The sequence below is a fragment of the Symphalangus syndactylus genome, chromosome 20 (genome assembly GCF_028878055.3).
Source record: "Symphalangus syndactylus isolate Jambi chromosome 20, NHGRI_mSymSyn1-v2.1_pri, whole genome shotgun sequence".
NCBI classification, from domain to species: Eukaryota; Metazoa; Chordata; class Mammalia; order Primates; family Hylobatidae; genus Symphalangus; species Symphalangus syndactylus.
The window spans coordinates 60,283,795-60,354,929 of record NC_072442.2 but is presented as its reverse complement, the minus strand read 5'-3'; the positions used below and the strand labels follow the sequence as shown (position 1 = coordinate 60,354,929).

Here is a 71,135-nt window from a genome sequence, read left to right as displayed (position 1 = left end):
ACCTGGAAGGCAGAGGTTGTGGTGAGCAGAGATCATGCCATTGCACTCCAACATGGACAACGAGAGCGAAACTCTGTCTCAAAAAAAAAAAAGAAAAAAAAAAGAAACGAAAAATAAAAGAAAATTTAAAAAGTGCAAGAAAGAATAAACTAAACATCATTTGTACCCTATCATCCTCTCCCCTCTACCAAGATCCATTGGATTGGAGTATTTATGTACAATGTTAAGGTTGTACTGATTTATACTCCCAGCATCCATGTATCCCTTTTTTATCATGAACTGGGATTATTTTAAAAGTTGTCAATTTTGGTATTTCATTATGGTTTTATTATTTCTTTTATTTCTATCGAAGTTGGACTTTAAAAAATTTTGCCAGGTGTGGTAGTGTGCACCTGAAGTCCTAGCTACTGGAGAGGCTGAGGCAGGAGGATTGCTTGAGCCCAGGAGTTCAAGGCTGCAGTGAGCTATGATTGCATCACAGCACTCTAGCCTGGGTGACAGAGCAATGTATATCAAATGTATTACATATTTTTTATTTATTATATATACATATATTTTTATTGTTGTTATTTTCTTGAGATGGAGTTTCGCTCTTGTTACCCAAGCTGGAGTGCAATGGCGCGATCTGTGCTCACTGCAACGTCTGCCTCCTGGGTTCAAGTAATTCTGTTTCGGCCTCCCAAGTAGCTGGGTTTACAGGCACCTGCCACCACGCCTGGATAGTTTTTTGTATTTTTTTAGTAGAGATGGGGTTTCACCATGTTGGCCAGGCTGGTCTTGAACTCCTGACCTCGTGATTTGCCTCGGCCTCCCAAAGTGCTGGGATTACAGGCATGAGCCACTGTGCCCGGCATTATATATATATATTTTTAAAAGGCTGGGCGTGGTAGCTCACACCTATAATCACAGCATTTAGGGAGGCTGAAGCAGGCTTGCTTGAGGCCAGGAGTTTGAGACCAGCCTGGGCAACGCAGTGAGTTTTAAAAACATTTTTTAAAAAATTTTATTGCTCTTTTTATTTTATTTTATTTATTTTGAGATGGAGTCTCGCTCTGTCACCCAGGCTGGAGTGCAATGGCACGATCTTGGCTCACTGCAACCACTGCCTCCCAGGTTCAAGCAATTCTCCTGCCTCAGCCTCCTGAGTAGCTGGTATTACAGACGCGCACCAACATGCCAGGCTAATTTTTGTATTTTTAGTAGAGACGGGGTTTCACCATGTTGGTCAGGCTGGTCTTGAACTCCTGACCTCATGATCTGCCCGCCTCTGCCTCCCAAAGTGCTGGGATTACAGGCATGAGCCACCACACCTGGCCTATATTACCTTTTAAATAAATTGTCTCATTGCCTTTGATGAAACAGATTTTGATCATCATACCTAATGAAACAGCATCAAAAAAACGTTTATATGGTAATCTCATAAGTTAGCAGATATGCAAACATTCTAAATAAAATTTTAGCAATCCGAATATAATACAAATTTTAAAGGAACAACTGGGTGTGGTAGCTCACACCTGTAATCCCAGCACTGTGGGAGGTTGAGGCGCAAGAATCGATTGAGCTCAGGAGTTCCATACCCGGGCGACATAGCCAGACCTCATCTCTACTAAAAATAGTCCCAGCTACTCTGGAGACTGAGGCGGGAGGATCGCTTGAGCTGGGGAGATTGAGGTCAGTGCTATCATCATGCCACTGCACTCCAGCCTGGGTGACAGAGTAAGACCCTGTCTCAGAAAAGAAGAAGAAGAAAAAAAGAACATATACTTTTTAACCAGTTCTGTTTTTGAACTTATTTGAAATTGTCTTTCATTTTTGTTTTTCTGTCACTTATAAACATCCCCTACTAAAGCTCAATTGTCCACATAACCAATAATATTATTGGAAAAAATTCATATAATTATTTCCACAAATGGAATTCTTCATAGAAACTCTCCCTAAAAGCAATAAAAGGTTGCCTCTTTAACATGACAAAAAGGCTCTATTGAAAACCAAAAGTTAAAATTACACTTAATGGAGAACATGAATTATTCCTCTTTAAAACAGGAACAAGACAAGGATATATTATTACTGCTATTCAACATAGCTCTAAAAATTCTGACAAAGCTATTTGAGAAGAGAAAGAAAGATATACATGAAGAAAAGGAAGAAATAAAACGATCATGTTATGCAAATGAAATGGAAAGCACCTCAAAATTACTAGAGATAATAAATGAAGGCATCAAAGAAACAAGATATAATACAAATTAATTTAGGACAATTTTCCTCTTGATAATAGTGCATTTCTCATTTTTGTTCTTTCTTTCCATGCATCCCTTTCTGTTTTTATTCTTAAGTAAAGCTTTATGATTTTACAATGTATAAGTCCTGAACATTTTATGTTAATCTTTTCTCAAGTGTTTTAAAGATTTTTTAATCGTTTTTGTAAATGGAATTTTTTTTGACATTACATTTACTTTATTTTTCTTAAATGTTTAAAATAAGGCATTTCGGCCAGGCATGGTCGTTCACGCCTGTAAACCCAGCACTTTGGGAGGCCGAGGCCTCCTCAGGTGGATCACCTGATGTCAGGAGTTTGAGAGGAGCCTGGCCAACATGGTGAAGCCCTGTCTCCACTAAAAATACAAAAATTAGCTGGGCGTGGTGGCACACACCTGTAATCCCAGCTACTTGGGAGGCTGAGGCAGGAAAATCGCTTGAACCCAGGAGGCGGAGGTGGCAGTGATCCGAGATCGTGCCACGGCACTCCAGCCTGAGCGACAGAGACAGACTCTGTCTCAAAAAAAAAAAAAAAAAAAAAAAAAAAAAGACATTTCTTTTGTAATCTAATTATAACATTTGAAGTTATTTGGAATTGTCTTTCATTTCTGTTTTTCTGTCACTTATAAACATCAGTCATTCACAATGACTAATGATAGAGGTACATCACGTAAATATAGATATAAAGTATTGTCTAAGAAAGCTTAGGTATTTATTTTTCGGGCTTTCATGTTGTTATGCTGTTCCTACTTTTCTTCTTCTTCTGTTTTTGTTTTGTTTTGTTTTTTTGAGACAGAGTCTTGCTCTGTTGCCCAGGCTGGAGTGCAGTGGTGCAATCTTGGCTCACTGCAACCTCCGCCTCCCAGGTTCACACCATTCTCCTGCCTCAGCCTCCTGAGTAGCTGGGACTATAGGCGCCCGCCACCATGCCCGGCTAATTTTTTTTGTATTTTTAGTAGAGATGGGGTTTCACTATGTTGGTCAGGTTGGTCTCGAACTCCTGACCTCTTGATCCACCCGCTTAAGCCTCCCAAAGTGCTGGGATTACAGGCGTGAGCCACCGCACCCGGCCCCTCCCCTCATTTTCTTTTCCGGTGTCTTGAACCAGGTAACTGGGAGGCATATTAAGGGGTTTTAAATTTAGGTAATAAATCACTAGTTCCTGGTATACAGCACTAGATTTAGTTACAGAATTTTTTGCTAACCATTACCTCTGGTTTCAGGCAGTTGTCAGGTGACTGGCCTCAGGATAACACATTGCTCTGTGTATTGCTATGTAACAAACCACCCCAAAACTTCCTGGCTTCAACAAAAATATGTGATTGTTGCTCATGGTTCTGTGGGTTGCTGGACTTACCTGAGCATTCTCACTCAGGATTTGCAGTGTCAGCCAATCTGAAGCCTCAACTCCGCTGGACAGTCTGGGATCTGATGCTATTTCAAGTGGATAGTGTCAGAATTGAATTGAATTATTGACACCCAGCTAGTGTCTGCTGCAGAACTGCTTGATGTGTGGGGACCGCTCACTCCAACACACACACACACACACACGCACACACACACACACATTTTGGTGTCAGAAGCATCATAAGTGTTGATTTTTCCTATCTCAAATAGTAGCCACCTTTGGAGACTATCTACTGCACTTATATGAGTTGCAAAAATACTTGAGACAGAACCAGGCCAATAAGGGATAGTTGTTTTTTTGTTTGTTTGTTTTGTTTTGTTTTGAGATGGAGTTTCCCTCTTGTTGCCCAGGCTGGAGTGCAATGGTGCGATCTCGGCTCACCACAACCTCCACCTCCTGTGTTCAAGCAATTCTCCTGCCTCAGCTTCCCGAGTAGCTGGGATTACAGGCATGCGCCACTGAGAGGTGACAGCATGCTGGCAGTCCTCACAGCCCTCGCTCGCTCTCGGCACCTCCTCTGCCTGGGCTCCCACTTTGGCGGCACTTGAGGAGCCCTTCAGCCCACCGCTGCACTGTGGGAGCCCCTTTCTGGGCTGGCCAAGACCGGAGCCGGCTCCCTCAGCTTGCTGGGAGGTGTGGAGGGAGAGGCGCGAGCGGCAACCGGGGCTGTGCGCGGCGCTTGCCGGCCAGCTGGAGTTCCGGGTGGGCGTGGGCTTGGCGGGCCCTGCACTCGAAGCAGCCGGCCGGCCCTGCTGGCCCCGGGCAATGAGGGATTTAGCACCCAGGCCAGCGGCTGCGGAGCGTGTACTGGGTCCCCCAGCAGTGCCAGCCCACTGGCACTAAGCTCGATTTCTCGCCGAGCCTTAGCTGCCTTCCCGCGGGGCAGGGCTCGGGACCTGCAGCCCGCCATGCCTGAGCCTCCCACCCTCTCCGTGGGCTCCTGTGCGGCCCGAGCCTCCCCGATGAGCGCCACCCCCCGCTCCACGGCGCCCAGTCCCATAGACCACCCAAGGGCTGAGGAGTGCGGGTGCATGGCATCGGGACTGGCAGGCAGCTCCACCTGCAGCCCCGGGGCAGGATCCACTGGGTGAAGCCAGCTGGGCTCCTGAGTCTGGTGGGGACGGGGAGAACCTTTATGTCTAGCTCAGGGATTGTAAATACACCAATCAGCACCCTGTGTCTAGTTCAGGGTTTGTGAATGCACCAAATGACACTCTGTATCTACACTCTGTATGTATACTCTGGTGGGGACGTGGAGAACCTTTATGTCTAGCTCAGGGATTGTAAATACACCAATCAGCGCCCTGTCAAAACAGACCACTCAGGCCGGGCGCGGTGGCTCATGCTTGTAATCCCAGCACTTCGGGAGGCCGAGGCGAGCGGATCACGAGGTCAGGAGATCGAGACCATGGTGAAACCCCGTCTCTACTAAAAATACAAAAAAAAATTAGCCGGGCGTGGTGGCGGGCGCCTGTAGTCCCAGCTACTCGGAGAGGCTGAGGCAGGAGAATGGCGTGAACCCGGGAGGTGGAGCTTGCAGTGAGCCGAGATTGCGCCACTGCACTCCAGCCTGGGTGACAGAGCGAGACTCCGTCTCAAAACAAAAAAACAAAAAAAACAAAAAAAAACAGACCACTCGGCTCTACCAATCAGCAGGATGTGGGTGGGGCCAGATAAGAGAATAAAAGCAGGCTGCCCGAGCCAGCAGTAGCAACTCGCTCTGGTCCCCTTTTACACTGTGGGAGCTTTGTTCTTTCGCTTTTTGCAATAAATTTTGCTACTGCTCACTCTTTGGGTCCATGCTGCCTTAAGAGCTGTAACACTCACCACGAAGGTCTGCAGCTTCACTCCTGAAGGCAGTGAGAGACCACAAGCCCACCGGGAGGAACGAACAACTCCAGACGCGCTGCCTTAGGAGTTGTAACACTCACTGCAAAGGTCTGCAGCTTTACTCCTGAAGCCAGCGAGAGGCCACAAGCCCACCAGAAGGAAAAAACTCTGAACACATCCAAACATCAAAAGGAACAAACTCCAGACGCGCCACCTTAAGAGCTGTAACATTCACCGCGAGGGTCCGCGACTTCATTCTTGAAGTCAGTGAGACTGAGAACCCACCAATTCCGGACACACCAGCACGTAAGGCTAATTTTCGTATTAGTAGAGATGGAGTTTCTACAGGTTGGTCAGGCTGGTCTCAAACTCCCGACCTCAGGTTATCTGCTTGCTTCCACCTCCCAAAGGGCTGGGATTACAGGCGTGAGCCACCGCGCCTAGCCCAATAATTTTTATTTATTTACTTATTTATTATTTTTTCTTTTCTTTTCCTTTTTTCTTGAAACAGTCTTGTTCTGTTGCCCAGGCTGGAATGCAGTTCACGGATCACTCCAGCCTCGACCTCCCGGCTCAAGCTATCCTTCTGCCTCACCTCCCCCTAAATTCCTCCATAGCTGGGATGACAGGCATGCATCACATGCCTGGCTAATTTTCACATTTTTTGTATAGTTGGGGGTCTCAATATATTGCCCAGGCTGGTCTTGAAGTCCTGGACTCAAGCTATCTTCCCCCCTTGGCCTCCCAAAGTGCTGGGATTACAGGCTTTTTTTTTGGAGATGGAGTCTCACTCAGTCGCCCAGGCTGGAGTGCAGTGGCAAGATCTCAGCTCACTGCAACCTCCACCTCCCGAGTTCAAACAATTCTCCTGCTTCAGCCTCCCGGGTAGCTGGAATTACAGGTGTCCACTGCCAAGCCCTACTAATTTTTGTATTTTTAGTAGAGATAGGGTTTCACCATGTTGGCCATGCTGGTTTCGAACTCCTGACCTCAGGTGATCCACCTGCCTTGACCTCCCGAAGTGCTGGGATTATAGGTGTGAGTCACCGCGCCTAGCCTGGATAGTTTATTTGCAGTGTACAATGTTACCTAGTCCAGTGCTTTGCAGGCCTCTGTGAATACAAATTGCCTGTGGATCTTGTTCAAATGCAGATTCTGATTCAGTGGGTCTGGGAAAGCAGCATCAGTCGGTTCTTGACTATCTAAACAAAAACTGGGAAACCCCTGATATTATTTCTGAGCTCCCAGATGATGCCCATATTGCTATTCACCTTCCCCCCGCCCCCCCCGCCCCTTTTTAAGGCTTTGCATAGAGAAGTTCCCCTCCTGGCACTAACCGTTAAACAGTCTGATCGAGATATAAGTCACATACTATACAAATAAAAGTGTACAATTCAATGATTTTTAATATATTCATAGAGTTGCACCATCATCACCACAATCAACCGTAGAACATTTTCATCACCCCAAGAAGAAATCCCGCACCATTTCGCCATCAACCCACCACCTCCCCATCCTTTTCTACCTTGAGCAACCACAACAATCTACTTTCTTTTTCTACAGATTTGCCTATTCTGGACACTTCATCTAAATTGAATCATACAATATGCAGTCCTTTGTGACTGGCTTCCTTCACTTAACATAATGCTTTCAAGGTTCATCTGTGCGGGGCTGGGTGTGGTGGCTCACGCCTGTAATCCCAGCACTTTGAGAGGCCAAGGCAGTTGGATCACTTGAGGTCAGGAGTTGGAGACCAGCCTGACCAACATGGTGAAACCCCATCTCTACTAAAAATACAAAAACTAGCCAGGTATGGTGGCACACGCCTGTAATCCCAGCTACTTGGGAGGCTGAGGCAAGAGAATTGCTTGAACCCGGAGGCGGAGGTTGCAGTGAGTGGAGATCATGCCATTACACTCCAGCCAGGGCAACAAGAGCAAAACTCTGTCTCAAAAAAAAAAAAAAAAAAAAAAAGGTTCATCTGTGTTGTAGCATGGATTAGTACTTCATTACCTTTTATGGCTGAGATAGACCACATTTTGTTTATCCATTCATCAGTTGATGGACATTTGGGTTGTTTATACTTTTTGGCTATTATGAATAATGCTGCCATGAATATTTGTAAGTTTTTGTGTGGACATGTGTTTTCATTTCTCTTGTGTATAAACCTGGAGTAGAACTGCTGGGTCACATGGTAACTCTTATGTTTAACCTTTTGAGGAACTGCCAGATTGTTTGTAAAGTGGCTGCACCATTTTGCATTCCCACCAGCAGCATATGAGTGTTCCAGTTTCTCACAACCTCACTAACACCTGCTATTATCTATCTTTATTATTATGGCCATCTTAGTGGGTGTTATGTGATATCTCATTGTGGTTTTAATTTGCATTTCCCTGATGGCTAATAATGTTGAACAACTTTTCATATGCTTACTGGCTTATTTATTTATTTATTTATTTCTGAGACGGAGTCTTGCTCTGTCGCCCAGGCTGGAATGCAGTGGTGTGATCTCAGCTCACTGCAAGTTCCACCTCCCAGGTTCACGCCATTCTCCTGCCTCAGCCTCCCAAGCAGCTGGGACTACAGGCGCCCGCCACCACGCCTGGCTAATTGTTTGTATTTTTAGTAGAGACGGGGTTTCACCGTGTTAGCCAGGATGGTCTCAATTTCCAGACCTTGTGATCCGCCCACCTTGACCTCCCAAAGTGCTGGGATTACAGGCGTGAGCCACTGCTCCTGGCCGGCTGTTTTTATACCTTCTTTAGAAAAATTTCTATTCAGATCCTTTGTTCATTTTAAAATTGGGTTGCCTTTTTATTATTGAGTCATATCAAGAAACTTTTTTTTCTTTTCTTTTCTTTTTTTTTTTTTGAGACTGAGTCTCGCACTATCTCCCAGGCTGGAGTGCAGTGGCGCGATCTCGGCTCACTGCAAGCTCCGCCTCCCGGATTTAGGCCATTCTCCTGCCTCAGCCTCCCGAGTAGCTGGGACTACAGGCGCCCGCCATCACGCCTGGCTAATTTTTTGTATTTTTAGTACAGACGGGGTGGGGGGTGTCTCACCGTGTTAGCCAGGATGGTCTCGATCTCCTGACCTCGTGATCCGCCCACCTTGGCCTCCGAAAGTGCTGGGATTACAGGCGTGAGCCACCGCGCCCGGCAGGAAACTTTTTTAAATGGCCGGTCGCAGTGGCTCATGCTTGTAATCCCAGCACCTTGGGAGACCGAGACGGGCAGATCACTTGAGGTCAGGAGTTTGAGATCAGCCTGGCCAACACGGCGAAACCCCGTCTCTACTAAAAATACAAAAAAAATTAGTCGGGTTTGGTGGCATATGCCCGTAATCCTAGCTACGTGGGAAGCTGAGGCATGCTAATTGTTTGAACCCGGGAGGTTGAGGTTGCAGTGAGCTGAAATCATGCCACCGCACTCCAGTCTGGGCAACAAGAGTGAGACCTTGTCTCAAAATAAATTTAAAAAAAATTTTTTAAGAACCACCCAAAAGCTGACTTTTCAATCATTTCCAAACCTGCTTTTGAGGCTGGACTTTTTTATTTCTTCCTTTTTAAAATTTTTACTTTAGAGACAGGGTCTCGCTGTGGCACCCAGGCCGGAGTGTAATGGGACCATCACAGCTCACTGCAGCCTCAAACTCCTGGGCTCAAGCAAGTAATCCTCCTGGATTAGGCTCCCAAAGTGCTGGGATTACAGGTGCATACCACTATACCTGGCCTTTTTTATTTCTTAGAATTGCATTCTAACATTCATATGAGGAGAACACATGCAAGTTTAAAAGCAGGAGTTTCCTCTGACCCCAGCTGGCTTAGACAGAGGAAAGGTGAAGAAAGGCTATGTTCTGCAGGATCTTTTAAATAAATGGTGTTTAAGAGGTGTCAGTTGTCAAAATGCAAATAGGTGGGAAAAAGTAAAAAAGGCATCAGCTGGCTTGTAACTCTTTAAACAAAAACTGTGAAAGTCTCATAGCCTCAGCCCAGGCAGCCCCAGGCAGAAACAAGGACTAGATAAAAGGCAGGGAGAGTCGATCATTGACTCAATTAGGCTGAATCAATCTTGTCATTGAGTTCCCAAGGAAATTCAATTACAGGTCAAGTGTAGGAAGCCCTGTAATTGTGGCTTAAGCAGTAGAAATGACAGGTAGTCGATAGCAGCCTGGGGATGGGTTTGACTTCAAAGCCCCTGAATCTGTAGTGGGAAGAAAAGGCAGGAGAGTTGTCGAGAGGAAGAGGCTCCTGGAGTTGAAGAACCAACCATCAAGAGGTTTGCCCCAGGCCAAGGGGGCACTGGACAGACAGGGCACCAGAAATGGCACTGCCACCCCCACCAACCCAGGTACTCGACCTGACGGTGGTGACTCACCAGCCAGAAGGGCTCATGTTTAGAACCTTCAAGACTCAGTAGGAGACTCCAGCACCAGCATCTCCAGCTAAGTTGAATTATCTGTGTGGCCAGAAACTGCACTACCCAGGCCAAGGCCAGAGGGTGGGGCAGTAGGCTCTGTAGGGAGAGCAAAAGTCATGGCGGGGCCCAAGAGGCAACTCTACAGGAGTGCCTTTTCCCTGAGGAACTAAGTCTAAGAGAGTCATGGAAGTAACTGATCCCTCTAGCAGTGACACAAATATTGCAAGAGAGTCTTAGAGTCAAAACCCAGAAGCCATAAAAAGACTGACACATTCCACTATGTTAAAAACAAGAAAAAGCTTTTGTATGGCAAAAAAAATTATAACTATACTGTACTACAGTTTTGTAATTTTGTAATATGTCCCATTGGGGACACTGGGCTAAGGATATATGAGATGGTTCCATATTTTTTTTAACCACTGTATGTGAATCTATATCTCAATAAAATGTTTCATTAAATTTATATATAAAGGCTGGGCGCGGTGGCTCATACCTGTAATCCCAGCACTTCAGGAGGCCGAGGCAGGCGGATCACTTGAGGTTAGGAGTTGGAGACCAGCCTGGCCAACATGGAGAAACCCTGTCTCTACTAAAAATACAAAAAAAAAAAAAAAAAAATTAGCTGGATGTGGTGGTGTTCCCTGTAATCCCAGCAACCGGGGAGGCTGAGGCAGGAGAATCGCTGGAACTCAAGAGGCAGAGGTTGCAGTGAGCTGAGATCGCGCCATTGCACTCCAGCCTGAGCGACAGACTGAGACGACATCTCAAAATAGATACATAGATAGATAGATAAAGTTATAAAATAAAAAGCAAAATACATAAAAAGAGCTGGAATAAGTACTTGCAACTCATATCAAAGACCAAGGGCTGGCTGGGTGTGGTGGCTCTCACCTATAATCCCAGCACTTTGGGAGGCCGAGCCAGGCAGATCACCTGAGGTCAGTTTGAGACCAGCCTGGCCAACATGGTGAAACCCCATCTCTACTAAAAATGGAAAAATTAGCTGAGCGTGGTGGCAGATGCCTGTAATCTCAGCTGCTCAGGGGAGGCTGAGGCATGAGAATCATTTGAACCCAGGAGGCGAGGGTTGCAGTGAGCCGAGATTGCGCCACTGTACTCCAGCCTAAGGGATAGAGTGAGACTCTGTCTCAAAAACAAACAAGACCAAGGGCTAATGCTGTAATTTACAAAGAGCTTCTAGAAATTGAGAAGAAAAAGACCACCAATGCAATTTAAAAAAACGCACTGCTGGGCGCGGTGGCTCACGTCTGTCATCCCAGCACTTTGGGAGGCCGAGGTGGGAGGATCACCTGAGGTCGGGAGTTCGAGACCAGCCTGGTCAACATGGAGAAACCCCATCTCTACTAAAAATACAAAATTAACCAGGCGTGGTGGCGCATGCCTGTAATCCCAGCTACTCAGGAGGCTGAGGCAGGAGAATCGCTTGAACCCAGGAAACAGAGGTTGTGGTGAGCCAAGATTGCACCATTGCACTCCAGCCTGGGCAACAAGAGCAAAACTCCATCTAAAAAAAAAAACTACACATACCACCAATCCAAAACAAAAAAAGAGCAAAGGACATAAAGATAATTTACACACCAAAAATGTAAAAAGTCTTTAAATTCATGAAAAGAAGTTCAACCTTTCTCATAAAACAAATGCAAATTAAAACTATAGTGAGACACCACTTTCTTCTACCAAATAGATTGGTAAAAATCCCCAAATCCTAAAGTTGGACAATGTACTCTGTTGGTGAAGCTTTTTTTTTTTTTTTTTTTTTTTTGACGGAGTCTCGCTCTGTTGCCCAGGCTGGAGTGCAGTGGCATGAGCTCGGCTCACTGCAAGCTCCGCCTCCCGGATTCAGGCCATTCTCCTGCCTCAGCCTCCCGAGTAGCTGGGACTATAAGTGCCTGCCACCACGTCTGGCTAATTTTTTGTATTTTTAGTACAGACGAGGTTTCACCATGTTAGCCAGGATGGTCTCGATCTCCTGACCTCGTGATCCACCCACCTCGGCCTCCCACAGTGCTGGGATTACAGGCGTGAGCCACCACGCCCAGCCTGGTGAAGCTTTAAGGGAACAGACACTCTTTGCATTTACCCTTTAACCCAGCATATGGGGCACATATATAAGATATGTGCATGAAATACCAATCCATGCACAAAAATGAAATGACATAGTACAAGGGAATTCATTGAGACACTGTGATAGCAAAAGAGTGGAAACAATTCAAGTGTCTAGTAATGGAGACTGGTTGAATAATTTATGGTCCAGCCACATAATGGACTAAATATAATATTGGCTATAAGAAAGAGGAAGATTTCTATGAACTTATGTAGAAAGGGTTCCTGATTTATTATTGCTAAGTGAAGAAAGCACTTTTCAGAACAGTAAAGCATATGCTGCCTCTTAGGGAAGAAAGAGTGGTCAGAATACATCTCTGTAAAAATGTTACCTCAGGTGGAAGGAGAGGGGAAAAGTGAAGGAGGCAAGGGTGGAAATGAGGTTTCTCTGTAATGCTGTTGCTGAAATGTCAGGGGATCAGTTTACTGCACAGAAAGCCAATCACTGAGACGATGAGTATTGCCAGAGAAGAAGGGTATAATCAGGCACTGCAGCCAAGGAGATGGGAGATCAGTCTCAAATCTGTCTCCCTGGCTGGCTAAAATTAGGGATTTATATAATAGGGAAGAAATGTAATCATATGTGGGAAAACAGGAATTAGGGACGGGTTAGGAAGTGAAGCTGGTCAACAAGAAGCAGGTGGTCTGTAAGGCAACCATGATGGGTGAGGAGTCTGGCATCTCATTGTCCAGATGCCATGATCTGGTAAGTTTCAGCTCCTTGATGCTATCTGGGAGGCCTGGTGGTTGGTTTCCTAAGAAAGGACTTCAGGTAAGATAAATGTAACTTTCTCAAGTTTTGTGACTGGGAGGATCATTTTTATGTTTATTCAATGAAACCATGAACATCAGTTCTAAGAGACAGCTGGGCCAGTTTCAATGCCTCCTTGTATCGTTGTGACTCTTAATCCTATAAGTTTATTTCCCACCTTAAAAAAATTCCCAAGACTAAGTGAGGAGCCCCTCTGCCCGGCTGCCCCGTGTCTGGGTAGAAGTGAGGAGCTCCTCTGCCTGGCCGCTCCGTCTGGGAGGTCTACCACGGAGGCCAGAAGCAATGTGGGGGCTGGACGTGGTGGCTCACGCCTGTGGTCCCGGCACTCTGGGGGGCGAGGCGGGTTGATCACTTCGGGCTAGGAGTTTGAGACCAGTCTGGCCAACTTGGCGAAACATGAAGAATACAACAGACAAACCAACCAACCAACTCAATGACAACAAAACAGGTCTACCCTGGAGTCATACTCTAATTTTTTCTATTTTCCTCCCTTTCTGATCCTTTATCCCACTTTCTTTTTCTTCCTCTTCCTTCTCCCTCTTCTTTGTCAAATAGAGGATTGAGTTATTATCACTGATCCATATAAAGTCCCTCTCTCATTTATTTTAACTCCCACCCCCATTTCTATTCCCCGACTTCCCATGTGCAACCTTCCTAATATGTTTGATACGCATCTTTTTGTTTGTATGTATTTTTAGAAAATGTTTATTGTTTTTGTATGCAAAAAAAATTAATAAAAAAAAAAAATTCCCAAGACTTAGAGATGCTCCACAGAGAAGGGTAGAATGGAGCTTGTCACCTGTCCTTTGGGAAGGTAGACATGTGCAGGAACTCAGGGATCCATGCTTGGGATAGTAGAACCTGGCAATATTAGGGAAGGAAGTGACCTTAAAAATTATCCAGTTTTGCCAAGCGTGGTGGCTCATGCCTGTAATCCCAGCACTTTGGGAGGCTGAGGCAGATGGATCACTTAAGGTCATGGGTTCGAGACCAGCTTGGTTAACATGGTGAAACCACATCTCTATTTAAAAAAAAAATACAAAAATTAGCCAGGCGTGGTGGTGCACGCCTATAATCCCAGCTACTCTGGAGGCTAAGGCATGAGAATTGCTTGAACCTGGGAAGCAGAGGTTGCAGTGAGCCAAGATTGCACCAATGCACTCCAGCCTGGGTGACAAAGCAAGACTGTATCTCAAAAAAATCATCCAGTTCTGTACTTTCATTTTTTACATAGTTGAGGGAAACTAAGATGAGAGTGGAGAATTAATTCCCTTGCCTAAGGACTTATAGTGAATAGTGTGAAAATAATCTCTGGAGCCCAGATTTCCTCAATTTCTAAGAAAAGTAGCTCTTCTGAAGTACGTCTTTATTGCTGAAGAGGCAGCACAATTTGGGTGAGGGAAGTGGTTGCTTTTTTTGATTACAGGCGTCCAGAAGCCTCGTACCCTCTGGACAACTGATCACCCCGTAGCTGTGTGGGTTACAGGTTCTGCATGAGATTCAGCTCTAGCACCTTGGTCATTTAGGACTCGCAGGGTCATTACTGAATGGCCGATAACACTGAGGTGATGCCTCCAGTCCCAGAAAGGCTGGGGAGGCCTATGGAGCCAGAGAAAACAGTTCAACCACTGAGCGAAAAGGGGGAAGACAGCACTCCTCAGGGAAGTAGGGGAAGAAGCAAGACTGGCAAGGTAACCAAAGGCTACGCGTTTTAAATAATTTAAACCTCTTTTTTTTTTTTTTTTTTTTGAGACAGTCTCTCTGTGTTGCCAGGCTGAAGTGCAGTGGCACGATCTCAGCTTACTGCAGTCTCCTCCCGGGTTCAAACGATTCCCCTGCCTCAGCCTCCCGAGAAGCTGGAACTACAGGTGTGCACCACCACGCCCGGCTAATTTTTTGCATTTTAGTAGAGACGGGGTTTCACCATGTTGGCTAGGATGGTCTGGATCTCCTGATCTTGTGATCTCCCTGCCTTGGCCTCCCAAAGTGCTAGGATTACAGGCATGAGCCACCATGCCCGGCCATTAAACCACTCTTAATGGAAATATTTCTAAAAGCCTTCCTTCCAAAGCAGAGCCCACTGAACGTAATTTAACTTTCCCGGTGACTCAGTACCATCATTATAAAAATAAATTTCCAGGACTGTGGCACAGGCGACAGTCCCCAGGGACTCCTGCAGGAGGAAGGTAAGGCCTTTGCCCCTCACACTAATAGATCGTTCTTCTTTCTGAGGTCTTGCATTTGCTTTGAGAGCCTGTCTGTCCTCTCTTTCAGCTGCCATCCCTGTGGGCTGGCAACGCCTGAGTCTCATTGAGGATTTCAAGTGTGAGAAAGCCCCTCCTCTGTGTAAAACCTAGTGTTCTTTGAGGGTCTTTCTCAGTCTCAGACTCCACGGTCCTCTCCATTTCCCTTGATTAGGATTCATTGCTGACCTCACGGTGGGCTCAGAGCAGATGCAAGCCCCATTCATTCAAGGCTCCTCTCTCCCACTCTCCTCCTACTACTTGCCCCCAAGCTCCCTGCCATCACACCCATCTCTTCTCAACTTCTATGCTGTGGCCTCTGGAATCCTGCCCAAGGCAAACAAAGTTCTCCACATACAGTAAAACATTAATTCTATATTTAGCCAAGTGAAGCACTCACATAGTTAGAATCATCAAATGTACTTAAAGGTTCAAGGTGAAACCAGCAGCTCTACCACACCACACCCCTCCAGCGTCAGCCCACCTTGCACAGGGAAGTCTCTTTTAGTTGCTACTTCTGGTATTTGTTTTTTCTTTGTTTGTTTGTTTTTTTGTTTTTGAGACAGAGTCTTGCCCTGTCACCAGGATGGAGTGCAGTGGCGCAATCTTGGCTCACTGCAACCTCCACCTCCTGGCTTCAAGCGACTCTCCTGCCTCAGCCTCCCAAGTAGTTGGGATTACAGGTACGCACGAGCATGCCCAGCTAATTTTTGTATTTTTAGTAGAGACAGGGTTTAGTCATGTTGGTCAGGCTGGTCTTGAACTCCTGACCTCAGGAGATACGCCTGCTTCGGCTTCCCAAAGTGATGGGATTACAAGTGTGAGCCATCAGGCCCGGCCTGTTTTTTGAATTTTAAATAATATGCAAGAACTGCTATTTTTTATTTGTCCATTTTAAAAATGATCTGTAGACTTCCTGACATGACACGGGCAATTTCTTGTATACACACATGCAAGCACACATGTACACAACACAGATTTCCCTCTCCTTTTTCTCCCAGTTTAGTTTTAATTTTCAGGTAAGTCAATATTACATGTTTACACGATTTCCACTATCGTGTTTATATATTCAGTAGTTATGTGTTCTGTGGTTGTGTTTCTTTTGTTTTTCATCATTTTTAGTTTCTAGGAGTTAGTAATTACTAGGCAATTTGCTTAGTTTGCTTGGTTGTCTATGTACCTATCATTAGTTCTTTCCCACATCCTCCTACAACCTCTCATTATAATTTTCCACATGGTAAAACACAGCAAATAATAAATTGTATTCTGGCTGGGCAAAGTGGCACATGCTTGTAGTCCCAGCTACCTGAGAAGATCTCTTGAGTCTAGAAGTTCCAGGCCAGCCTGGGCAATATAGCAAGACCCTGTCTCTACAAAAAATTTTTAAAATTAGCCAAGCGTGGGGCCGGGTGCAGTGGCTCAGGCCTGTAATCCCAGCACTTTGGGAGGCCGAGGTGGGCGGATCACAAGGTTAGGAGATCAAGACCATCCTGGCTAACACAGTGAAACCCCGTGTCTACTAAAAATACAAAAAAAAACTGGCTGGGCGTGGTGGCAGGTGCCTGTAGTCCCAGCTACTCGGGAGGCTGAGGCAGGAGAATGGCGTGAACCTGGGAGGCGGAGCTTGCAGTGAGCCGAGATCGTGCCACTGCACTCCAGCCTGGGTGACAGAGCGAGACTCTGTCCCAAAAAAAAAAAAAAACAATTAGCCAAGCGTGGTGGTGCACACCTGTAGTCCCAGCTACTTGGGAGGCTGAGGTGGGAGGTTAGCTTAAGCCCAGCAGTTTGAGGTTGCAGTGAGCTATGATTGTGCCACTGCACTCCAGCCTGGGCACCACTGTAGTCCAGCCTGAGCGACAAAGCAAGACCCCTGTCTCTTTAAAAAAAAAATACCTGTTTTCTGGAGTTCTCTGTCATCATGCTCCAATCTGAAAGTTTCTGTTGTTTAGGTCTTTTGTACACACATTATTTTAGGATTTCTTTTCACCATTATTGCAGAAATTCCTTTAGCTTCTGGATTGGATCGCCTGTTTCTTAAATTCACATCTTCTTGCTTAGTTTAATCTCTGGTTTTGGTAGGGCACATTCTCCACTAGCTACCTGGGAAACAATATTTGTAGATACTTATTAAAAATCATTTTATTGGCCAGATGTGGGGACTCACGCCTGTAATCCCAGCACTTTGGGAAGCCAAGGCAGGCAGATTGCTTGAGTGCAGGAGTTCAAGACCAGCCTGGGCAACATGGCAAAACCCCATCACTATAAAAAAAAAAATCATTTTATTGAAGTGTAATTTACCCACTGTAAGATGCACCCGTTTTAAGTGTACACTTTTACGGGTTTTGATAATTTTTTTTTTTTTTTTTTGAGATGGAGTCTCACACTGTCGCCTAGGCTGGAGTGCAGTGGCGCGATCTTGGCTCACTGCAAGCTCCACCTCCCGGGTTCACGCCATTCTCCTGCCTCAGCCTCCCAAGTAGCTGGGGCTACAGGCGCCCACCACCACGCCCAGCTAATTGTTTGTATTTTTAGTAGAGACAGGGTTTCACTGTGTTAGCCAGGATGGTCTCTATCTCCTGACCTTGTGATCCACCCGCCTTGGCCTCCCAAAGTGCTGGAATTACAGGGGTGAGCCACCGCGCCTGGCTAGGTTTTGATAAACTTTATGCCCCTGAGTAACAACCACCACAATGAAGATATGGGACTTTTCCATTGCTCCAAGAAAATCAGGGCTCTACCCCAATCAATCTTCACCTCTATCTACTCCATCCCCAGCTCCAGACAACCTTTCTGTTTTTTGTTACTAGAGATTAGATAAGATTAGTCTTTTGCAGGGTTTTATCTAAATGAAATCACACAGCAGTCTTTTGAGTCTGGCTTCTTTCACTCAGCATAACGTTTCTGAGATTAATCCATATTGTATGTATGAATAATTCATTCATTTTTAACAACAGCTTTGTTGAGGTATAATTGACATACGATAAACTGCACATAATCAAAGTGTACCATTTGATAAATTTTGACATATATACATGCCCATGAACCTATTAGTATAATTATTCTGAGATTCGTTAATGTTGTTACGTGTATCAATAGTTCATTCTTTTTTATTGCCAAGTAGCACTCCAGTCCAGTATATACAGATACACCACAGTTTATCCATTCATGTATTTAAACATTGGATTGTTTCCAGTTTGATCTACAAGTAAAACTGCTATGAACATTCTTTGTGCAGAGAAAGCTACTATGTCCTTTGATGTCTTTGTATGGACATACATTTTCTTTTTTTTTTTTTGATAAATACCTAAGAGTAAAACTGTTGAATTAATGGTAGCTGTATGTCTAATATGTTTAACTTTTTTTGTTGTTTTTTTTGAGACAGGGTCTTGCTCTGTGGCTCAGGCTGGGGTACAGTGGTGCAATCACAGCTAACTGCAGCCTCGACCACTCTGGCTCAAGTGATCCTCCCACCTCAGCCTCTCTAGTAGCTGGGACTACAGGCACAAGCCACCACGACAGCTAATTTTTGTATTCTTTGCAGAGATGGGGTTTCACCGTGTTGCCCATGGCTGGTCTCAACCTCCCAGGCTCAAGTGATCCACCCTCCTCGGCCTCCCAAAGGGCTGGATTACAGGCGTGAGCCACCGCATCCAATCTGTTTAACTTTTTTTTTTTTTTGAGATGGAGTCTCGCCTTGTCGCCCAGGCTGGAGTGTAGTGGCACAATCTCCACTCATTGCAACCCCCGCCTCCCGGGTTCAAGTGATTCTCCTACCTCAGCCTCCTAAGTAGCTGGGATTACAGGAGTGTGCCACCATGCCGAGCCAATTTTTGTATTTTTAGTAGAGGCGGAGTTTCACCACGTTGGCCAGGCTGGTCTCTAACTCCTGACCTCCAGTGATTCTCCCATCTCGGCCTCCCAAAGTGCTGAGATTATAGGTGTGAGCTACGGCGCCCAGCCATAGCCTGTTTAACTTTTAAAGAAGCTGTCAAACTGTTTGCCAAACTGGTTGGGCCATTTTATTTTCCTACAAGCAATGTATGAGAATTCCAGTTGCTCCATATCCTCTCTAACACTTGGTTTTGTCAGACTTTTAAATTTTAGCTATTGTGATAGGTATAGTGTTATTATCTGTGTGTGGTTTGATTTTGCATTTCCCTGTTGACTAATGATGTTGAAGATTTTTTCGTGTGGTTATTGACCATTCGTATTTTCTTTTGTGAGGAAAGAGTCTGTTCAAATGTTTTGCCAATTGTTTATTTGGGCTGTTTACCTTCTTATTATTGAGTTGTAAGAGTTCTTTATATATTCTGGATACAAGCCTTTGTTAAATATACATATAAAAATATTTTATGGTGGGGCACAGTGGCTCACGCCTATAATCCCAGCACTTTGGGAGGCCTCAGGCAGGCAGATTGCTTGAGCTGAGGAGTTCGAGACCAGCCTAGGAAATATGGTGAAACCTCGTCTCCACTAAAAATCCCAAAAAAATTACCCAGACATGGCAGCGTGTGCCTGTAGTCCCAGCTACTCCAGAGGCTGAGATGGGAGGATAACTTGAGACCAAGAGTTCAAGGCTGCAGTGAGCTGTGACCACACCACTGCACTCCAGCCTGGGTGACAAAGTGAGACCTCGTCTCAAAGAATAAAAAAATTAGTAATATTTTATATTTTCTCCCTGTTCCTGGCTTGTCTTTTCATTTTCTTTTTCTTTTTTTTTTTCTTTGTGACAGGTTCTTACTCAGCCACCCAGGCTGGGGTGCAGTGGCACAATCATGGCTCACTACAGCCTCAGTCTTCCGAGGTTTAGGTGATTCTCTCACCTCAGAATACAGGTTCCTGCTACCACACCCTGCTAACTTTTGTATTTTTGGTAGAAATGGGGGTTTTGCCATGTTGGCCAGGCTAGTCTCAAACTCCTAGACTCAAGTGATTCTCCTCAGCCTCTCAAAATGCTAGGATTACAGCTGCTACACACCACACTTGCATTTTCTTAATGGTGTCTTTTGAAGAGCAGAAGTTTTTCATTTTGATAAAGTACATTTTACCAGATTTTCTTCTAAATGGCTCATGCTTTTCTTTGTTGTTCTGTTCATGAATATTTTGCCTACCTCCATAATGAAGAAGCAGTCTCACAACGTAATTTAGGATGGGGGCTTGTGGTGGAGGTGGTGGTATTAGTTCTGCCACTGGAGGAACTGGAGACTCCAGGTATCAGCCTGATCTCCAGAAGGGCTGGACACTGAAGGTCAGCCGTGTTGTAACTGCCCAGTGGGTTCACATTGCCCGCTGCCTAGACACAGCCAGTTTATCAAGACTGGGAATTGTAATAGAGAAAGAGTAATTCACTCAGAGCCGGCTGTGCAGGAGACCCGAGTTTTATTATTTACTCATATCAGTCTCCCTGCCTTTGGGGATCAGAGTTTTTAAGGACAATTTGGTGGGTAGGGGGCAGCCAGTGAGTCACGAGTGCTGATGAGTTGGGTCAGAGATGAAATCACAGGAAGTGGAAGCTGTCTTACGCTGAGTCAGTTCCAGGGTGGGGGCCATAGGATCAGATAAGCCAGTTTATCGATCTAGGTGGCGCCAGCTGATCCATCGAGTGCAGGGTCTGCAAAATACCTCAAGCACTGATCTTAGGTTTTACAATAGTGATGTTATTCCCAGGAGCAGTTTGGGGAGGGTCAGAATCTTGTGGCCTCCAGTTGCATGACTCCTAAACCATGATTTCTAATCTTTTGGCAAATTTGCTAGTCCTACAAAGTGCCTAGTAAAACAGAAGGCATGTAAATCTGCCCTTCTGCCAATATTGATTGATCGTGCTAAATGGCTTGACCAATAAAATGGCCTAAGCCCACAAAGCTTGTTAATTTGAAACAGTGTAGAATACTTGATGGACACAGAGAGATTAACACTTTAATTAATGCCCTGTTAGGAGCTGGCGTGCTGGTGTAGACAGAGTCTCTGTACAATAGCCCTGTGTGGAATGCAGACTTGGGCTGTAGCAAAAGCACCACCCAGCAATGACCACTGGAATTTTGAACCAAAAAATTTCCACTTGAGAGACAACTAGCTTGCTATTGAACATTAATTGAAATGGCCACTATGACTAAAGGCATAAAATAATCTTGAAACCTGACAGAGCCATAATGTCGTGGGCAATTTTGGAGAAACATGGCCGGGCGTGGTGGCTCATGCCTGTAATCCCAGCACTTTGGGAGGCCGAGGTGGGCAGAATCACTTGAGGTCAGGAGTTCGAGACCAGCCTGGCCAACATGGAGAAACCCTGTCTCTACTAAAAATACAAAAAATAAAAAAATAAAAATAAGCAGGCCGTAGTGGCAGGCGCCTGTAATCCCAGCTACTCAGGAGGCTGAGGCAGGAGAATCACTTGAACCTGGGAGGAGGAGGTTGCAGTGAGCCGAGATGGCGCCATTGCACTCCAGCCTGGCAACAGAGTGAGACTCCCTCTAAAAAAATAAATAAAATTGAAGAAACACTAATGGAGCGGAAAGTGCCCAGAAGAGCTCCATAACAAATGGGAATGGTGTATACAGGAACATGCTCCCAGGGAAATGCGAGGATTACTCATGAGCGGGTAGTCTCTTTACCCCTAGAATTGTAGCTGCCCAATGGGATTACTCATGAGCGGGTAGTCTCTTTACCTCTAGAATTGTAGCTGCCCAATGGGTTCACCTTGCCCTTGCCTAGACAGAGCTGATTTATCAAGACAAGAGAATTGCAATAAAGAGGAATTTTTGCGGAGCTGGCTGTGCGGGAGACTGGAGTTTTATTATTACTCAAAGCAGTCTCCCCGAGCATTCGGGAATCAGAGTTTTTAAGGATAATTTGGTGGGTGTGGGGCCCGCGGGTCAAGAGTGCTGATTGGTTGGATGGGGGATGAAATCGTAGGGAGTCCAAGCTGTTCTCTTGTGCTGAGTCAGTTCTTTGGTGGGGACCGTAAGATTAGATGAGCTAGTTTACCGAAATAGCTCAAGCACTGATCGTAGGTTTTACAATGGTGATGTTATCCCCAGGAGCAATTTGGGGAGGGTCAGAATCTTATAGCCACCAGCTGAATTCCTCCTAAACCATAATTTCTGATCTTTTGGCTAATTTGTTAGTCTTACAAAGGCAGTCTAGTACACAGGCAAGAAAGGGGTTTGTTTTGGGAAAGGGCTGTTATCATCTTTGTTTTAAACTATAAACTAAAAAATAAGTTCCTTCCAGAGTTAGTTTGGCCTCTGCCCTGGAATGAACAAGCACAGGTTGGAGGTTAGAAGCAAGGTGGAGTTGGTTAGGTCAGATCTCTTTCACCGTCTCAGTTATAATTTTTTTTTTCAATCTCACTCTATCACCCAGGCTGGAGTGCAGTGGAGCGATCTTGGCTCAGTGCAACTTCTGCCTCCCAGGTTCAAGCGACTGTCCTGCCTCAGTCTCCCGAGTAGCTGGCATGCGCCACCATGCCTGGCTAATGTTTTTGTATTTTTAGTAGAGACGGGGTTTAACCATGTTGGTCAGGCTGGTCTCAAACTCCTGACCTCAAATGATCTGTCTGCCTTGGCCCTCCTAAAGTGCTGGGATTATAGGCATGAGCCACCGCACCTGGCCTCAGTTACAATTTTGCAATGGCAGTTTTAGAATCCACTTTGGAACCTCCTGAGATGCTGCTGGATGCTATAGCCACTTGGGTCACTTAAGCAGTGCCCTAGGAACAGCTATCTTTTGACCAACAAAGAGCTTCTTGATTTGTGGATGGCAGTTCCCAGGTGAACAGATAGCATCCTGTTTGGAAGACCACCACTCTAATTAAAGAAGGTAAAAACAAATCAGCTGTGTGGGCTGAACTGCATGCTGTATGACTCCCTGTTTGGAGTGTGTTTTTTTATTTGTTTGGTTTTTATGGTGTTTTTTTTTTTTTTTTTTTTTTGAGACAGAGTCTCGCTCTGTCACCCAGGCTACAGTGTAGTGGCGTGATCTCAGCTCAACCTCCGCCTCCAGGTTCAAGTGATTCTCCTGCCTCAGCCTCCCAAGGAGCTGGGATTACAGGCATGCACCACCACACCTGGCTAATTTTGTATTTTTAGTAGAGACGGGGTTTCTCCATGTTGGTCAGGCTGGTCTCGAACTCCCGACCTCAAGTGATCCACCTGCCTCGGCCTCCCAAAGTGCTGGGTGAGCCACCACGCCTGGCCCCTGTTTGAGTTTTTACCAATTCATGGGTATAGCTAATGGCCAGGCCATGGCATCCGGTAGAACAATGGTGACTGGACTGTTGAAGGGATCCTCATATGGGGCATGGCCCCATGGAAACCACCATGGGAATTTAAGGGATACGTTAAAATCGGACATGTCAGTGATCCTCAGAAGTAGCCCCTTCTAGGACTGGAAGGAGATTGGAATCTGCAATATCCTTGTTTGCGGTGGCCACCTGGCTCCATTAAATGAGTGGACACGGGGGACCCGTAGCCATGCAGACATAAGCTGGATCTAGACATGTTCCTCTTGCACCCTCTCAGGCATAAAATGCCTACGAGAGTCATACTGTCTATCAACAAGAGAGACGGAGACTGCAGATAACTATGGAGAAGGTCTCCACGGAGAAGGTCCCACATATAGCTGGCAAGTTGGACTGATGCTGCCAGCCCTAGGGGGGCTACAAATGGTTCCTAAAAGGAACAGACACTCTGGGATTAGGCTTTGCATTCCCAGCAGTAGATGCAAATGCTCAAAATACTATAAAAGAATTGAAACAGAAAATACTGCACCAATTTGGACTGTTGAGTCACATTTCTTCAGACCAAGGAACACATTTTCATCCTCAGAGAAATGTGTTTCATCCAAGGAACACATTTCAAACCTGAAATCATGGTTTGATAGGAACTGGAACAGACAATTGAAACATTTGCTGTTCAAAATCAGGGGAGATAAAGGAATAAAACGCTGGCTTACATGCCTTCATGTTTACACTCAACATGAGGGAGTCAAGGAAGGGCCCCCACTAGACAGATTACCCCACCTTGAGACCTTGTCTCTACCAAAAACAAAGATAAAAAACTCTTAAAACTAGCTGGAATATGGTGGCGTGTACCCGTAGTCCTATCTACTTGGGAGGCTGAGAGGCGGGAGGATGGCTTGAGCCTGGGAAGTTGAGGCTACAGTGAGCTGTGATTGTATCACTGCACTCCAGCCTGGGTGACAGTGAGACCATGTCTCAAAAACTAAATAAATAAATAAGTGGAAAGTTTAGATATAACTGAAGGGAAGGAGAAATGGTAGCTGAGTATAAAGAAGTGAATGAATGGGTTACAATGAGGGGACATCACATATTACATCAATATTACATTGATGCCTTGAGAGGGGCTCAGAGCAAGAGATTATATTTTCTCTTAGTTTAATTATGCAGGATGGGCCAGGCGCGGTGGCTCACACCTGTAATCCCAGCACTTTGGAAGGCCAACGCAGGTGGATTACCTGAGGTCAGGAGTTCGAAATCAGCCTAACCAACATAGTGAAACTCTGTCTCTACTAAAAATGCAAAAATTAGATGGGCATGGTGGCGGGTGCCTGTAATCCCAGCTACTCGGGAGGCTGAGGCAGGAGAATCAAAACTCCATCTCAAAAAAAAAAATTATACAGGATGTCTGAAAGGGTGAAGCCATCTGATGCCAAGATCACTCCTGCTTTTGAAACCTGACAAAGCCAAACAGAAGTCTGCAGGCCCTAGTGGCATCACTCTGGGAGACATTTTGGTCATATGCTATGATTACTCCAGATGGTCTGGACTCCCTGTTAATGACTAAGACTCTAGTAATATGCCAGTATCTTTTGACTATTATTTTTCAGGTTATATCTACAGCCATATTGTGATGTAGCATTAACACTCACCTTGTTGCTGAGATTCAACTATCTTACATAAACAGGCCATGTGATAATACTGATATTGCTGATCAAATGTATTGGGAAAATGGCCCTAGGGAAGAACTGGATTTAACTAACCAAAGCTAATTTCTATGCTACCATGCTCTGAGAAGCCCAAGCCGTGAAATCACTACATAGAGAAATACAGAGGTCTTCAACTCACAGCCCTCACCGACTTGCTGGAGAATAGCAACACCAGCTACCAGCCTGATACCCCGGCCAGCATCACGTGGGGCAGAGCCACCTGGTGAAGCCAGTGGGTCCACAGAATCATGAAGTTATAACTGGCATTGCTTCAAGCCATGCAACATTGGGGGCTATTTTATTTCCTACCAGTAAATAGACAAAACACCCGATATTTCCAATCCCTCAGGCTTCCGGGATTCTGCTGGGTTTTGATGTCCACCCCCACCCGCCAGCGCTTGGATTTGAGCTCCCTCTGCTCTGCCAAGTCAGTCATCACGCTCCACTCTCCCCCCGCTTTCCAGAATGCTGAGTTCTCCTGTCTGTGCTCATTTCCTCCCCCGTTCTTCTTGTCCTTGTGGGTTTATGCCTTTTTTATCCCTTTATTGTAATTTTAGTGGGGTTTTGGGAGGGTGAAGAGATAAATAGATCTGCCTAATCTGTCCTGTTTAATTCAGTTTCTCCTGCATTCTTAACATATTCACAGGATTTTCCCTCCACCTCCTTCTTTACTCAAGATCTGGCTCTGCTCACAGGCTCCTCCCAGACGCCACACACCCAGAGCTGAGAGGTTTGGGGTCAGTGTCCTCATTCCCAGTGGTTCCTTGAGGGCCATGCCACTCACCTCTTCCATCCCACCCCCATCCCTGGTGAACACCATCATCCACTGAGCAGTGGGCACACCCTCTTCTCCATCAGCTCCCAGTCTTCTCATTCTGGTGACTTCACCATCCCCATCACCGATCCAGCCATCAGCCTGGCCTCTGAGCACCCCAAACTCCTCGTGTCACATGCTTCTCCTCTACCTCCTTCAGCCATGATGTCACAGGACCAAACCCCCACTGTGTCATCTCCCAGAGCTGCCTCCCCTTTGAAGTCACTAGTTCAGGCTGCCTACTCAGCACGACGGCCAGCTAAGAGGTCTCTCCTCCTGTGTGGAGCTGATCCCGCAGTCTATGCTCTACATCCCTTGTCGCGTCCCCACCTCCCGATGGTGCATTCCATCTGCCTTACGTTGTTGAGAGGTGACAGTGTGCTGGCAGTCCTCACAGCCCTCTCTTGCTTTCAGCACCTCCTCTGCCTGGGCTCCCACTTTGGCAGCACTTGAGGAGCCCTTCAGCCCACCGCTGCACTGTGGGAGCCCCTTTCTGGGCTGGCCAAGGCAGGAGCTGGCTCCCTCAGCTTGCAGGGAGGTGTGGAGGGAGAGGCGCGAGCGGGAACCGGGCTGCGCGCGGTGCTTGCAGGCTAGCTGGAGTTCCGGGTGGGCGTGGGCTTGGCGGGCCCCTCACTCAGAGCAGCCGGCAGGCCCTGCCGGCCCCAGGCAATAAGGGGCTTAGCAACCGGGCCAGCGGCTGCGGAGGGTGTACTGGGTCCCCCAGCAGTGCCAGCCCACCGGCGCTGCGCTCGATTTCTCACCGGGCCTTAACTGCCTTCCCTCGGGGCAGGGATCGGGACCTGCAGCCCACCATACCTGAGCCTCCCACCCCCTCTATGGGCTCCTGTGCGGCCCGAGCCTCCCCGACGAGTGCCACCCCCTGCTCCTTGACGCCCAGTCCCATTGACCACCCAAGGGCTGAGGAGTGCGAGCGCACGGCGCAGGACTGGCAGGCAGCTCCAGCCGCAGCCCCGGTGCGGGATCCACTGCGTGAAGCCAGCTGGGCTGAGTCTGGTGGAGATGTGGAGAGCCTTTATGTCTAGCTCAGGGATTGTGAATAAACCAATCAGCACCCTGTGTCTAGCTCAGGGTCTGTGAATGCACCAATCGACACTCTGTATGTAGCTGCTCTGGTGGTGCCTTGGAGAACCTTTGTGTCGATACTCTGTATCTAACTGATCTGATAGGGACGTGGAGAACTTTTATGTCTAGCTCAGGGATGGTAAACGCACCAATCAGCGCCCTGTCAGAACAGACCACTCGGCTCTACCAATCAGCAGGATGTGGGTGGGGCCAGATAAGAATAAAAGCAGGCTGCCCGAGCCAACAGCGGCAACCTGCTTGGGTCCCCTTGCATGCTGTGGAAGCTTTGTTCTTTCGCTCCTTGCAATAAATCTTGCTACTGCTCGCTCTTTGGGTCCACACTGCTTTTATGAGCTGTAACACTCACGGTGAAGGTCTGCAGCTTCACTCCTGAAGCCAGCGAGACCACAAGCCCACCGGGAGGAACAAACAACTCCAGATGTGCTGTCTTAAGAGCTGTAACACTCACTGGGAAGGTCTGCAGCTTCACTCCTGAGCCAGCGAGACCATGAACCCACCAGAAGGAAGAAACTCCAAACACATCCGAACATCAGAAGGAACAAACTCTGGACATGCCGCCTTTAGAACTGTAACACTCACCGCGAGGGTCCGCGGCTTCATTTTTGAAGTCAGTGAGACCAAGAACCCACCAATTCCGGACACATTGTTACATTCTCCTTCTCTGTATGGTTTGTTTTAATTTTATTTTATTTTGAGACAGCGTCTCGCTCTGTCGCCCAGGCTGGAGTACAATGGCATGATCTCAGCTCACTGCAACCTCCGCCTCCCAGGTTCAAGCGATTCTCCTGCCTCAGCCTGCTGGGTAGCTGGGATTACAGGTGCACGCCACCACACCCGGCTAATTTTGTATTTTTAGTAGAGATGGGGTTTCACCATGTTGGCCAGGCTGATCTCAAACTCCTGACCTCAGGTGATCTGCCCACCTCGGCCTCTCAAAGTGCTGAGATTACAGGCCAGAGCTACCACATCCAGCCTCCTTTGTATGTTTTCTGAGGGCAGCACCAGCACCCATTCACCCGCTTCCAGCAGCAGAGCCTCATTTTGCCTCTAGGCCTCTCCCTGTCCCCCTCAGTCCTTGTCATCTAGGTTAAACTGGCTACACCCTCAGCCTGGTGTGAGCCAGGCCCTGCCGATCCATCACCTTGCCTGGTGACTGAGATGGACTTGGAAGAGGACATCCGACCAACGGCAGGCCAGTTAGTCAAGAGACTTGAATATTTGTGGAAGCCATTATAGGTAAGTGGTATCTTTGCTCGCTGGATTTAAGTCTGGGAGGATGAAGGACAGCACTGTTGCAGCCGTTTTGCCACAATGAGGGGAGGGCCTTTGGGAGGATAAAGCCCAGCACAGAAGAGAGTAAAGCCTGAGGTCTGCGGCGTCTATGCCTGAATCCAGCTGTGCCTGAAGGCAGCGCTGTAGCTCAGGTTTCCAGTTACAAGAACCCATTCAACCTTTCTGCCTTAGCCTGGTTAGTATTGTGGTCCTACTGAACATACCATTCAGGAGAATCACGTTTAAAAGTGGCACAAGACAAAGACATGAATCTGAATACCTTCAGACATAGTCTACAGCTCCCCCTGGTGGAAAACTGTTTTTTAGAGTCCGCCTACTAGGCCTTAATTTTTATCCACCACGTGTCCCAATAGTCTGTATAGATCTAGGTCAATTTAGAACATCTCTTCTACTTCAAAAAGCATGTAATTGCTGCTATTTATAATCCTGATCACAGCCCATTCCGGTAATACTTTGTAATTCAGAACTATAATCCCCAACGAAACATGTCCCAGAATCATGCAGTGAATGTAGAATGTGCTAGATCATTAGGACTAGCACATTTTTTTTCTTTTTCTTTTTGAGATAGGGTCTCACTCTATCGCTCAGGCTAGGGTGCAGTGGTGTGATCAGGCTCACTGCCGTCTCGACCTCCTGGGTTCAATGATCCTCCTGCCTTGGCCTCCCAAAATGCTGGGGATTATAGACAGGAACCACTGTGCCCAGCCAGGAATCAATGTTTATAATTATCAAAAAAGAGACAAGAAGAAAGGAGGAAACACAAAACCATAATGGGGAAGAATGTTAAAATCCAGTCAAGTATAACTTCATTGATTTTTGGTTTCAAGGATTGTACCCCACAATTGTCTCTTTTCTTCCCACATCTCATGGAAATGATCAGAAAGAAGTAATTGTATGACAGTTTAAAAAATGAACTGTTCCGACCTGGCGCGGTGGCTCACGCCTGTAATCCCAGCACTTTGGGAGGCCAAGATGGGTGGATCACCTAATAAGGTCAGGAGTTCGAGACCAGCCTGACCAACATGGTGAAACCTCGTCTCCACTGGAAAAAAAAAAAAAAAAATTAGCTGGGCATGGTAGCGTATGGCGGAGGTTGCAGTGAGGCGAAATCGCGCTATTGCACTCCAGCCTGGGCAACAAGAGCGAAACTCGGTCTCGAAAGAAAAAAAAATCGGTTCCAGCAAATGATAAAGCTGGAGAGAATGTCACCAACTGAACTTTATTCCTCACTAAATCTGAGGAATTTGAGGAAATGTGTTTTTCGTTGAGAGCAAAGTCATGCAGTGCTGAGCTGAGCACCCAGCGCAAAGGAGGGGCTCCCCAGAGGAAGGTGGAAAGGTCTCCCCATAGAGCTCCGCCCAGCCCCAGCTCTGAGCAGCGGGCCCCAGGCATCAGGGTTTCAGGGCTGAGGAATGTCCAGCGTCCCCCGATGGCGCCTCGCTTCCTCCATCACTAAACCACGGGGGGACTGACTGCCCGAGGCTGGTGCGGAAGCGGGAGAGGGAACGCGCGTGGCGCTCCAGCCACTTCCCCAGCTGCCCGGGCGCCGCTGCACCCGGACCACTCTGCGGTCCACCCACTGCGGCCAGAAGAAGAGAGACTCTGGGGAGAGTGGCCCTGCCGCACCCTGGCCTTCACAGATCTAGGGGCCGGAGGAGCCCAGGTGCCCTCGGTGCCTGCGCAACCTGAGCCCCGGCCGCCTCGCGCCTTATCCTTGGGGCTCCCCCTGGCGGCTATTCCGGTCCCTGCAGGGAAATGTGCCCGTTGTCTCATCTGCATCCACTTAGCACCAAGAAGGGGTAGCTGAGGGGGTCGGCGGGAGAGGAGCGGGGAGGCAGCAAAAGATGATCCATGCGGATGACCAGGGAGCCCACACCAGCCTCCAACCGCGTCAGCCTCCAGCTCTACTCCCCAGGGTGAACAGCCAGCGGACAATCACCCTGAAGTAAGGCCCATCTGCCTTCTGAAAAAGGTGGATGAAGAAGGGCAATCCGCTAAAGAATGGAGTACACGAATTGTAAGTACAAGAATGTACTTAAAATATTCAAATTAATATCCTCAATAACATTAATGCCAGAATCTTGCATTCACAATAAACAATCTGGTGTCCAAAATGTGGTACATCCATGCAATGGAGTATTATTCAGCCTCTAACAGGAATGAAATTCTTACACATGCTATAATGTGGGTGGACCCTGAAAACATTACCGAGTGAATAAGCCAAATACGGAAGGACAAATCCTGTATGATTTCACCTTTACCAGGTACTTAGAATAGGAAAATTCATAGATGGGAAAGTAGAATAGGGGGGACGTCGTTGTTTAATAGGCACAGAGCTTTTGTTGGAGATGATGAAGTGTTTCAGGTGCAGTGGTGATAGTTACACAAAAATTTTAGTTGTACTTAATGCCACTAAACTGTACACTTAAAAATGGCTAAAATGAGGCCGGGCGTGCTGGCTCACGCCTGTAATCCCAGCACTTTGGGAGGCCAAAGGGGGGGGGGTGGATCACCTGAGGTCGGGAGTTCAAGACCAGCCTGGGCAACATGGCGAAACCCCGTCTCTACTAAAAATACAAAAATTAGCCAGGCATGGTGGCACGTGCTTGTAATCCCAGTCTGAAGGTATTCAGATTCATGTCTTTGTCTTGTGCCACTTTTAAACGTGATTCTCCTGAATGGTATGTTCAGTAGGACCACAATACTAACCAGGCTAAGGCAGAAAGGTTGAATGGGTTCTTGTAACTGGAAACCTGAGCTACAGCGCTGCCTTCAGGCACAGCTGGATTCAGGCATAGACGCCTCAGGCTTTGCTCTCTTCTGTGCTGGGCTTTATCCTCCCAAAGGCCCTCCCCTCATTGTGGCAAAACGGCTGCAACAGTGCTGTCCTTCATCCTCCCAGACTTAAATGCAACCAGCAAAGACCCCATTTACCTAATGGCTTCCACAAAAATCCAAGAATTGAGTCTCTTTTTATTTATTTAATTTTTTTTTGAGACGGAGTTTCACTCCTGTTGTCCAGGCTGCTGTGCAATGGCAGAATCTTGGCTCACTGCAACCTCTGCCTCCCAGGTTCAAGGGATTCTCCTGCCTCAGCCTCCTGAGTAGCTGGGACTACAGGCACCCGCCACCATGCCTGGCTGATTTTTTGTATTTTTAGTAGAGACAGAGTTTCACCATGTTGACCAGGCTGGTCTTGAACTTCTGGCCTCAGGTGATCCACCCGCCTCAGCCTCCCAAAGTGCTGGGATTACAGGCATGAGCCACTGCGCCTGGCCAAGAATTGAGTCTCTAGTAACTGGCCTGCCTTTGGTCGGATGTCCACTCCTGAGCCCATCTCAGTCACCAGGCAAGGTGATGGATTGGCAGGGCCTGGCTCACACCAGGCTGAGGGTGTAGCCAGTTTAACCTAGAAGACAAGGACTGTAGCTGGGACTACAGGCGCAGGCCACCACACCCGGCAAATTTTTTGTATTTTAGTAGAAATACGATTTCACCATGTTGGCCAGGATGGTCTGGATCTCCTGACCTCGTGATCCACCAACTTCGGCCTCCCAAAGTGCTGAGATTACAGGCGTGAGCCACCGCGCGCAGCCTGTCGTGGCCATCTTTAGAAAATACAGTATGCCACAGCCTGCCCTGTGACCACAATTCACATTCCAACCACATGAAAATACAAGGCTCTTCCCATTATGGCATCAACTCAAGGTCTAGTATTTCTGCATCCGAGTTGGGTCCAGATGCAGCTGAGTCTCCACAGGTGATTCACCAACTTTCTGCAGCTCTCTGATTACCTGTTCTGGATTAAAAATGAGATCATCCCAGCTCTGTGGGGTGGTCAAGAGCTTCCCTGGAATGGCATCGTAACATTCCACTAGTACTCCGAGCACCTGACATGCCCAGCACTGTGTGGAGCCATGGAAAACCTGGATGAATAGGAAAGACCCAGAATTTGCCAATGCAAGCTTTGGTGTAGCCTTTCCTCTGTGACTGTCATTGGTTCCACTCATGCAGGGCAGGTGAGCCCCAAAATTGAGGCTTAGCCAGGGAGGGTTCTTGGCTTCACCCAAGAAAGAATTCAAGGGCAAGCTGGTGGCAAGGGGTGGATATGGAAAAATTTCCAGAAAAAGGTTGGTAACTTCTGGGTTGTTGAGTTGTTGCCATGGAAAGGGGTAGTAACTTCTGGGTGTTGCCATGACAATGGTAAACTGACATGGCACTGGTAGGCGTGTCTTATAGAGCGGTGTTCTTACCTCTTCCCTGTTTCACCTAGTCTTCAATCCGGTCCGGAGTTCAAGCCCCACCTCTAGAGTCAAGTCCTGTCTCCTATATCACCGTTACTTGGATGTCATCCCCAATCGTGGAACCTTCTTCAGGTTCCTTAACTTTACTACATTTGACTTTAAAATCTCATAGCTGCATTCCATGGTGAATTCAGGTTTTTGAACTTATGCTGATAAACACATATTTGGAGGGATCACACAGTCGTCCTGTCAGCCAGCCTCACTTTCCATTGTGGTTACATCCTCATCTGTAGAGCAAGGCTTTTTACCATTTTTTGGAATATTTATCTTGTGAGAAATGGGAATACTGAAAGCATAACTATTAAGACTTCATATAATTGAGACAAATAGAAAAGATTTACCTACAACAGGGTGGCTTTAAGCTAAAGGAGCTGGCAGACTGTGTTCTAGTTGTTAAGGAAAGAAACAAAATACACAAAATTCTGGGAATGCATCATTGGAGATTGAGCCTAGAATGTACTGTATTATTGGGGACTTTATATTAAATACATTTGATGACATATTTACCCTCTTTGGGAAGAGAACCTTCCTGATAGCCTGTGGTTCCCACTCTCTCCCATCAGGCCCGAGTCTGCGTTTTTTTGTTTGGTTTGTTTTGTTCTGAGATGGAGTTTCGCTCTTGTTGCCCAGGCTGGAGTGCAGTGGCACGATCTCAGCTCACTGCAACCTCTGCTTCCCGGGTTCAAGCGATTCTCCTGCCTCAGCCTCCGGAGTAGCTGGGACTACAAGCACGTGCCACCACGCCCCGCTAATTGTTTGTATTTTTAGTAGAGACAGGATTTCACCGTGTTAGCCAGGATGGTCTCAATCTCCTCACCTCGTGATCCGCCCGCCTCGGCCTCCCAAAGTGCTGGGATTACAGGCATGAGCCTCGCCGCCCGGCCGAGTCTGCGTTTTTAGGTGTGCCATGTAGCATACACGAAAGGGAAGAAAGACCCGAGTATCCATTTCCCCGACTGCTGTAACGGATTACCACAAAGTTGGTGGCTTAAAACAACACACATTTATTCTCTTACAGTTCTGGAAGTCAGAAGTCCAAATTCGGTTTCACTGGGCCCAAATCTGGGTGTTGGCGGGGCCTTGCTGTCTCTGGAGAATCCATTTCCCATCCATTTCCAGCTCCCGGAGTCGCGTTTCTTGCGTCCCTTGGCCCCTGTCCTCCAGCAGCGCAGCATCCTGCTTCAGTGTTGCTTTGCTTTGTGTGTCGAATCTCCCTCTTTTAAGGACACTTGTGATTACATTGAGGGCCCACCCAGATAATCCAGGATAATCTTTCCATCTCAAGATCCTTACATTCAAATGAAGAAACATTATTGAATAAAATGAAGTAAATCTATATCTAAGAACATGGAAAACGTCCAAGACATGTAATAAAGGGAAAAATAGAAACTAATACTCAACACCCAGTTAGAAGATATAATAGAAGAAAAGGACCTACGAGAGCAATATAAAAGATAAAATGCTTTTTAATAAACAACACAATTCACAGGTTCTGGGGATTTGGAAATAAAAAATAAAAGAAAAATACAATGAAAAAAGAAAAAAGTAACAAGAAATACATCAAACACACTTAAAGAAGAGGTAAAAACACTACAGAAGGGTACAAAAGTAGGCTTCAACAAATAGTAGTCTTGGCCAGAAAGACTCAACATCCTAAAATGTAAATTTTCCATAAATTAATTTATAAGTTTAACACAATAACAAAGTGCCAACGACTTTTTAAAAATTAGGAAGATGATTAAAAAGACTATAAAAAATTAATACATAAGTATTTCCAGGAAAATTCTGGAAAGGAGGAGCAATGAGGCAGAGGATGGGAAGTCGCTCTGTATGTTAATTAAAATTATTACAACACTTCAGTAATGAAAACAGTGTAGTAGTGGTTCATATTAGACTGACCAAGGGAACAGAACAGAAAATCTACAAATACATGCAGATACATTCAGGATTGTTCTTTATGATGATATGAGGAGAAATGAATTATTCAGTGAATGGTAATGGGACAGCTGGGAACCAGGCAGAAGAAAATAAAATTGGATCCACACCTGACTCCTCACATCAGGATAAATTCCAAACGGGTCACAGATTTAAATGTAAAAGTGAAACTGTAAGTCCTTGAAGAATGAAGAAAACATTGGAGAATGTGTTTGTAGCCTTTGCTTTTCTGATAGTGATTTAAAATCCAAATGGTATTTAAAAATTTTAAAAGACTACATTTGAAAATGTACTTGGCAAAAACACAATCACATTATAAGGAAAGAGTAGACACATCAACTGGGATTTTTTTTCAAATCATATCACAAATGTGTATTCTCCTAACATATAAAGAGATCTAAAAAATTATAAGAAAAAGACCAATAACCCAATAGAAAAGTGAGCAAAAGATAAACAGACAGTTCTCAAAAAAGATATGCAAAAGGCCTGTAAACATGAAAATATGTTCAGCCTCACTCAGAAGAGAAACGCAAATTTAAACTACACCATGATACTTTTTTTCCCTTGGATGCCATTTTTCTTTTTCAAATATCAAACTGGAGAATTAAGAACACACTCTGAATCCAGGCTGTGGGCAACAAGACACTCTAAGTCATTGCTGGTACTGGTGTAAATTGGCATAATCCCTAGAGGAGACAATTTGGCAACATCTCTCCAAATTACAGTGCATTTACCCGGGCAATTTGCCTGTAGATGTACTTGGATATATGCAAAATGAGGCTTGTACAAGGTTATTCATCGGAGCAGCAATAGCAAAGAGTAACTGATTAACCAGGATACGGTACTGCGATTCAGTGGAATCTATGCAGCTATGATCAGCTCTCTATGAAACAAGAAACAAGACCTCCAAGATATTGTTTTTTTTTTTTTTTTTGAGACGGAGTCTCGCTCTTTCACCCAGGCTGGAGTGCAGTGGCGCGATCTCGGCTCACTGCAGGCTCTGCCCCCCGGGGTTCACGCCATTCTCCTGCCTCAGCCTTCCGCGTAGCTGGGACTACAGGCGCCCGCCACCTGGCCCGGCTAATTTTTTGTATTTTTAGTAGAGACGGGGTTTCACCCTGTTAGCCAGGATGGTCTCGATCTCCTGACCTCGTGATCCGCCCGCCTCGGCCTCCCAAAGTGCTGGGATTACAGGCGTGAGCCACTGCGCCCGGCCTCAAGATATTGTTAAAATAGCAAGGTACAGAACAGTGTTACTTTCTATGTAAAAAGGGGACTAGAAGAAAATAGATTCTTATTGCTTGCGTATGCCCAAGGAGCTCCACAAAACATGAGAATCTACCTGTGGCTCTCCCTTTGGGGGAAGTGGGCTGACAGGGGACACGGATGGGAGGGAGCCTTTTCACTGTATATTCCTTTTTATTTTTGAACGATGTAAATGTATTACATTTTCATAAAACAAATATAAAATATTTTAAGGAGGGAAGCAAACTGTAAAATAGTACATAAAATTATCTATTTTTGCTGGGCGTGGTGGCTCATGCCTGTAATCCCAGCACTTTGGGAGGCTGAGGCAGGCAGATCACAAAGTCAAGAGATTGAGACCATCCTGGCCAACATGGTGAAACCCCGTCTCTACTAAAAATACAAAAAAAAAAATTAGCTGGGTGTGGTGGCGCACACCTGTAGCTCCACCTACTCGGGAGGCTGAGGTAGGAGAATTGCTTGAACTCGGGAGGCGGAGGTTGCTGTGAGCCAAGATCACACCAGTGCACTCCAGCCTGGTGACACAGTGAGACTGCGTCTTAAAAAAAAAAAAAGTTATCTATTTTCTCATATATGCATTTTTAAAAGCTATTTACAGTGGTTATCTTCAAAAGTCTTTTATTTTTGCTTACACATTTTTGTATACTTTAATTATTACAGATGTGAGCCACTGTGCCCAACCCCCGTTTTAACATTTAATAGTGAAAAAATGATATATTTCTGTTTCCTCCACGATATTCTCTAACTATTACGAACTGTAGTTTAATGGAATCCTGACTTTTACCCTCTAGTTTGGATTCAGTGTTTCTAACTTGAATCTTCTTTTTCTTTTTTTTTTTTTTTTTGATCACACCCCCAGGACTTGTTTCCTACTGTGAGATTCAGGCCAAATTGGTTTCAAAAGTTGTTTTGCCTCAAGGAATAGTTTCTCCTTATCTGCTGCTGCAGTGATTCCACAAACAGAAACTTCTAATTCCTTCTGTCAACTCCTCCAAATTTCATGACTTTATAGGGGGCAGGGAAGGGACTAAAAATCTCAGAAGAAAGAGCTTTATACCCTTTGCCTCTAGACAGTGCGAAACCAAGACCTTCCAGAGAGGGAGCGCCACCTGCAGCTGAGGCTATTTATAGTACGGGAGTTGGATTTAAATATAATTCTGTCCTCTGGTAACTCCAGCCAACTGCTACTTTAAGATTTGGCCCTGCCCTTTATGTAAGAGGGCATGTTTTGTTTCAGTACCTTACAGATGGAATCGAAATTTAGCAGTAAGCAACAAACAAGCTCTGGTGTGGGCCACTGGAAGTGAGAAGCAGTGTGGTGGCAGGAGGCTGGCTGTGCAACCTTGGCATGAGGACTAGAATGGATTTAAAATAGTCCGCTCCTTGAATATAAAATGGTACAGGCTCTGTAGAAAACAGTGTGTCAGTTCCTCAAACAATCAAGCATAGAATTATATGATGCAGGCCAGGCATGGTGGCTCACACCCGTAATCGCAGCACTTTGGGAGGCCAAGGTGGGTGGATTGCTTGAGGTCAGGAGTTCGAGACCAGCCTGGCCAACATGGTGAAACCCTGTCTCTACCAAAAATACAAAAATTAGCCTGGTGTGGTGGCGCCTGCCTGTAGTCCCAGCTACTCGGGAGGCTGAGGCAGGAGAATCACTTGGACCTGGAAGACAAAGGCTGCAGTGAGCTGAGGTCAAGCCACTGCCTTCCAGCCTGGGTGACAGAGTGAAACCCTGCCACAAAAAATAAAATAAAATAAAATAAAATATTTATTTAAAAAAGAAATGATCCAGCAATCCCACTTCTAGGTATATACCCAAAACAACTGAAGGAAGGGACCCAGAGACCAAGAGGTGGAAGCAAGCCAAGTGTCCACAGAAGAATGAATGGATAAATAAAATGTGGTATATACTGTACATACAATGGAATATTATTTAACCTTAAAAAGGAGTGAGGTGGGGCTTGGTGGCTCACACCTGTAATCCCGCATTTTGGGAGGCCAAGGCAAGAGGATCACCTGAGGTCAGGGGTTTGAGACAAGCCTGGCCAACATGGCGAAACCCTGTTTCTACTAAAAATACAAAAATTAGCCAGGCATGGTGATGCACATCTGTAATCCCAGCTACTCAGGAGGCTGAGGCACGAGAATTGCTTTGAACCCAGGAGGCTGAGGTTGCAGTGAACCGAGATTGCCCCACTGCACTCCAGCCTGGGGTGACAGAGCGAAACTCTGTCTCAAAAAAAAAAAAAAAAAAAAAAAGGAATGAACCTCTGATACGTTACAGCATAGGATAAACCTTGAAAACATCATGCTAAGTGAAATAAACAGACACAAAAGGACAAATACTGTATGACTCTACTTATATGAGGTAGCTAAAGTAGTCAAATTCATAGAGACAGAAAGAATGATGGGCCGGGGGCAATGGCTCACACCTGTAATCCCAGCACACTGGGAGGCTGAGGTGGGAGGATTACTTGAGCCCAGGAGTTGGAGACCAGCCTGGGCAACATAGTGAGACCCTCATCTCTGCCAAATTTCAAAAAATTAGCCAGGCATAGTGGCACACGCCTGTGATCCCAGCTGCTTGGGAGGCTGAGGTGGGAGGATTGCTTGAGCCCAGGACGTTGAGGCTATAGTGAGCTGAGATTGTGCCATTGTACTCCAGCGTGGGCAACAGTGCAAGACCCGGTCTCTAAAAAATAAAAAGAAAAAAAAATAAGAACAGCGGTTTCTTGGGGCTGGAGGGAGGTGAAATGGGGAGCTAGTATTTAATGGGCACAGAGTTTCAACTGGGTAAGATGGAAAAGTTCTGGAGATGGACAGTGGTGATGGTTGCACAACAATGTGAATGCACTTAACGCCACTGAATTGTACACTTAAAAAATGTTAAAGTGGGGAGACTGGGCGCTGTGGCTCACGCCTGTAATCCCAGCACTTTGGGAGGCTGAGGCAGGCGGATCACGAGGTCAAGAGATTGAGACCATCCTGGCCAATAAGGTGAAACCCCGTCTCCACAAAAAATACAAAAATTAGCTGGGCGTGGTGGCGGGTGCCTGTAATCCCAGTTACTCGGGAGGCTGAGGTAGAAGAATCGCTTGAACCCGGGGGGCAGAGGTTGCAGTGAGCCAAGATCGCACCACTGCACTCCAGCCTGGGTGGCTGAGCGAGACTCTGTCTCAAAAAAAAAAAAAAAAAAAAAAAAAAAAAAAAAATTTAAAGTGGTAAATTTTATGTTAAGTATATTTTATGACAAAAAAGGTTTAAAAAAATGCCCCCTTCATCTTCATCTATATTACCCATCAGTCCATGGACCCTAGAGGAAAATTGGGAGATTGTTGATTTAACCAAATTGGTCTCTGGACCTCATTCTCATCATGTGTGAAATGAAAGAGTTGGCTGGAGTTTCCACAATTTCACGTAGAGATGTTGAGTCAGAAGACAGGAGATGTGGGGAGGTAATCCTTACGGAAGGTAAGAGGCACAGCACTATAGAAACGAATATTGACGCCTACTGGATTTGGATTTGGCTACAGGTCAGACATCTAAACATTTTGTTTACAAATTTTTAAAATTTAAATTAGAAAACATTTCAAGCATACAGAAAATCCCTACATATAGTGATTGCTTACCACCAAAAACTAACAGATGTTAATATTTTGCCATATATATGTGATCTGCCAGCCTCTGCCTCCCAAAGTGCTGGGATTATAGGCATGAGCCACCGTGCCTGGCCTATGTGTCTTGTTTAATAAATCTATTCTTACCCTGAATTGATAAAGATGTCTTTTCAATCTATGTCTTTTTTTCACTTAAAAATTTCTGCTCTTTTTTAATTTTTCTATTTTCTTATTTATTTTTTTCTTTTCTTTGTTCTTTCTTCAGAGCAGATCTACTTTCTTTGAATTCTATAATCTAAAATTTTTAATTAACTTTTTATTTGGAAATAATTTCAAACTTAAAAATGTTGCAAAAATAAAAAATATGCAAAGAACACTCACAGGCTCTTTACCCAGATTCACCTACTGTTAGCATTTTACCCCATTTGTTTATCATTTGAAATAGATAATATATACAACATACTGGCCGGGCGCGGTGGCTCACGCTTGTAATCCCAGCACTTTGGGAGGCCGAGGCGGGAGGATCACGAGGTCAGGAGATCGAGACCACGGTGAAACCCCGTCTCTACTAAAAATACAAAAAAAATTAGCTGGGCGTGGTGGCGGGTGCCTATAGTCCCAGCCACTCGGAGAGGCTGAGGCAGGAGAATGTCGTGAACCCGGGAGGTGAGCTTGCAGTGAGCCGAGATCGCGCCACTGCACTCCAACCTGGGTGGCAGAGCGAGACTCCGTCTCAAAAAAAAAAAAAAAAAAAAAAAAAAAAATATATATATATATATATATATATATATATACAACATACCATATATCAACTCTAATATAATTTTTTCTTGACTGCTTGAGGATCAGTTACATACATGATGCTTTACCACTAAATACTTCAGTGTGTATTTCCTATGAACAGGGATAGTCTAACATAACTACACTACCGTTATTAACTTTATAACTTTACACTGCTTTGAATCTCCTGTGATATTCCAATTTTGTCAATTGCCAGTTTTTTTGTTCATGTTGATGTTCTTTATAGCATTTTTATAACCCCATGAGCCCTGTAACCATTTTTCTTTTCTTTTTTTGTTTTTTGAGATGGAGTTTCACTTTGTGCTTAGGCTGGAGTGCAGTGGCACAATATTGGCTCACTGCAACCTCTGCTTCCCAGGTTCAGGTGATTCTCTTGCCTCAGCCTCTTGAGCAGCTGGGGATACAGGTGCACTCCACCACGCCCGGCTAATTTTTGTATATTTAGTACAGACGGGACTTCACCATGTTGGCCAGGTTGGTCTCAAAGTCCTGACCTCAAGTGATCCGCCTGCCTCGGCCTCCCAAAGTGCTAAGATTATAGGCGTGAGCCACAGCGCCCGGCCTCAAGCCCTATAACCTTATGGCACTTTAAAAAAGTCCAATGATACAGAATCCAAACTAAGGGCAGGTGTAGCCTATAATTGTCATGTCTTTTTAGGTTCCTTTAATCTAAAACAGTTCCTCAACCTCTATTTGCCTTCTATGACATTGACATTTTTGAAGAATGCAGTCCTCCCCAGCTTTTTAAATAGAACGTTTCTCATTTAGTGTTTATCTTATGTTTCCTTGTGATTAGATTTGGAATAATGCTGGAACATTGCAGAGATGTATTTTGCAGCACTGCATAGATGTAGTATTACATCCTTCTCAGGGTATCACATCTGGAGGCACAGAATGTCTCTCTGCCCCTCATGGTTAATTTTGTTCACTTGCTTAAAGTATTGCCCTATTTCTCCACTGTACAATGACTGCTTTTTATTTTATTCCCCCCTCCCTTCCAACTCATGGCAATCTGGAGGGAGATACTTTTAGACCCTGCAAAAGTCCTGCTCCTCATCCAACATTTCCTCCTAGCTTTAGAATCCACTGATGATTCTTACCTGATCCAATCTTTGCCACCATGTCTGAAAATGATTCATTTAAAAGTTTTTAAGTTTTATTTTTCACATATAGGTCTTTGACCTGGAATAGATTTTGTGTATGGTGTGAGATAGGGATTGAATTCTATTTTCCCCCAGATGGCTAATCAGCTCCATTTGTTGAAGTTCATTCTTTCCCAGTTGGTAAGAAATGTCCACTTCTTCACACATTTTTTTCAGTACTGTATATTCTATTTCATTGGTCCATTTGTTTATCCTTGTGCCAAAACTATGAAGTCTTTATTGCCATAGCTTGATAATATATATTTATATAAATATATAATTGCCATCACTACATAATGTGGATTTATATAAATATATAATATATAATTGCTATAGCTTTATAGTATATATTTATATAATTGCTTTTTTATATATTATATAATTATATAAATATATAATTGCTGTTTTATATATTATATATTTAGGTAGATATATAATTGCTATGTTTTATATATTATATATTCACATAAATACATAATTGCTATTGCTTTATAATAAATTTGTATATTTTATAGGGCATCTTCCATTATACGCTTCTCTAAAATTGTTAGCTATTCTTGCCATCCAGGCAGTTATATTCATTTTCACAACAACCCTCAGATTAAGCAATTGCCCAAGGTCCAAAAATCAGTAAGAGGGACTTGGAACCCAGGTCTGTCGGAGGCCAAAGCTCTTTTCATTACTTCCTGAGGTCCTGCCAAAGGGGTGGTTTTCTAGGCATGGAGAAGTAGAGGTCAGGGAATCAAGTGTGGTGAGAGAGAGAAGAGAAGTGAAGGAAGAAAGGCAGTTATCAGCTTGGTGTGGGTTTCGTCTCTGGGATATAGACTTTGCCAGCCAAAGGATGGAGCTTGAACTTAGCTGGCCGAACTGGAAACAGAAGATTGTAAGGAAAGGGACTGGGATCAGAGTTTCTTCTCCAGCACGGATTACCCACAGCTGTCCATGGGCAGGCACTTGTTACTTTCTGGCTGAGCAGGGCAGTGTGGCCGAAGGCTGAAAGGCTGCTTTTGTGCAGGGGTGGTGGTGATGAGGGTGATGTGGTGGGCTGGAAGGCATGGAGGGGAAAGGATCTGGCTGACTACCTGGAAGCCAGGACAGATCCCACCCCAGAAAGGCGCAGTAGGGGCTCTCATCCTTCACTAGCCCGCCCCTCCCTGCCTAATTAAGGACCCTAATCAGCTTGGGGAGATTAAGGGCTCTGGCCGGCTGTACCCACGCCCCCGCCCTGGCCTGGGCTGGCAAGGAAGACTTGTGGGCGGGCGTCAAAAGGGGGACCGGCCCTGTGACCCCTCACCGGGGCCGTGGGCCCGAGCCCCGGACTTCCCTGTAAGTGTCAGAGGCCCCTCCGCTGGGATATGGTCGGTCTGAGGGCGCGGGCGAGTCCCTGCTGATCCCTGACGCCTCCGACTGGGGGAGGGGTAGGCCGGGTGAGAGCGGGAAGCCGGGGCGGCAGAAGGGGGCTTCGGGGCGGTGTCCTTGGCCCCGGTTAGTCTTCCCAGCCTCTGGAGGGGGCGGTAGCAGCAGAATCATCCCATGGGTTACTCGGGCTTGGAGACACTCGGGGTTACGGGGAGAGCCCCAGGGGAGGCCAGGGGTCTCAGTCGCTCAGCCTGCTCCGTCTGTGTTCGCAGAAGCCGGCAATGACCGCCTGTGCCCGCCGAGCGGGTGGGCTTCCGGACCCCGGGCTCTGCGGCCCCGCGCGGTGGGCTCCGGCCCTGCCCTGCCTCCCCCGGGCCCTGCCCTGGCTCCCGCTCCTGCTGCTCCTGCTCCTGCTGCAGCCCCCCGCCCTCTCTGCCGTGTTCACGGTGGGGGTCCTGGGTCCCTGGGCTTGCGACCCCATCTTCTCCCGGGCCCGCCCGGACCTGGCCGCCCGCCTGGCCGCCGCCCGCCTGAACCGCGACCCCGGCCTGGCAGGCGGTCCCCGCTTCGAGGTAGCGCTGCTGCCCGAGCCGTGCCGGACGCCGGGCTCGCTGGGGGCCGTGTCCTCCGCGCTGGCCCGCGTGTCGGGCCTCGTGGGTCCGGTGAACCCTGCGGCCTGCCGGCCAGCCGAGCTGCTCGCCGAAGAAGCCGGGATCGCGCTGGTGCCCTGGGGCTGCCCCTGGACGCAGGCGGAGGGCACCACGGCCCCTGCCGTGACCCCCGCCGCGGATGCCCTCTACGCCCTGCTTCGCGCATTCGGCTGGGCGCGCGTGGCCCTGGTCACCGCCCCCCAGGACCTGTGGGTGGAGGCGGGACGCTCACTATCCACGGCACTCAGGGCCCGGGGCCTGCCCGTCGCCTCCGTGACTTCCATGGAGCCCTTGGACCTGTCTGGAGCCCGGGAGGCCCTGAGGAAGGTTCGGGACGGGCCCAGGGTCACAGGTAGGCTCCCTTGCAGGGTGCGAGGAGGTCGGCGGGTCCTGCTGACAGCCGGGCGGCGCCGCGAGCCAAGCCTCTGTCCGCAGCAGTGATCATGGTGATGCACTCGGTGCTGCTGGGTGGCGAGGAGCAGCGCTACCTCCTGGAGGCCGCAGAGGAGCTGGGCCTGACCGATGGCTCCCTGGTCTTCCTGCCCTTCGACACGATCCACTACGCCTTGTCCCCAGGCCCGGAGGCCTTGGGCGCACTCGCCAACAGCTCCCAGCTTCGCAGGGCCCATGATGCCGTGCTCACCCTCACGCGCCACTGTCCCTCTGAAGGCAGCGTGCTGGACAGCCTGCGCAGGGCCCAAGAGAACCGCGAGCTGCCCTCTGACCTCAATCTGCAGCAGGTAGACGGTCCCAGGAGGAGGGAAGAAGGCAAGGGAGAGGGGAGAGGACAGCCAAAGCGGGGAGAGGAGGATGCAGCCAATGGAGAAAGAACCACTGGCAGCTCTAGCTGTTTGGAGTTTCCTGGGTAATGTAGAGGCTCTGGCCCCACTTGGGGTCTCTTAGTGTACGAGGATTGCCTCCAGAGAGTAGGCAATGAGACCTCTCAAGTCCAGCATCAAGCAGTAAATTCTAATGAACTGTAAACTGCAAAACCTTTTGCAATTGGCTTCAAAGTAAACCCATTTCCACCACCACATACTCCCAGCTGTCTACAATAAATACTTGGTGTTCTTGAAAGCAGGAAGGAGGGAGGATGCCAATCCAAACTTCATCCCTAGTTCAGAGGTATTTCCTCTGGGGCCTCATCTGGTGGTCTTAGCTTTTCAAGGGCCTAGACACCTTGCAAGAAGCAGAAAGTTCCCTGGGTGGATCCAGGGGCAATCCTAACCAGATCCATAGTGTATTTCCAACATCCAGCTAATACCTAGGGATCCCCAAGTCCCCAGAATCCCAGTTCAGATCATCTAACTTTACTCCAGCCACAAAAGAGGACTAGAAACCACTATGAGAAGGGAATTTAGATGTCAATGGGCAGTGAATTAACCACCACAAAGGCCCAACTCACAGGGGGCTGCATGAGGGAAGGCTGTGGGTCGTAGGAGTTGCAATTTCCCATCAATGCCCCTAGATTCTTCCAAGAGGATTGGAGGTGGCCAATGGAGGGGGGTGGGGGTGGGTGCAGTGATGGGAATAGTCAGAAGAGAATACAAGTTAGGAATCATAGTGAGATGGGATGGAGAGAGGGTCGGTCAGCGGAGAGAGGGAGGTTGAGAAAGTAGAGAGAGAAAAGCCCTTCAGCTCAGTAAGTACCACGGCTGTCCTCTCCGCTGCCCAAACTGCCCAGGCCTCTGAGTGTGTGAGTCACCCTTGATTCCTTGAATTCTTTGCCCCCACTTCCAGGCATCAAGCCCTGTTACTGTTACTTCCTAAAGATCCTTTGAATTCATCCACCTTCTCCATCTTTACTGTCACTGCCCTGAGTCAGGCCACAGCACCCCCAGCCCAAATCCCAAAACATAATCTCTCAGATGGTCTCTGCTTCAACACTCACCTGCCTAACACCTTTCTCCACCCAACAACCAGATCAAGCTTCAGAAATCTGACAGATCTCGCCCTGTCATGCCCCTGTTCAAAGCCTCACAGTGGCTTCTGTTGCCCTGTATAGATGCAGGCCTCTCCACATGGCTTACCGGGTCTCCTGTCTTTCTCTCTCTTCCACCTCCCATGAACTTCAGCCAGACCAAGCTACTCTAGGTTCTCTAAATGTGTCCTTCTCTTTTGCCTCTGAGCTTCTGAGTGTGCTGTTTCCTCTCTCTTGTCCCTGCCTCTCCTGGATAATTCTGACTCATCCCCTGAAGGATGGTCACTTCTAACAGCTCCTTCTCTGTCCCCAGCCTAGGTTGGGGACACCCATTCCTGTCTCTGCAGCTCCCTCAGTTTCCCCTACTTTTACTCATTGCACTGCCTGAACACCCCTGTCTCTTTGGCAAGGAGAAAGGTTCCTTGATTCGGGGTCTGTCTTGTACACTGATACATCTTTAGTGCTCTGCACAGTGCCTGGCTCTCTGAGAGATGTTAACTGGGAATAATAGAGAGGCCTGATAAGATCGGGTGGTAACAATAGTGAAGGTCTTTTGTTTGTTTTGTTTTTGTTTAGTTTTTTTTTGTTTTGTTTTGTTTTTTTAAGGAAAAACAGAAAATAGAAGCCAACCAAAAGATAGGTGAGAAGGCTTTTAGGTGAATGGTAGGTGATGAGATTAAAACTATATGCTGGGCAACCAACAGGAAGAAGAGAGGATCTACAGGTGATGGAGAATTAGAATCAACCAATGGTCAGAGAGGAGGCTGAGTCCTGAAAAGAGGAACCAGTTAGTGGGGAGAGCAGATGTGACAGCCAATAGGGGAGGGAGGAAGAGATAGCCAATGGAGAGGGAGGAAGAGAGAGCCAATGGGGAGGGAGGAAGAGTTAGCCAATGGGGAGGGAGGAAGAGATAGCCAATGGGGAGGGATCCTGGGAACAACTAACTGGAAGGTGGCAACAGTGGATACCCTGGGCTTGACAGGCAGTGAAAGAATCGGCGCGGCCAGGGAATTCTGGTCTGTCTGTGGGCTGTGACCCCGACCTCTGAGCCCCTACTCTCCTTCTCCAGGTCTCCCCACTCTTTGGCACCATCTACGACGCGGTCTTCTTGCTGGCAAGGGGCGTGGCAGAAGCACGGGCTGCCGCGGGTGGCAGATGGGTGTCAGGAGCAACTGTGGCCCGCCACATCAGAGATGCGCAGGTCCCTGGCTTCTGCGGGGACCTAGGAGGAGACGAGGAGCCCCCATTCGTGCTGCTAGACACGGATGCAGCGGGAGACCGGCTTTTTGCCACATACATGCTGGATCCTGCCCGGGGCTCCTTCCTCTCCGCCGGTACCCGGATGCACTTTCCGCGTGGAGGATCAGCACCCGGGCCAGACCCCTCGTGCTGGTTCGATCCAAACAACATCTGCGGTGGAGGTGAGGGCGAGCACCCCAGCCCCCACTGAGACAATCACCATGGACCATCCACAAAGTGATGAAAGAGAGTGGACTCCTATCCTGTAATCCATCTTTGATGCCCTTCTAGGCCCTCTCCCAGCCCCTGGCTTGCACAGGACCCCTCTCTTGCTGAGCTCCAAAGCCCTCTTGGAAATTTTCTAGCATTCCCAGACTCTCCCCTTTGAGGAAACTACGACCTCCCCCTAGAGCCTCTCTGGGGCCCCATCCCCCTTTCCTGGAGGGGCCAGCATTTGGCATGACTCCATGCCTCCCTAGAGAAGAGGCCTCCCCTGGCATCACTCCTCAGTATACCTCCTGTCACTGTCCCTTCAGGACTGGAGCCGGGCCTCGTCTTTCTTGGCTTCCTCCTGGTGGTTGGGATGGGGCTGGCTGGGGCCTTCCTGGCCCATTATGTGAGGTGAGTGGTGGAATGAGGTAAGTAGGAAGTGAGCTTGTGCCAGACATGGAAGTCTGCAGCAAAAACAGCGGCTGGGTTCCCTCAAGAGTAGAAGAGGAGATTTTTCTTGGGGTGAGGGTGTTCTGGTGGGCTGGTAGAGTCCCAGGGGATGTCTGGTTTGGGGATGGCTGCCCTCCAGGACCCCTCCCCTGAGCCAACATGATCCCTCCACCCCATCCCCTGCTGGTCTCTTCTCACGGACCTTGGTGCCCTTGGTGGAGATGACCTCTTTCTCCACCAGGCACCAGCTACTTCACATTCAAATGGTCTCCGGCCCCAACAAGATCATCCTGACTGTGGACGACATCACCTTTCTCCACCCACATGGGGGCACCTCTCGAAAGGTGGGGGAGGCAGACAGGCAGGAGCCAATTGTCTTCTTTCTGTAAATTTGGTTCCTTCCCTGGGCCAGTCCGGACCCCAGCTCCCTACTTGGGAAGCCTGATTTCTACCCCAGTTCTGTCCCAAGTCTGAAGTCTAGGGATCAGCACCCTCATCTGTGCAATAAGGGTAACAGTACCTGTCCTGACTACTTTCCTGGCGGGGAGGTGAAGCTCCAACAAGAAAATGAATGTTTGCTTTGTAAACTGTAAAGCTTGCACTTGGGGAGTAATGTCATTATCACCTTCCCTCATTGAGATTCCTTTGCCTCCCATCTTTAAATCCCCAAAACAGCCTGACCTCAACCCAGGAGTCTGACACCAGAATATATTTTGACTTCTTGCATTGACCTCTACCTGCTAGGTGGCCCAGGGGAGTCGATCAAGTCTGGCTGCCCGCAGCATGTCAGACATTCGCAGTGGCCCCAGCCAACCCTTGGACAGCCCCAACGTTGGTGTCTATGAGGTGAGCCTGCCCCCAGCCAGAGAGACAGTGAGGGAAGAATGCTCAGGCCCTGGGCAGAGGGGAGGCACACTCTCAAGAGGACATGCAGTCATGTCAAATCCTGCAGGCTCCAGGAGATGGGGGATGGGAGCCCAGACAGGATCTAGGGAAAGGTCATGGATCCCTCAAAGGGAAGCACCTAGGAATCTTCCCTCCCCAAGGATTTTTCTCTAGCCACTATCTGGGTAAGTGCTCCTCAAAAGCTAATCACAGTGACCCAGAGACTGGAGGCTGGAGCTGCCAGGGAGCATGCTGGGACCAGCATGTAACCTGGTGTGGCCACTGAGACCATCTCCAGCCTGGTCAGAGCATCTGGCCCTGCCGCTCACCATTTCCACCCAATCCAGACCAGACTCAGGAATAGCAACCCCTAGAGGAGGAAAAGAAAGTCACAAAAAAGTGTTAGGACATTAACTTTGGGGCTGGTAAATCTGAACGTGGTCAAGTGGAGGGGAGATAATGAGAACAGATTCAGAGAGAGCTGAGAGTGCTGAGAAAATCAAGAGAGTAGAAATTTAGAGCTCCTGGGCTTCAGGTCATGGGAAGGAATGCAGAGGCTCCTATCATGTCACCTAGAGATCATCACGGCCAAGTCTCAGAGGAGGCACTATTGTCATTTGGGGCAGATAGTCCTAAATTGTATGGGACTACTCTGTGCCTTGAAGAATGTTTAGTGTTTCTTGTCTCTGGCCCTGTCCACTAAATGTAGCTCCTAGTTTTTGTGGCAGTTAAAAATTTCCCCACATTTATTTCCAGGTGCTCCTTAGGGGTCAGTACTAAACCCCAATTCCCTTCTAAATTCCCTTCTTGTCCAAATCCCTTATAAACAGACAGGGTCACCTGCATAATTAGTGAGATCCAGGGCAAGATAGAAATGAGGGGCTCCTCGTTCATTCATGATGATGGCAGGAGGTCACTGAACCAAGCTCCGGCCCTTCAGAGCACGAGGCCCTGTGTGACTGCACAGGTCCCATGCCCACGAACCGGCCCTGCCAACAGTTGAGGATGAGGTCCGGCATCCGGAGGGGAGCTGTCTGTAGTTCAGTTAGTTTTCAATAAAGCCTGATCTACCCAGATTTTTTACTGCCAGAACATGCTGTCTCATGGCAGTGGATGGTGATGAGGGTTGCAATGTCGATGACACTTGTGGTTGTATTAATACACTTAATAGGACTATTGGTGGGCACACCTGGGGTGGTGAGGACAGCCATCCACGGCTTCTGAATCTCTGTCATCCAGGGGTGGGCCCTCTCCCAGCTGGCTGTGAAGCGGATGGGCATACATCAAACCCCTTGCTTCAATGCGTTTTGCCACATGGAAGATGCATTCTGGGACAGTGAGCCAATGGAAATGGCGGGGGAGGGGTTCTAGGGCTCCCCATCGTGGGATTTTGAGAGACTGAGTTCCCTACCCCCATCCTCTTTGCTGCAGGGAGACAGGGTTTGGCTGAAGAAATTCCCAGGGGATCAGCACATAGCTATCCGCCCAGCAACCAAGACGGCCTTCTCCAAGGTAAGACTTGGGCCTGTGATGGGGCCTAGGTGGCCATCGGTTTCTCCCTTCTTGCCTTCTCTTTGCAGCTGGGTACAGAGGTAGGTCTCAGTTAAATGTCCCCTCTGGCTGAGTGTGGCGGCTCATACGTATAATCCTGGCACTTTGAGAGGCAGATGTGAGGGATGATCACCTGAGGCCAGGAGTTCAAGACCAGCCTGGGCAACATAAAGAAACTCTATCTCTCCAAAAATTTAAAAATTAGCTGGGTGTGGCATCACATGCCTGTAGTCCCAGCTACTCTTCGGAGGGTGAGGAGGGAGGATTGTTTGAGCCTGGGAGTTGGAGGTTACCGTGGGCTGTGATCATACTACTGTACTCCAGCCTGGGTGACAGAGCAAGACCCTGTCAAAATTAAGAAAAAAAAAAAAAGTGTTTCCTCCACCCTGGAGGAGGCTTTCATTATTCTCTGTCACACCACTAGTTCTTTCCTTTGATCTTGTTGCAATGTGCAATTGTATGTTCATCTGTCTGCTTGCTTGTTTCTGCCTCTCTCGCTGGACTGTAAGCTGAGTGAGGGCCTCCTTATTCCCCTCCATTGTAACCCAGCACCCAACACAGTGTCTGGAACATTAGAGAGACCCATTGAATGTTTGTTGAGCTAATGATAGAAAATAAAAAATGAAGGCCGGGCGCGGTGGCTCACGCTTGTAATCCCAGCACTTTGGGAGGCCGAGGCGGGCGGATCATGAGGTCAGGAGATCGAGACCATGGTGAAACCCCGTCTCTACTAAAAAATAGAAAAAATTAGCCGGGCGTGGTGGCGGGCGCCTGTAGTCCCAGCTACTCGGAGAGGCTGAGGCAGGAGAATGGCGTGAACCCGGGAGGGGGAGCTTGCAGTGAGCCGAGATTGCGCCACTGCACTCCAGCCTGGGCGACAGAGCGAGACTCCGTCTCAAAAAAAAAAAAAAAAAAAAAAAAAAAGAAAATAAAAAATGAGTCCGGTTCTGTCAGGCCAATTGTGCAGAATAGCCCTAGACATTCTGAATGAAGTGGCAGGTTGGCAAGAAGGCTGTAATGGCTTATTCTGGTCCTTACAACCTAGCGTCTCCCTTTACCTCCACGCCATGCAGCCTGGGCCTGGCCTCCTTCCCTGATTCCTCTACAGGAGCTCTTGGTCACAGATACAGTGACTTAAGTGGACTATGTGTATGGGGGTTAATGAACTTGATCACCAGTTAACACCAGGTGTTTAAAATGAAAAGTATCGGGGCACGGTGGCTCATGCCTGTAATCCCAGCACTTTGGGAGGCCGAGGCGGGCGGATCACGAGGTCAGGAGATCAAGACCATTCTGGCCAACATGGTGAAATCCCATTTTTACTAAAATACAAAAAAAATTAGCCGGGCGTGGTGGCAGGCGCCTGTAGTCCCAGCTATTGGGGAGGCTGAGGCAGGAGAATGGCGTGAACCCAGGAGGCGGAGCTTGCAGTGAGCCGAGATCACGCCACTGCACTCCAGCCTGAGCAACAAAGCAAGACTCCGTCTCAAAAAAAAAAAGAAAGAAAGAAAAGAAAAGTATCCCCTTATTGGGCATGTGGAGGGAAAAGCTAGAAAGGGCACCAGTCAGCCAGCTAAGCCACCATTTTTTCCAGCATGCCCCGATTGTGAGGGCACTGTCCTGCAGAGCAGTCAGTCCTGTCTTTCCTACCTTGGGGAGGGTGGGGGTCTCAGACCTGACTGACACAATGGTGTAACGCCAAGCAAAGCAGCCCCCGGCCAGGTTGCAGGCACACGCCATTTCTGGTGTCCTTTGAAAGTGGCACAGCTTCAGGCCGGGCACGGTGGCTCACGCCTGTAATCCCAGCACTTTGGGAGACTGAGGTGGATGGACCACCTGAGGTCAGGCGTTCAAGACCAGACTGGCCAGCATAGCAAAACCCCATCTCTACTAAAAATACAAAAATTAGCCAGGCATGATGGCACACACCTGTAATCCCAGCTATTCGGGAGGCTGAGACGGGAGAATTGCTTGAGCTCAGGATGCAGAGGTTGCAGTGACCCGAGATTGCACAACTGCAATCCAGCCTGGGTGACAGAGTAAGACTCTGTCTAAAAAAAAAAAAAAAAAAAAAATACATAAACAAAAGGAAAGTGGCACCGCTCCTCCCTGGCTCTCCCAGCAAAGGCTGTTAAATCAGAAGGAGAAGATGGTGGTTCCAGGAGCTTCTCCTTCATGAGCTGTTTCCCTTAAGACCCAGGCAGTTCAGAGTTTTATGGTTGGGGCCAGGTGTGGTGGCTCAGGCCTATAATCCCAGCACTTTGGGAGGCTGAGGTGGGAGGATCATTTGAAGCCAGGAGTTCAAGACCAGCCTGGGCAATATAGCAAGGCCCTCATCTCTACAGAAAAAAAATTGAAAATGTTATCTAGGCATGGTGGCACAAGCCTGTAGTCCCAGCTATTCAGGAGGCTGAGGCAGGAGGATCCCTTGAACCGAGGAATGCAGGGTAGCAGTGATTTATGATCACGCCGCTACACTCCAGTCTGGGCAACAGAGTGAGACCTCGTGTCTAAAAAAAAAGGCTTATGATCAATAAATCCGAACCTGCCTGGGTCCCGATCACCAATGCAAAGTTGTCTTTTCATTCACAGCATTAGGCTAAACCATACTCAGTATCCGAACAGTGGCCTTTGACTGTATTGTTTTTTCCAAAAATAGAACCATGTGCAGAAGAGAGCCCCCCTACATGCCCTATCAACCATTTCATCCACCATTTGTAAAAATCTCATCTTCTGAGTCTGGATACTCAAAAACAGATCTTGATTAACAGCCCCTTCCCCACATTGCCCCGGGCAGAAAATGCCAGTCAACTTCCCCCTCTCAGCTCCAGGAGCTCCGGCATGAGAACGTGGCCCTCTACCTCGGGCTCTTCCTGGCTCGGGGAGCAGAAGGCCCTGCGGCCCTCTGGGAGGGCAACCTGGCTGTGGTCTCAGAGCACTGCACGCGGGGCTCTCTTCAGGACCTCCTCGCTCAGAGAGAAATAAAGCTGGACTGGATGTTCAAGTCCTCCCTCCTGCTGGACCTTATCAAGGTGTGTGTCGGGGGCTGGTGGGGTGACGTCCTGGGGGCAGGGATGGGGAGCAAGGGAACCAAGCAGGCTGAGGCTGCCTCTTACCCTACCCATTCCAAGGGAATAAGGTATCTACACCATCGAGGCGTAGCTCATGGGCGGCTGAAGTCACGGAACTGCATAGTGGATGGCAGATTCGTACTCAAGATCACTGACCACGGCCACGGGAGACTGCTGGAAGCTCAGAAGGTGCTACCGGAGCCTCCCAGAGCGGAGGGTAAGAGTCCCCCGCGCAGACGAGCATCCACCGGGATCCCCATAATTTCAAGGGTCTCTCCCCCGCTTCCTCCCTACCTCTGCCCTCGCACTCTCTCCATCCCACATCCACCAGACACAAGTCCTGCTACAGAAAAGATCTCGTGGCCTCTGAGAGGGTGGGCTCTGTGACTGCGGAGACGGAGACGGGGCTGCTGGGGGCGGGACTTGTGCCTGAGCTGCCTGCAGCCGGGTTTGCTCTAATTGGAAGTTTGCCTGAGGGTGGGGCTTGTGCCCAAGAGACGGAGCCTTCCCTGGGCACCACCTTGTCTGAAGGGCAAGGCCTGTTTGTGAGGGCCAGGCTTTCTCTGAGATGGCTCCTAGAGATGGTTGTAGGGCTGGTCTCAGGTTGCAGCGTCTCAGACTGGTCTCAGGCTGCAGGGTTGGTGGTGTCTGGGTGCCAACCTGGGCTCTCTGGTGAGGGTGGGAGTCTTTCCCCAGCGGCCCCTCAGCCCCTTCCCCATCCCCAGACCAGCTGTGGACAGCCCCGGAGCTGCTTAGGGACCCGGCCCTGGAGCGCCGGGGAACACTGGCCGGCGACGTCTTTAGCTTGGCCATCATCATGCAAGAAGTAGTGTGCCGCAGTGCCCCTTACGCCATGCTGGAGCTCACTCCCGAGGGTAAGGCTGCCCTGTGGGTGGAGTTCGGGCCAGAGGGGCACCCTGCAGTTAGAACAGAGCCAGCCTCACTCTTTCCTCTAAAGCAAAGCCCAGTGATGAAACTCAGTTATACGGAAGCCCCCTTAAAGCTGGCATCTGAGGGTCTGGGTGCAGAAAGCCGTGCATGGTCAGGGTGGGGAGGGTGGTTCATTATGTCCCAGACTACAACAGCTTCCTCTTTCTTGATCCTGGACCCAAACTGCTCCCACAACTGACAGAACAGGCTCCTCTCTGTTCTCAGGGGTCCCTGGGAGGAGCAGGGGAGGGAGAGTGTGTAAGAGGTAGTCCAATCTGATTCCAATCTGCATCCCTTCTCCACAGGACTCTGAGCAAGCTACTTGATCACCTATCCCTCACTTGTCTTACATACAATAAATGTTAGTTTCTTTGCCTGTGTCACCTCTTACTGACCCCCAGATTTCGAAGTCCTCTTGTTCCTCCTAGCGACCCCCTTCCACACTATACTGTCCCTCCACATACACACACTGAAGCTCTGACGTAAAGAAACCCCTGCCAGGCACCCCCTCCCACATCTTGGTCTTCAACAGTCAGGCCAGGGTCAGAGGCAGCTTTTGTGTTCTGGGGCACTCCTCCTCACTGTCCCTTCATGCCTCCAGAAGTGGTGCAGAGGGTGCGGAGCCCCCCTCCACTGTGTCGGCCCTTGGTGTCCATGGACCAGGCACCTGTCGAGTGTATCCACCTGATGAAGCAGTGCTGGGCAGAGCAGCCGGAACTTCGGCCCTCCATGGACCACACCTTCGACCTGGTCAGGGGCTGGGAGTGGGCAAGGACTGGGCTGGCCTCTGGGATCCCAGCTGCTTGTCAGCAACCTGAGACAGCTGCAGGCAGGCAGGCTGGCAGGACCTCTGGCCTTCCAGGCTACCTCCTAAGGAGTAGCCTGAGGACTCCGGGTTTGGTGGGGCAGAATTAGAATGGGGGCTGTGGAGGCTTTTGGAGTGGGAGATAGAGTTCTGTCTGGGTGGGAGGAATATTCAATTCAATTCAAATAACATTGATTGAGAACCAAGTATGTGCTTGGCCTGCTGTGACAGAAGGATCCTTGGCCTGGGAGTCCAACGATTGGGCTGGCTCCAGTGCCCTATCAATTACTAGCTGAGAACAACTGACCTCTGGGAACCCTCATTTCCCACGTGCCTCCTAATCATGTCTGAAAACATAGTGCCCAGCACCCCAGGGGTGCTTGACGAATAGTAGATGAATGGTGGCGGGGGGGAGGGGGGTTCAGAGTGAACAGTTCTGTGAGAGGGCCCATGAGGGGGGCATAAAGAGGGCATGGCAACCCAGGTCTTCAGCAGCTTCACCAGCTTCCTTCTACTGCTAGTTCAAGAACATCAACAAGGGCCGGAAGACGAACATCATTGACTCGATGCTCCGGATGCTGGAGCAGTACTCTAGTAACCTGGAGGATCTGATCCGGGAGCGCACGGAGGAGCTGGAGCTGGAAAAGCAGAAGACAGACCGGCTGCTTACACAGATGCTGCCTCCGTGGGTGCCAGTGGGAAGGGGTGGCCTGGGAGGGCAGCTGGAGCCCAGCCAGGCAGAGTGGCCCCCAGGTGACCTCACTGCCTGCCATCCCTAGGTCCGTGGCTGAGGCCTTGAAAACGGGGACACCAGTGGAGCCCGAGTACTTTGAGCAAGTGACCCTGTACTTCAGTGACATTGTGGGCTTCACCACAATCTCTGCCATGAGTGAGCCCATTGAGGTTGTGGACCTGCTCAACGATCTCTACACACTCTTTGATGCCATCATTGGTTCCCACGATGTCTACAAGGTGAAGTGTGTAGGGGACAAGCCCTCCTGACCTTCAATTCAGCTTCACCGGCCTCCAGCCCAGCCCTTCTTGCGCAGCCCCTAGCCTACCTGGCCAATCAATCTTCTTTCCCAGACCTCCTGTCCCTTATTTATTCCTCCAGTCCCCAGCTCAGTCCTTCCACTAGCAACCTGGTTCTGCACTAACCCCAGGTGGGCCCGGTGACAAGAGGCAATCGCTTCGTGTACTGGGGGAGGAATGCTCAAAAGAAAATTCACACAACTCCTTCTTCCCCCAGGTAGAGACAATAGGGGACGCCTATATGGTGGCCTCGGGGCTGCCCCAGCGGAATGGGCAGCGACACGCGGCAGAGATCGCCAACATGTCACTGGACATCCTCAGTGCCGTGGGCACTTTCCGCATGCGCCATATGCCTGAGGTTCCCGTGCGCATCCGCATAGGCCTGCACTCGGGTAACTCCCGGGTCTTCCCAGGCTCCAGCCCATCACCCTCTTTAGGGCCTGGCTCCAGATTTCCTGTAGAGGAGGCAACTCATGGAGCGGGGAGTGGGGTTTACCTTGAAGAGGATGCACTTAACAAGGCTTATTTGGGGAGCTGGTGGAGATAATGGGTGCGAAGATCCCCCAAGGCCCTACCTAGGTGCAGCCCAGCTGCCGGCCCTGCTAGCCCCGCCGACCCCCAGCATTTCCACAGGTCCCTGCGTGGCAGGCGTGGTGGGCCTCACCATGCCGCGGTACTGCCTGTTTGGGGACACGGTCAACACCGCCTCGCGCATGGAGTCCACCGGGCTGCGTGAGTGTGACGGGGACAAGACGGGGAGGTGGGAGGGGGACACAGGAGGTGAGTCCCGAGCTCACGGCGTCCCCCACCGCCACAGCTTACCGCATCCACGTGAACTTAAGCACCGTGGGGATTCTCCGTGCTCTGGACTCGGGCTACCAGGTGGAGCTGCGAGGCCGCACGGAGCTGAAGGTGAGGCAGGGCCCCGCCCCCTCCCGGAGGCCCCGCCCTGTCCTGAGGCACCGCCCATCCTGGGCCGCGGCTGCAAAGCTCAGCTCACCCTTCCTGACCCGGTCTCCCAGTTCCATCCAGACCTCGAGATCTCCCACCCCTCACCCCAGTCCGCCTAAGTCCTTCCCTCTCCCATGTCTCCCCAGGGCAAGGGCGCCGAGGACACTTTCTGGCTAGTGGGCAGACGCGGCTTCAACAAGCCCATCCCCAAACCGCCTGACCTGCAACCGGGGTGAGGGGCCGGCCTCCGCGGCAGGGCGAGGGACGAGGGACCCCTGCCTCCTGCTCTGTGTCTGACCCCCCGCGCGCGAGGCAGCGATGACGTGGGCCCTGCCCTCCCACGCCCCATTCCCCTTCCCTGAGGCCACCGCCCGCTCCTTACAGGTCCAGCAACCACGGCATCAGCCTGCAGGAGATCCCACCCGAGCGGCGACGGAAGCTGGAGAAGGCGCGGCCGGGCCAGTTCTCTTGAGAAGTGAGGCCCGGCCCCGGACAGGTGCTGCCCCCTCGGCCCGCACCCCAGCTGCCGCGTCCCCTCTGCTGCCTGCAGAACGTCCCACCCAAGCCGGGTGTCCCGATCCCTTTCTGACTTAGAGCCCAAGCTCGTTCCTAAACCCCGGGGCTTCCCCTTGGGGGGAAGCACCCGCTGCAGGAATTTTGGCTCAGTAGATCTGGAGTGGTTTGGGAATCCAGGCTTAGGAAACTCTGTAATCGGGGCCTTCTGTGACCCCTCCCCCGGCCCTATCTCATCCCCAGCGCATAAACCTGGCTTCCCCAGAAGCCTCACAGGCTGTGCACTGCACGAGAGACAACTCTAGGGGGCACCAGTCACCAGAGGACAATGTGAAAGCAGAAGCCGTGCCCACTCCCCTCCTGCAAGAAACTGACCCGTGACCCGCTCCTTCCTAGGTGAACCCCCATGACTCCTTTCCTCGACTCCCCTCTGAGATACCCCTCTTTTCCTCAGGATTGTTCTGGAAGGTCCTTTTCCTGAAAGTTGCTGCTATAGGTGACTGGAAGTCTGTCTGATGCTGGTGGACTCTGCCCAGCTCTGCCTCAAAGGATTTTGGGCCTTTACAAGAGCTGGTTGCAAAACCAGCCATGTGACCTTGGGAAAGTGTCATGCACTCTCTGCTGTGATCCCCTCAGTGGCGAAATGAGGGGTGACCTAAATGGCTCCCATGGCCCCTGTGCACCTGACAGCTGGGTGGCTTGTGGCCCTCAGCCCCAGGAACCCTGAGTCCATCAGGGGATGTGAGGTTCAGGGATTCTCCGCTTCCCAGTGTCTCTCAGGAACCCAGGAAGGAGGATCTGGGATTGATGCCCCGACCCCAGAGGAAGTGGAGTTCTGTTCCACCAGAGCAGGGTTTGTCACATGGCCTGAGGGGGCAAGGGCTCCTGTTTAGCCTCAAGCTTCATTCCTATCTCCATCCCCCACCAGTCAGGAACTGGCTGCTGCTTCTGTGGGCATAATCAGGGAACTTGCCCAAGTGCAGAGAAAAGCTTGCTTCAAGGCTTTGAGGAAAGGAAATTGTGCCACACCTTGACTAACCAGAACATCCAAAGAAGAGCAGCTTTCTCTGTTTAGCTGGGAGCTGCTGAACAAGCAGTTGGACAGAACATCCTCTCTGCTTAGAATTTTTTTTTTTTTTTTTGAGTATCACTTTGTCACCCAGGCTGGAGTGCAGTGCAGTGACAAAATCTCGACTCACTGCAACCTCCTCCTCTCAGGTTCAAGTGATTCTCCTACCTCAGCCTGCCAAGTAGCTGGGATTACGGGCACCCGCCACCACGCCCGGGTAATTTTTTTGTGTGATTTTAGTAGAGATGGGGTTTCACCATGTTGCCCAGGGTGGTCTTGAACTGACCTCAAGTGATCTGCCCACCTTGGCCTCCCAAAGTGCTGGGATTACAGGTGTGAGACACCGCACCTGACCTTTGCAACAATTATCAATGCCCTGTCCTGGCAAGTCCCCAGTTGAAGTTTCCTTTGTGAAACTCTGACCTTCCAGAGCCTGGGCCTTGGCACATTTGACTCTTGGTGTCCGTCACCGTTGCTACAGACCCTGGAAGAAGTTTGCAGCAGGCTAGGAAACCACCTAGGCTGCCACCAGAGGTAGTGAGTATCCAGTCCCTGGAGGTGTGAAGGCAGAACTGGAGACATCATTAACCAGGGATACGACAGTGAGAGGGAATTCCAGAACTAAACCTTCACTACGCCAAGTGTGGTTGGCGGGCCAGGGTCGGCACTGCCTTCGAACTCGTTAGAAATGAAGGATCGCAGGGCCCCACCCCAGACCTGCTGAGTCCGGATCTGCATTTTAACAAGTTCCTACAAAATATTGACACGCTCATTAAAGTCTCTGAATCATAGAACTGAATCACCTTAAGATCTTTAAATCTTAGAATCTCTAAGATCTCATAAAGCTAGGCTACAAACTAGCCACCAAACTTGGTTTGTTTGGCCTATAGAGTGTTTTGTTTTGTGCTAACATTTAAAAATCAAGAGCTTCCACATTTTAAAAATGTATAGCAGATTTCCCTCTTCTCTCAAAATCAGAAGCCCCACAATGGTGCTCGTGTCACCACTTAACCACGTTCTGCTGCAGCTAAAGAGCAACAGTCCCCCTTATCCAGATGTCACCACTCCCCACAAGCTCCAAGACACCAAGATTTTCTGAACATTCCTTTATATTCCTGCCTGGTGCCTGTAGACATTGAGCTTAGGACTCCTTAGCAGGTATTAGGATTATAGGGGCTCCTGGAGGGGGCTTTGCATTTTTTTTTTTTTAACTGATTCTTGACTTCCACAAGCTTAGTGGCGATCCCCTCCTTCCTAAAGGTGAAGGAAGAATGTATCAAACATCAAGAATCCAGCACTTGTAAGTTCTGGTTACCAAAGGTGATGTTGCTAGAGAGAGCAATTTAGTGCCATTTTAAAATCATTTTAAATTGAGTTTAAATAGATGAATTAAAGATTAAAAACAAAACAAAACCCGGACATGCACACACACACATTTTTAAAAGTTATTTACATTTTTGAAGATTTTCCTTAAGATTTTCTCTGTACTTAGGTCCCAGGGATTGAAGGGCAGATTCACATCTCTGGCCTTGGACCTGACTGTGTGGATAGAGCTCTCAGTCTCCTGTCTCTTCCCTACCATACCCGACCCTGCAGCCCTTCCCCTTCCTTCCCTCTCTCCCTGCCTGCAAGGGCCTGGAGTAGTTAATGGTGTGTGATTTCAGCGGCCTCAAGGAAGAGTCCAGGATTAGGTGCAGAGGGATTAGCTGGGACAGGCTTGGGCAGGGCTCCTCCGGAAGCAGAGGAGGATGAGCCAGAGGGCAGACCCAGTTTGAGGTACAAGTGGAGTGTGCAGGGCTGAGCCGCTTCCTTCCCAGCTTCACTCAGCCTCCTTCCCAGGCTGGCCTCCAGCTCAAGTGACCAGATGTGACAGAAGAGCCCTGACACCTCCCGAGCTAGAAGAACTTGGGGAACCCCCACCCCAGAGTTCACAGATCTAGTGGGAGAAGAGAAGGGAAAAGATGAAGCCTCAGCCTCCTCTCTGCGCCTCAGCCTCTCCTTTCTCTGTTCCTGTCTCCCTCTCTGCTCTATTCTCCTCTCTTTGTGTCCCCACAGTCCCCTTTCTGCCTGGCAGTCTCTCTCTGCCTTTCTCTGCAGTTTTCACCATTTCTCTGGAAATCTTATTTCCTGGACCCAGTCAGTTATCCAGTCTCAGGGCTCTGCTGAATCAAGTCCTCCCCACCCTGTTCCTGGGGCCTGGGCAACTCCCAGCGCATGAGAGCACCGGGGCCTGGCTTGGTCACTGGACATCCCCCACCTTCAGATGTGTTTACACTACCTCTGCCAGCTGGCATGCGCCAGGAGCCCACACTTGGGGTTGTCCTTGCCTTGGAGATGGCTCTGTAGCTGGCAGAGCAGTGATGGCCAAAGCAGGGACCTCTCATAGCTGCTGCTTCAATTCCCACAGCAGAGACTACAGCGTGTCCCAGGGCTCACCTGGCGCCTTTTATTTATTTATTTATTTTGTGCTGCTCCTCAGTGTCTGGGCCCGTTCCCTTTCCCATCTGCAGTGGATCCCAGGCACCCCCCTTTGAGGAGGTGGGGTGAACTGCTCCTTGGCAGGGATTTGTGACACTGCATTGCTGGGCTGTGTTCCCCGGGCTCTTCTAGACCTTGCACCGTGGATACCAGGCCATGTGCCGTGGTATTTGGGTCCTGGGAGGGTGGCTGAAATAAAGGCGTGCTGTCTTCCATGTCATGGTGTGTGCTGCTTTTAGCCCGGAAGGTAGTCTCGACACCCCCATCTCTGGAACGCTCAGCCCTGGCGTTTCCAGGGAGGGTTTCAGATAGGGTTGAAACTTAGAGATGGCCTGAAGAGGGGAAGTGGCTGGGGCCAACAGCCCCCAGGAACTCCTCTGCTCAGAGAACCAGCTGGGGAAGTCTCAGGCCTCTCAGGCTGCTGGAAAAGACCAGGGTCTCTGATGCTTTTGAGGTGGGTGATGTGGCTTCATCCCTTGATTGTATGCAGGAGAGAAGAAAGAAGAGAAGGACAGAGCTTGTCTATGCCATGACTCCATGACCCATGGACCATCACCTACAACCATGGGAGCCAGAGTCCAAGACTGAAGGAACAGGGCCCCCAGATGGGAAAGGTGAGGTCCACTGGTCTCTGGGCAGGACCTCATCAACAACCCACACTCCACCTCTGACCCCTCACAAACCTGCCCCTGGAGCTTCAGAGCAGGAGAGACTATTCCAAAATCACCAGTGGGTGACTGGCCCCTAAGTCTTCCCGGAGCCCAGCTGTTCCTGTGCCAGGCCCAAGGTCCCAGACAGGATGACCTGTAATGGACATCAACTGTTCTGCCTTCCTACATCCGTCCTGCTGGGCAGTGGGCAGCCATCTGTGCCCCATTCTTAATCCCAGTGGAACTGGCTAGAACTGACTGCTGACTTCCCCCTTCAGGCCAGCCCAATCATTCCGTTCCTCTGGCCTCAAAGACAGATGAGCTGGGCCAGGCTGATGAAGCTCGGTGCTGGGACGTTGTTCGAAGCCATGGGGAGAAATTGTCTTCTTGGGGGTTGCTGAGAGGATGGGACATTGAGAGATCCTTGCCACCACAAAGACAGAGCTGAACTGGCAAATGGAGAGAGACTAAGGCCTGATGGCTACTGTTTGAGCTGGGATACCTCACTGGGCCTAAAGCCAAGTCCGGCTGTTTAAGCAACATGGGCCAGCAAATTATTTTCTTTGCTTAAGCCAGGTTGCGTTGGGTTCTTTCTTTCTTTTCTTTCTTTCTTCCTTTCTTTCCTTTCTCTTTTCTTTCTCTTCTTTCTTTCTTGTTCTTTTTCTTTCTGTCTCTCTCTCTCTTTCTTTCTTTCTTTCCCTTCTTTCATACCTCAAAACCTTCACGATGGCTGGGCACAGTGGCTCATGCCTGTAATTCCAGCACTTGAGGTGGCTGAGGTGAGAGAATCACTAGAGCCTAGGAGTTCTAGACCAGCCTGGGCAACATAGCAAAACCTTGTCTCTACAAAACACAAAAATTAGCCAAGCATGGTGGTGCACACCTGCAGTCCCAGCTACTCCGGAGGCTGAGGCAGGACGATCACTTGAGCCTGGAAGGTCAAGGTTGCAGTGAGCTGAGATCACACCACTGCCTTCCAGAGTGAGACTATCTCAAACAAACAAAAACCCTCGTGATGTTTTCATGGTGATGAAATGTTGGTCCATTTGATTACAATGTGCTGATGGCTGCAAGTTCAACAGGAAGCTTTCCCGTCTACTCCACCTCCTCACCAAAACCACTATGCCAAGCAGACACCTGTCCATAGCCACGCACTTTATGGCCTTGCCTCAACGTCATTCCCTTTGTCTCTGGCCAGCATGTCATCTCCTAGGCCTCTCTCTCAGCCCTGTCACCCATTCCCAAGCTGCATGCCTCCATCGACATATTCCTGTTGCAACTATCAACCAGGGGCCACTGAAGCCACAAGGGTTCTCCCACATTGATTGGCTGGTCCTCAACCACAGTCCCTGGGGTCATCTCTCCCAGGGCTTAGCCTTTATCCAAGGATAAAGGGATGGGCACCAGAGCTCCTGCCACACTCTCTTCCAGGGCAGGGGTGAGGGCAGGGTATGTCACGGCCCCAGTGGAATCAAGACCTGAGGGACTGCATACCCAGCTTTGAAGGTCTGCACTAAGGCCCCAGACTGCTTCAGGCCCTGAAAAGGCAACGAGGAGGCTCCAGTGCTAAGCCCTTATCCTCAAGGATGCCAAGGGGTGGAAGCCTTTCTGGCCCTTGGAGAGGAGGCCCAGCCATGGGGTGGCTGAAATAGATGATCTCAGATTATCTCAAGACCAGAGCTGATCCCAGAAACTGGTCCTTCCCCGAGTAAATGCTTCCCAGAGAAGGCCAGAGGACATGCCCTGTAATGATGCAGCTCTACAAGATGCTCCTCTGGGAGCCAGAAAGGAAGCAGAACTGGAGGTCCTGTGCTCCTCTTTTGAAGAAGGGAGAGGTTTAAGATCATCACGATGCTGAAGGGGGGAAGCCAGTACTGCAGGGGAGACATGGGGTGAGGTGACAGGGGAATGAGGCTCCTGTGTCCAGTGGGGATAGATCCAGGCACCGGGGAGGGATCACCTTGGATGGGAAGAAGGGAAGCCTTTGAAAGAGGATTAGAATAGGACAGCTTGGACCTGGGAGGAGCTGCACATTCCAGGACTTTCCATCAAGGGTTTCTGTTTTTTCAAGAAAGTGGAAGGTGAGGTCATCTTCTGAGTGTGTGGGGGAGGGAGGAGCATTATTTTCCTTGCTAAGTGCTAGAAACTGGGCTGAGCACTTTACCTGATAAACCTCATTTGATACCTTGAGAATCTCACGAGGCATGTGCAGTTGGTCATTTGTATCCACAGGATCTACATCCTCAGATTTTTTTTAGGGGGGAGGGGGGACGGAGTCTCACTCTGTCACCCAAGCTGCAGTGCAGTGGCATGATCTCAGCTCACTGCAATCTCCGCCTCCGAGGCTCAAGCGATTCTCCTGCCTCAGCCTCCTGAGTAGCTGGGACTACAGGCGTGCACCATGATGCTCAGCTATACATCCTCAGATTTAACCAACAGCAGATAGACAATATCTAAAAACAAAACAAAAAATAACAATACAACAATAAAAATAATACAAAGAAAAACAATACAGTATAACAACTATTTGCATAGCATTTATATTGTATTAGGTAATCTAGAAAAGATTTAAGGTACACAAGAGTCTGTACTTAGGTTACACGCAAACACTTCTGCACCATTTTATATCAGGAACTTGAGCATCCTCAGATTTTGGTATCCAAGGGGGTCCCGGAACCAATCCCCTAAGGATATCCAAGGATAACTGTCTATTACACTTCTGTTTTACAGATGTTAACACTGAGGCTTAGAAAGGTCGTTTGGACTGCCCAAGGTCACAAAAGCTACTAAATGAGCACCAGGACTCTACTTTTCCAAAGTCTTAAATGCTACACTATTTTTTTAATAACATAATGGATTTATATTTAATATAGTACTTCTCATCAGGAGGATGTTACTCAGTTAATATAAAGTTTTTTTCAAAACATTAGATCCCTTTTCCATGTCAATGTCTATAGTTTTTTTTTAACATTAAATTTTTTTCTGCATTTCAGTATTAGATACACTGAATACATTTTCTAAATGTTTTTTCCCCAGAGATAAAAGTTTTTCTTTTTGGCTGCCTCTCTGATATCTAAATATATTATTAACTTGGGAGACAACAAAACAAAAATCTAATAAAGAAATGGAGAAAAGACTCCTCAACGATTCAGGAGGCAGTGATTATAACCGAACAGTGGTGATTTCCTAAGATTCTGAGCAAGAACTTCCTTCTTCCTATTTCACATGCTTTGAGAGAATTCTAAGATTATGAAATATTAGTTGTGTAAATTTCAGCCATCTTACTTCTTTGACCGCCTTTCTAACCAGCAAATTATAGGCTGCATTTTTCTGTGCATTATTTGTTGTAAAGAAAACAATTTTTTTTCAATTTATAAATGTATGTTTGTTCCCATTTCATGGAAACAATGAAAAATGTGAAACTCCCTTATTTACTGATTCTTGGAACCTTTCACACACCAAAGCTCAGGTTTAGCCTCTATAGCACAAAAGTTTTCAGGGTGAGGTTTGACTCAGTAGGCCTTTCAAAGTCACATCTGTCCATTTCTTTTTCATGCATATACCCCCGGGCGATTGCATCACCGCCTTCTACTGCTTCCACAACAGGCAGCACCAAAAGCAGTGACATGCGGACTAAGGACAACTGTGTTGAAACTGAGGTCATGATGTTGGAATCTTGAGGGCTCAAGGTTCCAAAGAAATGGTATATATATAGAATTCTATCTGACTTGAAATTTTCCCTTCCTGGAGCTCCGGATGCTGAGATTAAGAGGTTCCACGTGACACGACCTTCCAGGAAGCAGCCATTACAGGAATCTAAACTCTACACTATTAATAAAGAGGCAAGAACTGATGGGACCAAGTCCCTGAGGAAATAGAAGTAGCTCTGGACAACAGAAGGCAAACCTCTTCCTCTGAGCCGGGAGCAGAAATAGGAGAGATGAAGTCCTCAAGTTTTGTTTGTTTGTTTGTTTGAGATGGAGTCTCACTCTGTCGCCCAGTCTGGAGTGCAGGGGCACGATCTCAGCTCACTGCAACCTCCACCTCCCAGGTTCAAGTGATTCTCCTGCCTCAGCCTCCCGAGTAGCTGGGATTACAGATGTGCGCCACCATGCCCAGCTAATTTGGGTATTTTTAGTGGAGACAGGATTTCACTATGTTGGCCAGGCTGGTCTTGAACTCCTGACCTCAGGTGATCCTCCCACCTTGGCCTCCTGAGATGCTGGGATTACAGGCATGAGCCACCGTGCCCGGCCAAGTCCACAAGTTTTTAACGGGAAGTAAAGGCTGCCTAAGAGCTTCCTTTCTGGCGTCATCAGGGATAAGGATGGCCGGGTGCCTGGCATGAATCAGATAAATGGACAGGGAGTCAGGTGAGAGTTTGAGGGGTCTTTGGTGAGGGTAGGAGACAGGGAGGAAGCTCAGGGGGCGGGGGGTCTCTGTGAAGTTCCAGATCTCCCAGGTCTTCAGCCTCCTGCGGCCCAGGATCCCTGAGTGTGGAGACCCTGAGGAAAAAGCCACTCTCCAGTGTCAAGCATTCTCAGCCTCAAAGACCCAGCCTGCAGCATAAGAGGGCACTAATAATCCAAATAGCAACGTAAACAAGAGGGACATCACAGGGCTTGGGGCAGCGGGCGGGTGCACAGGGAATGTGGAGGTGGGCCAGAGGCCTGGAGCCCATGACAGCATGGGGCCTGTTCAGCCATTGCCAGAAGCCAGGGTGTCTTTCCCTGACCAGGGAAGACCCTGCCACTAGCCAAAGTTAGCTGAGGCCTTGGACGCATTGGATTTCCCTGTTTGGAAAATGTATAAGGGAATTACCAGACAGCTTAGAGGAGGCGGCTATTCACCCAGGGCTGGGGGTCCTCACATTTGCAGAGGCCCCCCGCTGCGTGTTTCTTTTCTTTAGCATGGCTCAGCAGCCCCAGAGCAGAGGCCAGGGAGGGGAATAGGGCTTAACCAGGGGCATCTGGGGCAAGACAGGGTGGCAGAAGGATTTAAGAGCTTAGGGAGAAAGTGATGAAGTGCCTCAGACACTAGTTTTAAACCTACCTCCTGCAAGCAGCCTTCCTCAAATCACATGGGGGATATTGATTTTGTTTTCTATTACCTGGAAATGGTCTCCCCATCATTTCTGAGAAATCCACACTACCTCACAGCTCATTGGCATTGCCAACTTGCCTCCAGTGGGCACAACCAGCCTAGCATCTTGTATAAACCCTCCCCAGTGGACACGGGAAATTGGACCAGGGGTGGGTTCCTGTCCCAAACTGGGTCAGTGAGAGCCCTTTGCTGGGGAACGTGGAGTTGATGCAAAGACACTCCAAAACTGTCTGTCTACCTCTTAGAGAATCCATAAACACGATCTGTTGTGGCACTCATTCTCTGTCTTGGAAACTGGAAACAGAAAGAACTGGAAAAACGAGAGAGGACAAAACAAACATGCAGAGAAGAGAGAGATGGAGAGAATTTCCTAAGTTCTTACAACACTCTAGTCTCTGCCTTTGGCTATCCCTGAGGCCCTGCTGGATCCCTAGCACTTTGTCCTTATAATAAATTCTCCTCTTTGCTCAAGTTCTCTCTACTGTCTCTGTTCCTTACAAATTTAAGAGTCCTAATTGACCCAATTTCCCCAACCTCTAGAGTATTTCAGTCCTGTCTCCCTTCTGTTATGGATCCACTATTGCTCTGGGCCATATTTTACCTTGAAGATGACACTAGGGGTTTCTTCTTTCCTTCGAGACAGGGTCTCACTCTGTCTCCCAGGAGAGAACGCAGTGGCGCCATCATTGCTCACTGCAGCCTTAACCTCCTGGGCCCATGTGATCCTCCCACCTCAGCCTCCTGAGTAGCTAGAACTGCAAGTGTGCACCACCACAACTGGCTACTTTTTTAAATTGTTATTTTTATAGAGACAGGGTCTCACTATGTTTCCCAAGCTAATCTCAAACTCTGGGCTCAAGTGAGCCTCTTGTCTCCCAAAGTCCTGGCAGGCAGTATAGACATGAGCCACTACACCTGGCCCTTTTTTTATTATTATTATTAAAGGAAAGTTTATTCTTTTTGTACAAGTATCTTCAGGTATTTATAATTTTACGGTTTATATTCATACATATAATTCTAGATTATTAAAAAAGGGATCCATTTTTATAAGTTGAAGAGGTCAAGATGAAAGTGTTTTTCCTTTTGATATATGGTTTTAAAGCCACAGTCTTTGCTATGAGATATTAAAGCCCCAAATGAAAGTATGGTTCTCCATTCTATGGGAGAATTTTATTTTCTTTTGTTTCCAGCAAAGCTTTCAGCCCCCAGCCTCCATCATGGCACTAACTAGCTACACATGAGTGACTGGAACACACATCTCTACAACTGGCCCAGTCCCCACCAGGTATGTTTAAAGAGGCTGCCATTGAGGACCCTATAATAAAGGAATCCTTTATCAAAGGACATGCCCAAACCAGGTGCAACAATCCCACAGACTCTACTAATGCACACTTTATTGCCAGGGACAGTGACATTCATGGAGACCAGAGCAGAATCCTCCTAATTTACTAGCAGCAGCCAAATTCTCAATCTCTTCCAAAGGGAATGAAGATCCAGCATGCTCCTCTGCCACTCCTCTCATGAGCAGGTAGGAGAGTGGGCACTTACTGGGCAGAGCCAGAGAGGAGGGGCAGCAATCAAGGAGAAAGAGGATGACACTAGGTTTCATCTTCTATGTCAACTTCAACCAGTTGGTTGTGCCTGTCTAGAGTGCTATGATGACAAAGATTCTGAGGCCATTTTCAGGCTCAAAAAGAATTCATGGGTTGATTAACAATGTCTGCCATGGGCACGGATTGGGAAGGGGCTGAGTGCTCACCATGTATATTCACTGACCTTGTAACACATACAACACCCAGCTCATTGCCACCCCTGTAGACACTCATAAGACGTACTTGTTGAACGAATACATGACATGATTATCTAAGGGACCCCTTTGGTGGGATGAGTGACAGGGATGCAGGACATGAAAGATGTGAGGAGGAGCAGAACAGATAAGACAGAGACATGTGATGCTCTCAGTTCAGGAATCAAATACACAGGGTTGAGAGACCTCTGTATTCATCAGGATTCTTCTAATCTAAAGGGTTTCAATTTTTTTGTAAAGGAAACATTTGCTTCATGTAACCAAAAAAAGAGACCAAGAATAAGTCTTGCTTCAGGTATCGGTGCATCCAGGAGCTCCCGCACTGTATCTCTACATGCTACTCAGCTGTGCTTTCGTCTGAGTTGTCTTCATTCTCAGGTGGGCTCTCCTGAAATGGTCACAGAAATAGCTAGCAACCATTTCAAGGCTTGTTTACATACTATAATCTTAGCAACTAAAACAAACAAAAAATCCCAGGGCTGATTTTTTCTTGTTGTTTGTTTGTTTTTAAAGATAGGGTCTTGCTCTGTTGCCCAGGTTGGAGTGCAGTGGCAGGATCATCAATCACTCTGTAACCTCAAATTTCTGGGCTCAAGCTATCCTCCTGCCTCAGCCTCCCAAGTAGCTGGGAGTACAGGCGTGTGCCACCATCCCCAGATAATTTCCAAGTCCTGCCTAATTTTGCCCAAACTGAATCGTGTGCCCACCCCTGGAGCCAGAGAGTGAAGTGAGCTCCACTGTAATCATGTGGGCTGAGAATGGGGAAGGGGTTATTCTTTACAGGAAAACGAGGATGTTGCTACCTGAATAAGGGGACTGGGTGCTGCCATCGCATACCTTCCATTATATTCCCTCGGGCTGTAGGTTTTTCCCATCAAATCAGTAGCCACTGGAGAGCAAGGATGTTGTCCTGTTTATCCTTTCATCCCCAGCACCCCGCACAACAAGACCTGACCCAGAAGTTTCCAGACCCCTCCTAGCTGATGCAAGACCTCATCCATGTCTTACTGACAGAGTGAAATGACCAGGAAGGAGCTCTCATACCATCCCTGCCCTCCAGCCCACAGACCCTTCTGTGACTGTACCCATCTGCCCAACCTCCTGCCTATTATGATGGAAGATGTGTCCCTGATCTGCTGTGAGAGTGGTTTGCTACGCAGCCTTTGTTCCCCATCTTCCTGGCATCAACCCCTCGGATTTCCTTTATGAAACTACCCATTCCTATTCTCAACCATGTGATCTGAATGAGACTGACTCCATCCCCGATTCCAGGGATACACCATGGTTGGCTTAAACCGTTCCGTATATTCCCTGCTCCTGGCCACACTGGTCGGTTCAGGGATCCCAGTGATCAATGAAAAATGACTTGGGGGGCAATCACCTGCCAGAGTTTTGGAAAAGGGAAGCGTCAACCCTCCTCCTCAGGTGCTACCAGAAAAAAACTCCCTCTCTTCTCCTGGTTGGTGTGGCATGAGGACGTGAGTTCTGGAACTAATTCCAGAACAGCAGCCCTGGGTAGAGTCCAAGATTGAAGTCAACACTACAGAAGGCAGAAAGAAGAGGCCAAAAGACGTCAGGGCCTTGGTCATCTCTGCGGCAGCCATGCTGTAGCCACAAGGCTGGGGAGGGAGAGAACAGCATTGTCACCCTCAGCTTAGACCAAACATGATTCGGCACTGGGGCTGGCCACATTCCTGCCCTGAAGCAAATTTTGGTTTGATGAGGAAGACAGAAGGGAGAATGACATTAGGGCGAGTAATTCATTGTGTCTGTCACACACCCTACCTTTGCTACTGTAGTTACTGATAACCAACTACATTGGGAAAGTCAGTTTCAGTTGGAATTTTCTGTTGCTTAAACTTCAGCCTTACTTGTTGCCAGCATCCCCACTTGGGCTCTGGGGCTGCCATTTTCACTTTCCTGGGTTTTCACTTCTGAAATGGGCTCTTCTCCCTCCTGCATCAACTTTCCTCCCTCATTCCTAAGAAGACATAAACACGCTTCAGGGGCAGCAGTTCTCAATGGTGGCTGCACATTGGAATATCCAGAAAGCTTTAAAAAATGCTTAATACCGGTGGCTCACGCCTGTAATCCCAGCACTTTGGGAGGCCAAGGCAGGCGGATCACAAGGTCAGGAGATTGAGACCATCCCAGCTAACACGGTGAAACACCATCTCCATTAAAAATACAAAAAATTAGCCGGGCTTGGTGGTGGGCACCTGTAGTCCCAGCTACTCGGGAGGCTGAGGCAGGAGAATGGCGTGAACCCGGGAGGCAGAGCTTGCGGTGAGCTAAGATCGTGCCACTGCACTCCAGCCTGGGCGACACAGCAAGACTCCGTCTCAAAAAAAAAAAAAAAGAATTCTTAATACCTGGGTCCAATATCCGGAATCTGGGGAGGAACCTAGGCATTGTTTTTTATATTGCCCAGGCTGGTCTCAAACTCCTGGCCTCAAATAATCCTCCCGCCTTGACCCCCACAAAGTGCTGGGATTACAGGTGTGAGCCACCATGCCTGGCCACAATTTCTTTTTATAACTTTACAAGTTTGAAAAAACAAGTAAGATGATGCAAAACAAAATTAAAATGAATTCAAACATTTTATCAAAGGCCTATCTCATTCTGCTTAGCCCTATCTTAGGATTCTCCACAAAATTCAGCTAAGAAGACTCAACTTTTACCTCTTCCAAGGTACTCCCTGCTTCAGCAGAAGTATGTAGAAAGCAGTAAAAGGTGCTAGAATGGGGCTATGGATGCAACTGGTAGGGAATCAGAGGTGGAGAAGGGCAACAGGTTGATCTTCTAAGTTATTATGGATAAAAGTGGAAAATTTAGCACAAACATTGACTTTTTCTCCCTCCAAAACCCCATTCAAATGGCAGTAAAAGAATTTTTTTTTTTTTTTTTTGAGACGAAGTTTTACTCTTGTTGCCCAGGCTGGAGTGCGATGACATGATTTCGGCTCAGCACAGCCTCCGCCTCCCAGGTTCAAGCGATTCTCCTGCCTCAGCCTCCAAGCAGCTGGGATTACAGGCATGTGCCACCACGCCCGGCTAATTTTTTGTATTTTTAGTAGAGACAGGGTTTCTCCATGTTAGTCAGGCTGGTCTTGAACTCCCGACTACAGGTGATCCACCCGCCTCGGCCTCCCAAAGTGCTGAGATTACAGGCGTGAGCCACTGC

The 71,135-nt window shown here is 48.4% G+C and overlaps 1 protein-coding gene across 1 annotated transcript; it reads left to right on the top strand.

Annotated features, from left to right (window-relative positions):
* The first annotated feature begins 42,486 nt into the window (after positions 1–42,486).
* GUCY2D (guanylate cyclase 2D, retinal) lies at positions 42,487–60,607 on the top strand. Its single transcript, XM_055256717.2, has 20 exons — positions 42,487–42,604; positions 42,910–43,639; positions 43,723–44,027; positions 46,278–46,629; positions 46,984–47,068; positions 47,349–47,451; positions 47,852–47,953; positions 49,424–49,504; positions 52,369–52,575; positions 52,675–52,831; positions 53,340–53,489; positions 54,146–54,294; positions 54,871–55,034; positions 55,129–55,321; positions 55,599–55,773; positions 56,015–56,113; positions 56,199–56,293; positions 56,479–56,564; positions 56,717–56,828; positions 60,394–60,607. The coding sequence occupies exons 2-19, from the start codon at positions 42,919–42,921 to the stop codon at positions 56,802–56,804; spliced, it is 3,312 nt and encodes a 1,103-aa protein (XP_055112692.2). The 5' UTR covers positions 42,487–42,604; positions 42,910–42,918; the 3' UTR covers positions 56,805–56,828; positions 60,394–60,607.
* The last annotated feature ends 10,528 nt before the right edge of the window (positions 60,608–71,135 follow it).

What these genes read in the sequence shown, in the direction of transcription:
- GUCY2D (XM_055256717.2), top strand. Translation starts at nt 42,919, where the DNA reads ATGACCGCCTGTGCCCGCCGAGCGGGTGGGCTTCCGGACCCCGGGCTC. An exon ending in GCTGGAGCTCACTCCCGAGG is followed by an intron (nt 53,490 to 54,145) that starts GTAAGGCTGCCC and finishes TCATGCCTCCAG; the next exon opens with AAGTGGTGCAGAGGGTGCGG. An exon ending in CCGCATAGGCCTGCACTCGG is followed by an intron (nt 55,774 to 56,014) that starts GTAACTCCCGGG and finishes GCATTTCCACAG; the next exon opens with GTCCCTGCGTGGCAGGCGTG.